At 49.2% G+C, this 72089-nt stretch overlaps 1 pseudogene across 1 annotated transcript; it reads right to left on the reverse strand.

Moving 5' to 3' along the window:
• Positions 1 to 6783: 6783 nt before the first annotated feature.
• Positions 6784 to 52958, reverse strand: LOC147084230 (uncharacterized; annotated as a pseudogene). Its single transcript, XR_015075828.1, has 3 exons — positions 52841 to 52958; positions 48810 to 49609; positions 6784 to 10122 (listed from the first exon to the last, which is right to left on the reverse strand). The product of XR_015075828.1 is annotated as an uncharacterized LOC147084230 (transcript).
• Positions 52959 to 72089: the final 19131 nt, after the last annotated feature.

Raw genomic sequence — 72089 nt, forward strand, 5'->3', positions numbered from 1 at the left:
GACTAGACAGACTAGATGCGGGAAGGATGTTCCCGATGGCGGGGGAGTCCAGAACCAGGGGTCACAGTCTAAGGATAAGGGGTAAGCCATTTAGGACAGAGATGAGGAGGAATTTCTTCACCCAGGGAGTGGTGAACCTGTGGAATTCTCTACCACAGAAGGCAGTGGAGGCCAATTCATTAAATATATTCAAGAAGGAGTTGGATATATTTCTTAAGGCTAAAGGGATCAAGGGATATGGAGAGAAGGCAGGAACAGGGTACTGAATTTGGATGATCAGCCATGATCTCATTGAATGGCGGAGCAGGCTCGAGGGGCTGAATAGAAACATAGAAGATAGGAGCAGGAGGAGGCCATTCGGCCCCTCGAGCCTGCTCCGCCATTCAATGAGATCATGGCTGATCATTCAAATTCAGTACCCGGTCCCTGCCTTCTCCCCATATCCCTTGATCCCTTTAGCCTTAAGAAATATATCCAACTCCTTCTTGAATATATTTAATGAATTGGCCTCCACTGCCTTCTGTGGTAGAGAATTCCACAGGTTCACCACTCTCTGGGTGAAGAAATTCCTCCTCATTTCTGTCCTAAATGGCTTACCCCTTATCCTTAGACTGTGACCCCTGGTTCTGGACTCCCCAACCATCGGGAACATCCTTCCTGCATCTAGTCTGTCTAGTCCTGTCAGAATTTTATAAGTTTCAGTGAGATCCCCTCTCATTCTTCTAAACTCCAGCGAGTACAAGCCCAATCGACCCAATCTCTCCTCATACGTCATTCCTGCCATCCCAGGTATCAGCCTGGTGAATCTTCGCTGAACTCCTTCCATGGCAAGAACATCCTTCCTCAGGTAAGGCGACCAAAACTGCACACAATATTCAAGGTGTGGTCTCACCAAGGCCCTGTACAACTGCAGCAAGACATCCTTGTTCCTGTAATCAAACCCTCTCGCTACAAAGGCCAACATACCATTTGCCTTCTTAACCGCCTGCTGCACCTGCATGCTTACCTTCAGCGACTGGTGCACAAGGACACCCAGGTCTCGTTGCACTTCCCCTTTTCCCAATCTATTGCCGTTCAGATAATAATCTGTCTTCGCCACCAAAGTGGATAACCTCGCATTTATCCACATTATACTGCATCTGCCCGATCACCCAACCTGTCCAAATCATACTGGAGTTTCTCTGAATCCTCCTCACAGCACACACTCCCACCCAGCTTTGTGTCATCTGCAAACTTGGAGATATTACATCTAGTTCCCTCGTCTAGATCATTTATATATATATTGTGAATAGCTGGGGTCCTAGGACCGATCCCTGCGGTACCTCACTAGTCACTGCCTGCCACTCGGAAAAAAGACCCGTTTATTCCAACTCTTTGCTTCCTGTCTGCCAGCCAGTTCTCTATCCAAGTCAGTACCTTACCCCCAATCCTGTGGGCTTTTACTTTGCACGCTAATCTCTTATGCGGGACCTTATCAAAAGCCTTCTGAAAGTCCAAATACACCACATCCACTAGTTCTCCCTTATCTATTCTACCAGTTACATCCTCAGGGAGTTCCAGTAGATTAGTCAAGCATGATTTACCTTTTGTAAATCCATGTTGACTTTGTCCGATCCTGTCACTGTTTTCCAAGTGCTCTGCTATTACATCTTTTATAATGGACTCTAGCATTTTCCCCACTACCGATGTCAGACTTACCGGTCTATAATTCCCTATTTTCTCTATACCACTTTTTTTAAATAGTGGGGTTACATTAGCTACCCTGCAATCCATGGGAACTGTTCTAGAGTCTATAGAATTTTGGAAGATGACCAGCAATGCATCTACTATTTCTAGGTCCACTTCCTTAAGTACCCTAGGATGTAGATTATCAGACCCTGGGGATTTATCGGCCTTCAATGCCGTCAATTTCCTCAACACCATTTCCCTACAAATCCTGATTTCATTCAATTCCTCCCTCTCATTAGACCCTATGTTCCCCGACATCTCTGGAAGTTTATTTGTGTCCTCCTTTTTAAGACAGAACCAAAGTATGTATTTAATTGGTCTTCCATTTCTTTGTTCCCCATTATAAATTCCCCTGATTCTGACTGCAAGGGACCTACACTTCATCAATCTTTTTCTCTTCACATATCTATAGAAGCTTTTACAGTCAGTTTTTATGTTCCCCGCAAGCTTACTCTCATAATCTATTTTCCCCCTCTTAATTAATCCCTTTGTCCTCCTTTGCTGAATCCTAAACAAGGATGTCTTGCTGCAGTTGTACAGGGCCTTGGTGAGACCACACCTTGAGTATTGTGTGCAGTTGTGGTCGCCTTATCTGAGGAAGGATGTTCTTGCCATGGAGAGAGTGCAGTGAAGATTCAACAGACTGATACCTGGGATGGCAGGAATGACGTATGAAGAGAGATTGGGACGATTGGGCTTATATTCGCTGGAGTTTAGAAGAATGAGAGGGGATCTCATTGAAACTTAAAAATTCTAACAGGAATAGACAGACTAGATGCAGGAAGGATGTTCCCGATGACGGGGGAGTCCAGAACCAGGGATCACAGTCTAAGGATAAGGGGTAAGCCATTTAGGACAGAAATGAGGAGGAATTACTTCACCCAGAGAGTGGTGAACCTGTGGAATTCTCTACCACAGAAGGCAGTAGCGGCCAATTCATTAAATATATTAAAGAAGGAGTTGGATATATTTCTGAAGGCTAAAGGGATCAAGGGGTATGGGGAGAAAGCAGGGACAGGGTACTGAACTTGGATGATCAGCCATGATCTCATTGAATGGTGGAGCAGGCTCGAGGGGCCGAATGGCCTACTCCTGCTCCTATCTTCTATGTTTCTATGTTCCTTGGAGAACACATTGATCCTGGGCAATGAAAGCTTTGACTCATGATTAACTCTGAAAAGGACATTGACATTGAACTGTGAGGACTTGAATCATGATTGGTTTCGATGGGAAAAATTAACATCTGGACAATGCTGAGTTTACCTGAAACAATGGGGGTCACGATGGACTTCCTGGCTTCACTGGAAGAGACACAAGTCAATCACCCAGTCGCCCATCAACAGTAATAGAAATCACATTGAATATGTGTTACATAAAGCGGGAGAGGAAATAAGGAGTTATCTTTGATCTCACAACTCTGTACACCTCCGGTGATTGAAATACAGGTTGACGAGGTGTGAATGTCGGACAGTTCAGCAAACCGACAACCGAAACTGGTTGGGGGAGGCCCAGCATGGGGCCAGGTGACTAAAAGAACTATAAGAAGGAACCACACCTCAGCTCTCGCTCTTTTCACTCGGAAGCTCTCTCGGAAGCTAGCTCGAACTACAGCAACTGCCAGGTGTAAGAAGGAAGGGAAGATGATCATCTCCAGCCCCAGCCAGCAATCGACGTTGGCCAAGACCAGCCGGACGGGTGATTGTTAGTATCAGTTGACCCTACAAGGGGTTTGCACAGTGTAGGCTGCTGCAGTCAGATAACGGAGGACGGGGACAGATTTGTTGGTTTTAATAAACTAACAGTTTTGGGTTGAACCTAAACCTTTGTGTCGTCTACAATTTTGTTCCTGTAAAACCCAGAGTCAAAGAACCCTTGTAAGGACGAGGGAACCAAACACCTTACATTGATACTGAAGAAGGAAGCTGTAGACTGCGGGAAGATATCAATAAATTGGTCAGGGGGGCAGAACAGTGGCAAATGGAATTCAATCCGGAGAAGTGTGGTAATGAATTTGGGGAGGGCTAACAAAGAAAGGGAATACACATTAAATGGTAGGACACTGAACAGTGTAGAGGAGCAAAGGGTCCTTGGAGTGCATGTCCACAGATCCCTGAAGTTAGCAGGCCAGGTAGACAAGGTGGTTAAGAAGGCATACGGAATGTCATAGAGTTATACAGCACAGAAAGGTGCCCTTTGGCCCATCGTGTCCGCGCCGGCCATCAAGCCCTGTCTAATCTAATCCCATTTTCCAGCATTTGGTCCGTAGCCTTGTATGCTATGGCATTTCAAGTGCTCATCCAAATGCTTCTTGAATGCTGTGACGGTTCCTGCCTCGACCACCCTTTCAGACAGTGAGTTCCAGACTCCAACCACCCTCTGGGTGAAAAAGTTCTTCCTCAAATCCCCTCTAAACCTCCTGCCCCTTACCTTGAATCTATGCCCCCTTGTTATTGACCCCTCTACTGAGGAGAAAAGTTCCTTTCTATCTACCCTATCTATGCCCCTCATAATTTTGTACACCTCAATCAGGTCCCCCCTCAGCCTTCTCTGCTCCAAGGAAAACAACCCCAGCCTGTCCAGTCTTTCTTCATAGCTGACGCGCTCCAGCCCAGGTAACATCCTGGTGAATCTCCTCTGCACCCTCTCCAAAGCAATCACATCCTTCCTATAGTGAGGGGACCAGAACTGCACACAGTACTCCAGCTGTGGCCTTACCAGCGTTTTGTACAGCTCCATCATAACCTCCCTGCTCTTATATTCTATGCCTCGGCTAATGAAGGCAAGTATCCCATATGCCTTTTTAACCACCTTATCCACCTGTTCTGCTGCCTTCAGGGATCTATGTACATGCACACCAAGGTCCCTCTGATCCTCTGTCTTTCCTAGGGTCTTACCATTCATTGTGTATTCCCTTGCCTTGTTAGTCCCTCCAAAATGCATCACCTCACACTTTTCAGGGTTAAATTCCATTTGCCACTGTTCCGCCCATCTGACCAACCCATCTATATCGTCCTGTAGCCTGAGGCTTCCCTCCTCGCTATTTACCACCCCACCAATTTTCGTGTCATCTGCGAACTTACTGATCATACGTTTTACATTCACATCCAAATCATTAATGTAGACCACAAACAGCAAGGGACCCAGCACCGATCCCTGAGGTACCCCACTGGACACAGGCTTCCAGTCACAAAAACAACCTTCGACCATCACCCTCTGCCTTCTGCCACTCAGCCAGTTTAGGATCCAATGCGCCAAGGCACCCTGGATCCCATGGGCTCTTACCTTCCTGACCAGTCTCCTATGCGGGACTTTATCGAAAGCCTTACTGAAATCCATGTAAACCACATCCACTGCACTACCCTCATCCACACACCTAGTCACCCCCTCAAAAAAATTCAATCAAATTGGTCAGATATGATCTTCCCTTGACAAAGCCATGCTGGCTATCCCTAATTAATCCTTGCCTCTCCAAGTGGAGACTAATTCTGTCCCTCAGAATTTTTTCCAATAATTTCCCTACCACTGATGTTAGGCTCACTGGCCTGTAATTCCCTGGTTTATCCCTACTACCCTTCTTGAATAATGCTACTACATTAGCTTTCTCCAGTCCTCTGGCACATCCCCTGTGGCCAGAGAGGTTCTGAAAATTTGTGTCAGAGCCTCTGCAATCTCCTCCTTTGCCTCACATGGTAGCCTGGGATACATCTCGTCCGGGCCTGGGGATTTATCCACTTTTAAGCCTGCTAAAACTGCTAGTACCTCCTCCCTCTCGATGCTAATATGTTCAAGTATATCACAGTCCCCCTGCCCGATTTCTATGTCCGCATCGTCCTTCTCCATAGCGAACACAATGCAAAAAATTCATTTAAAACCCCACCTACATCTTCTGGCTCTACACACAGCTTGCTACTTTGGTCCCTAATGGGCCCTACTCTTTCCCGAGCTATCCTTCATTAGCCATGGCATAGCTTGCCTTCATTAGCCATGGCATAGAATACAAGAGCAGGGGGGATTATACTTCAACTGTATGAAACACTAGTTAGGCCTCCGCTAGAGAACAGAGTGCAGTTCTGGTCACCACATTACAGGAAAGATGTGATTGCACTAGAGAGGGTACAGAGCAGATTTACAAGGATGTTGTTGTGAGTAGCGAATCTCAGCTATGAGGAAAGACTGGATACGCTGGCTTTGTTTTCCTTGGAACAGAGGAGACTGAGGGGAGACCTTATTGAGATGTACAAATTTATGAGGGGCCTAGATAAAGTGGATAGAAAGGACCTATTTCCCTTAGCAGAGGGGTCAAAAACCAGGGGGCACAGATTTAAAGTAATTGGGGGAAGGTTTAGAGGGGATTTGAGGGGAAATATCTTCACCCAGAGGGTTGTGGGGGTCTGGAACTCACTGCCTGAAAGCGTGGTAGAGGCAGGAACCCTAACCACATTTAAAAAGTACTTGGATGTGCACTTGGGATGCTGTAACCTGCAGGGCTACGGACCAAGAGCTGGGAAGTGGGAATAGGCTGGATGGCTCGTTGTTGGCCGGCGCGGACACGATGGGCCGAAATGGCCTCCTTCCGTGCTGTAGCCTTCTATGATTCTATGAAACGGCCCTCATAAAAAGTCACGAATTACATCCTCTGCGGCTGTAACCGGTGGACTATCTCTCTTCATCCTTCTCGACCTGTCTGCGAGCTTCACCACGGTTGATCACACCATCCTCCTCCAACGCCTCTCCTCCATTGTTCAGCCCAGTGGGACTTGTTGGTGTGATTACAGGATAGTCGCTGAGCCAGACCCCCGAAACAAGCTCATGGAACAGGAAACATTGAGACGTCTGATTGATAGACTTTATTTCACAAATCAATGGTAAAAGGTGGCTGTTGACAGTGGCAGAAGGTGGGTGGTGGTGTTCCACAAGGATCAGTGCTGGGTCCACTGTTGGTAGGAAGAATAGGGAGCTCACTTATCACTTGGAGGGTGCGAGCCTAGGTGGGGTAGAGGAACAAAGGGATCTCGGAGTACACATACACAAATTACTAAAAGTTGCACCACAGGTTAGCAAGGCCATAAAAAAAGCAAACCAAACACTAGGGTTTATTTCTCGAGGGATAGAATTGAAAAGTAGGGAAGTTATGCTAAACATGTATCGAACCTTGGTTAGACCACACAGTTCTGATGAAGGGTCCCAGACCTGAAACGTTAACTCCGTTTCTCTCTCCATGGATGCTGCTCTGGCATTTTCTGTTGTTATTTCAGATTTCCAGCATCCACAGTATTTTGCTATTGAATTTAAGGGGAGGCTGGACAAGCATATGAGGGAGAATGGAATAGAGGATTATGCTGATAGATTTAGATGAGGAAAGACGGGAGAAGGCTCGAGTGGAGCTTGGACTGGTTGGGCCGAATGGCCTGTTTCTGTGCCGTATGTCCTATGTAATCCAATGTAACATAGTCTCATACCATCGTAGTTTCCTTTATTTAAATTCAGGACCCGAGTCTCTGAGTCAAATACTTCACTCTCCATCTTAAATGAAGAATTCTATCATATTATGATCGCTCCGCCCCAAGGGGCCTCGCACAACAAGATTGCTAATTATTCCTTTCTCATTACATAATACCCAATCTAAGATGGCCTGATCTCTAGTTGGTTCCTCGACATATTGGTCCAGGAAACCATCCCATATTAACTCTAGGAATTCCTCCTCCACAGTATTGTTACTAATTTGGTTAGCCCAAACTATATGTAGATTAAAGTCACCCATGATAACTACTGTGCCCTTATTGCACGCATCTCTAATTTCCCATTTAATACCATCCCAAACCTCAGCATTACTGTTTGGGGGTCTGTATATAAATCCCCAGGGCCTGCTAATCTACATCTTAGGGTACTTAAGGAAGTGGCCCTATAAATAGTAGATGCATTGCTGATCATCTTCCAAAATTCTATAGACTCTGGAACAGTACCCATGGATTGGAGGGTAGCTAATGTAACCCCACTATTTAAAAAAGGTGGTAGAGAGAAAACGGGGAATTATAGACCAGTAAGCCTGACATCGGTAGTGGGGAAAATGCTAGAGTCCATTATAAAAGATGTAATAGCAGAGCACTTGGAAAACAGTGACAGGATCGGACAAAGTCAACATGGATTTACAAAAGGTAAATCGTGCTTGACTAATCTACTGGAATTTTTTGAGGATGTAACTGGTAGAATAGATAAGGGAAAACCAGTGGATGTGATGTATTTGGACTTTCAGAAGGCTTTCGATAAGGTCCCGCAGAAGAGATTAGCGTGCAAAGTAAAAGCCCATGGGATTGGGGGTAAGGTACTGTCTTGGATAGAGAACTGGCTGGCAGACAGGAAGCAAAGAGTTGGAATAAACGGGTCTTTTTCCGAGTGGCAGGCAGTGACTAGTGGTGTAATGCAGGGATCGGTGCGAGGACCCCAGCTATTCACAATATATATAAATGATCTAGACGAGGGAACTAGATGTAATATCTCGAAGTTTGCAGATGACACAAAGCTGGGTGGGCGTGTGTGCTGTGAGGAGGATGCCGAGAAACTCCAGTATGATTTGGACAGGTTGGGTGATTGGGCAGAAACATGGCAGATGCAATATAATGTGGATAAATGCGAGGTTATCCACTTTGGTGGCAAAAACAGGAAGGCAGATTATTATCTGAACGGCAATAGATTGGGAGATGGGGAAATGCAACGAGACCTGGGCGTCCATGTGTACCAGTCGCTGAAGGTAAGCATGCAGGTGCAACAGGCGGTTAAGAAGGCAAATGGTATGGCACCTCTGACAGAGCAGCTGTCCCTCAGTACTGCCCTGGAGTGTCAGCTTAGATTACGTGCTCAAGTCTCCAGAGTGGGACTCAAACCCACGACCTTCTGACTCTAGAGGTGAGAGGGTCACCCACTGAGCCGAGGCTGACCCCTCTTAATCTCCAGCCTATTTACTGGGGTTATTATCAGCATCTTCAAACCGCCCCCCAACCCCCTAATTGCCATTATTAACACAGAATAGTCCTTCATGTGATTAACAGCAGAATGGGACCAGTGAGCTCAGGTGTGAACTCGCTGGTGTCTCAGCAGGTGAAATGAACTGGTGAATCCCTTTTCACACACTGAGCAGGGGAACGGCCTCTTCCCAGTGTGGGTGCGCTGGTGTTTCAGAAGAGCGGATGAGTGCGTAAACCTCTTCCCGCAGTGAGAGCAGCTGAACGGGCTCTCCCCGGTGTGGATGCGTCGATGCTTCTTCAGGCCCTTGGAGCATTTGAAACTCTTGTCGCAGTCGGAACATTTAAACGGCCTCTCATCAGTGTGTACCAGCTGGTGTTCCTGCAGAGAGGTGAGGCGAGTGAATCCTTTCCCGCACTCGGAGCAGGAGAACGGCCTCTCGTCAGTGTGAACCAGCTGGTGTTCCCGCAGAGTGGAGGGACGAGTGAATCCTTTCCCACACTCGGAGCAGGTGAACGGCCTCTCGTCAGTGTGGACTCGCTGGTGCAGCCGCAGAGAGGAGGGACGAGTGTATCCTTTCCCGCACTCGGAGCAGGAGAACGGCCTCTCGTCAGTGTGAACCAGCTGGTGTTCCCGCAGAGAGGAGGGACGAGTGAATCCTTTCCCACACTCGGAGCAGGAGAACGGCCTCTAGTCAGTGTGCCCACGTTCATGTACCAGCAGAGTGTGGGACTGGATAAATCCCTTCCCGCACACGGAGCAGGTGAACGGCCTCTCCCTGGTGTGATGTCGCTGGTGTATCACCAGGTTCGATGACTTAGCAAACCTCTTTCCGCAGTGAGAGCAGCTGAACGGCCTCTCGCCGGTGTGAATGCGTTGATGCCTCGACACATCCTCGGCGCTTTTAAAGCTCTTCTCACAGTCAGGGCACTTGCAGGGTCTCTCGTCAGTGTGAGCTCGCTGGTGCACCCGCAGTGAGTTAGAATGGCTGAATCCCTTCTTGCACACGGCGCAGGTGAACGGCATCTCCCCGGTGTGAGCTCGCTGGTGTGTCAGCAGGGCGGATTGTTTAGTGAATCCCTTATCGCACACGGAGCAGGTGAACGACCTCTCCCCGGTGTGAACTCGCTGGTGTGTCAGCAGGGTGGAGGAGAGAGTGAATCCCTTCCCGCACACAGAGCAGGTGAACGGCCTCTCCCCGGTGTGAACTTGCTGGTGCTGTATCAGGTTGCTGGATCTTCTGAAGCCCTTCTTGCAGTCGGAGCACTGAAAAGGTCTCTCATTGGTGTGAACACGCTCGTGTATCAACAGGTGGCAAGACTGGTTAAACCTCTTCTCACAGTGAGAGCAGGCGAATGGCTTCTCGTTGGTGTGAACTCGCCAGTGTCTCAGCGGGGCGGATTGTTGAGTGAATCCCTTCCCACACACGGAGCAGGTGAACGACCATTTCACAGAGTGACTGCCTTGATGAGTCTCCAGCTCGGAGAGGCAACTGAATCCTATCCCGCATTCCCGACATTTGCACGGATTCTCCTCGCTTTGGTTACACTTGTGCCTCCCCAGGCTGCACCTTCGGTTGAATCCACGTCCATACACAAGACACGTGTGCAGTTTGCCCGCACTCTGATTGCTGCTTTCCGCTTCCATATGTCGATGATATTCAGGTCCTGATGAATCGAGTGACTCCGTCAGATCTTCGTGTGAAGTTTGCGTTAAGTTGCCCGTCTGTAATTCTCCCCTTGCAGGAGACGGTAAAAGAGGTTTATATAAGTAATTAATGTAAATACAGGAGAGAAAAGAAAGAAAGACTGGCCTTTATACAGAGCCTTTCACGACCAATGGTTTTACAGCCAATGAATCACTTTTGAAGTGTAGTCGCTGTTGTAATGTGGGAAACACTGCAGCCAATTTGCATGATAAATAATGGCCAGGACACCGGGGATAACTCTCCTGCCCTTCTTCGAAATAATGGGATCTTTTATGTCCACCTGAACGTCTCATCCGAAAGACAGCCCTCCGACAGTGCGGCGCTCCCTCAGTACTGCCCATCTGAAAGAGCGGCGCTCCCTCAGTACTGCCACTCTGACAGTGCGGTGCTCCCTCAGTACTGACCCTCCGACAGTATGGCGCTCCCTCAGTACTGCCTCTCCGACAGTGCGGTGCTCCCTCAGTACTGCCTCTCCGACAGTGCGGTGCTCCCTCAGTACTGCCCCTCCGACAGTGCGGTGCTCCCTCAGTACTGCCCCTCCGACAGTGCGGCGCTCCCTCAGTACTGACCCTCCGACAGAGCGGCGCTCCCTCAGCACTGCCCCTCCGACAGTGCGGTGCTCCCTCAGTACTGCCCCTCCGACAGTGCAGCACTCCCTCAGGACTGCCCCTCCGACAGTGCGGCGCTCCCTCTGTACTGCCCCTCCGACAGTGCGGCGCTCCCTCAGTACTGCTCCTCCGACAGTGCGGCGCTCCCTCAGTACTGCCCCTCCAACAGGGCCGCACCCCCGAAGCACCGCTCCTCCGACAGTGCGGCGCTCCCTCAGTACTGCTCCTCCGACAGTGCAGCGCTCCCTCAGTACTGCCCCTCCGACAGTGCGGCGCTCCCTCAGTACTGCCCCTCCGACAGTGCAGCGCTTCCTCAGTACTGCCCCTCCGACAGTGCGGCACTCCCTCAGTACTGCCCCTCTGACAGTGCAGTGCACCCTCAGTACTGCCCCTCCGACAGTGCGGCACACCCTCAGTACCGCCCCTCCGACAGGGCGGCGCACCCTCAGTACCGCCCCTCCGACAGGGCCGCGGCCCCCAAATACAGCTCCTCCGACAGTGTGGTGCTCCTTCGGCACTGCCCCGCAGCGTCAGCCTAGATTTATGTGCTCAAGTCCCTGGAGTGGGGACTTTGAACCCACAACTTTCTGACTCAGAGACGAGGGTGCTCCCAATGGAGCCACTGGCTAGCTCTAAAGGTCTTTCACATCCTTGCTAAAGTGCTGTGGCCGGGGTAATTTTCACAGTCCCTTTAATCAGAGGAACACACGAGAGGGGCGAGGAAGTCCCTTTAAATGTGGAGAGGGTGGGTGTCCCTTTAAATGTGGAGGGGAGTGGGTGCCCCTTTAAATGTGGAGGGGTGGATGTCCCTTTAAACGTGGAGGGGGTGGGTGTCCCTTTAAACGTGGAGGGGGTGGATGTCCCTTTAAACGTGGAGGGGGTGGGTGTCCCTTTAAACGTGGAGGGGTGGATGTCCCTTTAAACGTGGAGGGGGTGGGTGTCCCTTTAAATGTGGTGGAGGTGAATGTCCCCTTAAATGCGGAGGGGGTGGGTGTCCCTTTAAATGTGGAGGGGTGGGGGTGGGAGTCTCTTTAAATGTGGAGGGGGTGGTTGTCCCTTTAAATGTGGTGGGTCTGGTGTCTCTTTAAATGTGGAGGGGGTGGTTGTCCCTTTAAATGTGGAGGGGGCGGGTGTCCCTTTAAATGTGGAGGGGGATGGAGTCCCTTTAAATGTGGAGAGGCGGGGCCGCGCATGCTCATTCGGCCCCTTCACCACAACACCAGGCTGCCAGTGCGCCTGCGCGGGGCCTCCGGGGAGCAGCCGGAAGACGGGCCCGGGGAAGAAGCGGAATCAGCGGCCGGGGTAAACTGTTGGGGAATCGATTTAAATCGAGGTGAGGTGGAGAGCGAGATTATAAACTAAAAGACGAGAAAAACCAAACCTGAGAGTCGGGGCGGGCGGGACCTCCGCGGAAACCGGACGGATCGGATAGAGACACGCGGGGTTGGCGGAGTGAGCCGGAGCAATGTGATTCTGACTGACGGGAGCGCTGACCAGTAGGAAGAGGGCTGGGCTGGGAGGACTGAACTGGGCGGCCTGGTCCTCCAACCAATAGCGGCGCGGCTAGGGGGCGGGGCCGCCTCCCCAGCTCAGGTGCGCTGGGGCCGATTGTGACATCATCACAAGAAGAGGCCCAATCAGATGGATGGAGACCCGACCCGCGTTTGTGACTGACGGGAGCTCTGATCAATAGGACGAGGGCTGAGGTGGGAGGACTGATCTGGGCGGCCTGGTCCTCCAACCAATGGCGGCGCGGCAAGGGGGCGGGGCCGCCTCCCCAGCTCAGGTGCGCTGGGGCCGATTGTGACGCGCTGTCCCCAGGTGAGAGCAGCTCAGGCAGCACAGAGCTGGGGCTGGAATCTGGGAGAGGGGCCGCAGGCAGCACAGAGCTGGGGCTGGAATCTGGGAGAGGGGCCGCAGGCAGCACAGAGCTGGGGCTGGAATCTGGGAGAGGGGCCGCAGGCAGCACAGAGCTGGGGCTGGAATCTGGGAGAGGGGCCGCAGGCAGCACAGAGCTGGGGCTGGAATCTGGGAGAGGGGCCGCAGGCAGCGGGCCTGGCAAAGGGGCAGAAGCTTCACAATACAAGCTTCTTTCAAATGCAAAATTGTTTCCTACAGACAGCCTTGGTCACTGCAAAAAAAAAAAAAAAAAACTGTTTAACAATTCATCACAACTCCCCTGCTTTAGGAGAGGCGTAGAGTGCAAAAGCAAGGAAGTTATGATGAAACTGTGTAAAAGACTGGAGTCAGCTGTGGCTCAGTGGATAGCAGAGTCAGAAGGTTGTGGGTTCAAATCCCGCTCCAGGGACTTGAGCATATAAAGCGAGGCTGACACTCCAGTGCGGTGCTGAGGGAGCGCTGCACTGTCGGAGGGGCAGTACTGAGGGAGCGCGGCACTGTCGGAGGGGCAGTATTGAGGGAGCGCCGCACTGTCGGAGGGGCAGTACTGAGGGAGCGCTGCACTGTCGGAGGGGCAGTACTGAGGGAGCACCGCACTGTCGGAGCGGCTGTACTGAGGGAGCGCCGCACTGTCGGAGGGGCAGTACTGAGGGAGCGCTGCACTGTCGGAGGGGCAGTACTGAGGGAGCGCCGCACCGTAGGAGGGGCAGTACTGAGGGAGCGCCGCACTGTCGGAGGGGCAGTACTGAAGGAGCGCCACATTGTTGGAGGGGCAGTGCTGAGGGAGCGCCGCACTGTCGGAGGGGCAGTACTGAGGGAGCGCCGCACCGTAGGAGGGGCAGTACTGAGGGAGCGCCGCACTGTCGGAGGGGCAGTACTGAGGGAGCGCCGCACCGTAGGAGGGGCAGTACTGAGGGAGCGCCGCACTGTCGGAGGGGCAGTACTGAGGGAGCGCCGCACTGTCGGAGGGGCAGTACTGAGGGAGCGCCGCACTGTCAGAGGGGCAGTAATGAAGGAGCGCTGCAGTGTCGGAGGTGCCGTCCTACGGGTGAGACGTTAAACCGAGGCCCCCGCCTGCCCCCTCAGGTCGATGTAAAAGATCCCATGGTGCTATTTCGAAGACGTTATCCCCGGTGTTTTGAGCCCCATATTTATCCCTCAATCAACATGACGAAAAATCTTTATCTGGCCATTATCACATTGCTGTTTGTGGGAGATTGCTGTGCGCAAATTGGCTGCCGTGTTTCCCACATTACAACAGTGAATACACTTCAAAAGTACTTCATTGGCTGTAAAGCGCTTTGGGACGTCCGGTGGTCGTGAAAGGCAGTTAAGAAGGCAAATGGTATGCTGGCCTTCATTACAAGAGGATTTGAGTACAGGAGTAAAGAAGTCTTACTCCAATTATATCTTCTACTTTCTTAGGCAGTCCCTCGGAACCGAGGATGACTTGCTTCCACATTAAAAATGAGTTCTCAGGTGTAAGGGTAAACCGGGAGAGCTTCTTCTCCCCGAGACGGACCCTCTGATATAAAGGGTCGACTGGATCCATGTTTATCTGTAATTTAAACAGAGGTCTGGTCGTCTTCCGAGCTCTTTCCCTCTAGAGGAGAGGGTAGAATGGGGGTCTTTAGTGTTAAATGGTTTCACCTGGGTCCATTGCTTCCATCGCATACCCATCGGTCCCTGGAGACAAACACACGTATCACTTGTCATTAATACAGTACATGGCCCCATCCAACGGCCCCCATTCCCTTTCTTCCGATAACTTGCGTCATTACTTGTTGACCTATTCTGGGCAACTCATCTGGTTTAAGTCCAGCATTCTGCCTTTCTAGATCTTTAATCTGTTGTTGGTTCCTTACTTCTTTATTTAGTGCTTGTACCTCCTGATTTAGTTGTACTAAGTATCGCCTTAATCTATCTTGCACTGGTCCTGGTCTTAAACACATACTTTGGTTCTGTCTTCACAAAGGAGGACACAAATAACCTCCCAGAGATGTCGGGGAACATAGGGTCTGATGAGAGGATGGAACTGAAAGAAATCAATATTTCTGGGAAATGGTGTTTGGGAAATTGATGGGATTGAAGGCCGATAAATCCCCAGGGCCTGATAATCTACATCCTAGGGTACTTAAGGAAGTGGCCCTAGAAATAGTAGATGCATTGCTGATCATCTTCCAACATTCGATGGAACCTGGAACAGTACCCATGGATTGGCAGGTAGCTAATGTCACACCACTATTCAAAAAAGGTGGTAGAGAGAAAATGGGGAATTACAGACCGGTAAGCCTGACATCGGTAGTGGGGAAAATGCGAGAGTCCATTATAAAGGATGTAATAGCAGAGCACTTGGAAAAAAGTGACCGGATCGGACAAAGTCAACATGGATTTACAAAAGGTAAATCGTGCTTGACTAATCCACTGGAATTTTTTGAGGATGTAACTGGTAAAATAGATAAGGCAGAACCAGTGGATGTGGTGTATTTGGACTTTCAAAAGGCTTTCAATAAGGTCCCGCATAAGAGATTAGCGTGTAAAGTTAAGGCACATGGGATTTGGGGCAAGGTATTGACTTGGATAGAGAACTGGTTGGCAGACAGGAAGCAAACAGTTGGAATAAACGGCTCTTTTTCCGAGTGGCAGGCAGTGACTAGTGGGGTACCGCAGGGATCGGTCCTTGGACCCCAGCTATTCACAATATAAATGATCTGGATGAGGGAACTAGATGTAATATCTCCAAGTTTGCAGACGACACAAAGCTGGGTGGGCGTGTGTGCTGTGAGGATGCCGAGAAACTCCAGTATGATTTGGACAGGTTGGGTGATTGGGCAGAAGCATGGCAGATGCAATATAACGTGGATAAATGCGAGGTTATCCACTTTGGTGTCAAAAACAGGAAGGCAGATTATTATCTGAATGGCAATAGATTGGGAGAAGGGGAAGTACAACGAGACCTGGGCGTCCTTGTGCACCAGTCGTTGAAGTTAAGCATGCAGGTGCAGCAGGCGGTTAAGGCGGCAAATGGTATGTTGGCCTTCATAGCGAGAGGGTTCGAGTACAAGAACAAGGATTTCTTGCTGCAGTTGTACAGGGCCTTGGTGAGACCACACCTTGAGTATTGTGTGCAGTTTTGGTCGTCTTATCTGAGGAAGGATGTTCTTGCCATGGAGGGAGTGCAGCGAAGATTCACCAGACTGATACCTGGGATGGCAGGAATGATGTATGAGGAGAGATTGGGTCGATTAGGCTTATACTCGCTGGAGTTTAGAAGAATGAGAGGGGATCTCATTGAAACTTATAAAATTCTAACAGGACTGGACAGACTGGATGCAGGAAGGATGTTCCCGATGGTCGGGGAGTCCAGAACCAGGGGTCACAGTCTAAGGATAAGGGGTAAGCCATTTAGGACAGATGAGGAGGAATTTCTTCACCCAGAGAGTGGTGAACCTGTGGAATTCTCTACCACAGAAGGCAGTGGAGGCCAATTCATTAAATATATTCAAGAAGGAGTTGGATATATTTCCTAAGGCTAAAGGGATCAAGGGATATGGGGAGAAGGCAGGTACAGGGTACTGAATTTGGATGATCAGCCATGATCTCATTGAATGGCGGAGCAGGCTCGAGGGGCCGAATGGCCCACTCCTGCTCCTATCTTCTATGTTTCTATGAACCCCAGGACCAGGCCCCTATGGGGAATAGGTATGCAGATCTAGCCGCAAAACTAGCTGCGGAAGAAATGCAACCAGAGGACGCATTCAAAAGCTAAATAAATATGGTCATGATAGTCAGTGGGGTACAGGAAGTGAACATAATGGAGCTACAAGAAAATACTCGTAAAGAGCAAAAGGAGAAATGGAGACAAGCTGGCGCGCAATTACCAGATGGAATTTGGAAATGGGGCCCACGTAACCAGGTGGTGGCACCGGAATGTTGTCGACAACAACTGATGGCGCTATACCATGGTGTAACACATACTGGCAGAAGTAACATGTTGCACCTACTGACACAGTACTGGTGGTGGCCAAAGATAGGTCAGGAAGTAGCGAAATATTGCCACCGCTGTATAATATGCGCAAGAATAATGTAGGACAGAGATGTCGAGTTAGAGTAGCAAACCAACCCAGGCCCCAAGGACCCTGGGAACATTTACAAATTGACTTTACTGGCCCCTTAGCGCAGGACCGGGGGAAGAAATATTGCCTGGTAATAATTGACCAATTTACCAGCTGGGTGGAAGCCTTTGCCACCCGAGATTGCTCTGCAAAAACAGTTGCACTAATATTGGCTACCGAGGTTATACCCCATTGGGGAGTGCCTCTGCAAATTGACTCAGACAACGGCACTCATTTCACCAGCAAAATAATGAAAATCTGTAAGCTGCTACATGTGACACAAAAATATCACATACCATATCACCCCCAGAGCTCGGGGATGGTAGAAAGAATGAATAGGACACTGAAAAACACGCTGACAAAAGTCATCCAAGAAACAGGGAAGGGATGGTCGGAATTATTACCCAGCATACTAATGAGGCTGCGAGCCACCCCAGGACGAACGACCGGACTGAGCCCCTATGAAGTAATGACAGGACGAGCTATGAGACTACCAGAGGATTTGGATGGAGGGGTGGGAGAACCAGGACCAGTACAAGATAGATTAAGGCGATATTTAGTACAACTAAATCAGGAGGTACAAGCACTAAATAAAGAAGTAAGGAACCAACAACAGATTAAAGATCTAGAATGGCAGAATGCTGGACTTAAACCAGACGAGTTGCCCAGAATAGGTCAACAGGTAATGACGCAAGTTATCGGAAGAAAGGGAATGGGGGCCGTTGGATGGGGCCATGTACTGTATTAATGACAAGTGATACGTGTGTTTGTCTACAGGAACCGATGGGTATGCGATGGAAGCAATGGACCCAGGTGAAACCATTTAACACTAAAGACCCCCATTCTACCCTCTCCTCTAGGGGAAAGAGCTCGGAAGACGACCAGACCTCTGTTTAAATTACAGATAAACACGGATCCAGTCGACCCTTTATATCAGAGGGTCCGTCTCAGGGAGAAGAAGCTCTCCCGGTTTACCCTTACACCCGAGAACTCATTTTTAATGTGGAAGCAAGTCATCCTCAGTTCCGAGGGACTGCCTAAGAAGAAAGAAGAAGATATAATTGGAGTAAGACTTCTTTACTCCTGTACTCAAATTCTCTTGTAATGAAGGCCAGCAGACCATTTGCCTTCTTAACTGCCTTTCACGACCACCGGACGTCCCAAAGCGCTTTACAGCCAATGAAGTACTTTTGAAGTGTACTGTTGTAATGTGGGAAACGCAGCAGCCAATTTGCGCACAGCAAGCTCCCACAAACAGCAATGTGATAATGACCAGATAAACAGTTTTTTTGTCATGTTGATTGAGGGATAAATATTGGGCTCAAAACACCGGGGATAACTTCTTCGAAATAGCACCACGGGATCTTTTACATCCACCTGAGGGGGCACACGGGGGCCTCGGTTTAACGTCTCACCCGTAGGACGGCACCTCCGACACTGCAGCGCTCCTTCATTACTGCCCCTCCGACAATGCGGCTCTCCCTCAGTACTGCCCCTCCGACAGTGCAGCGCTCCCTCAATACTGCCCCTCCGACAGTGCAGCACAATGTCAGTACTGCCCCTCCGACGGAGCAGCGCTCCCTCAGTACTGCCCCTCTGACAGTGCGGCGCTCCCTCAGTACTGCCCCTCCGACAGTGCAGCGCTCCCTCAGCACCGCCCCTCCGACAGTGCAGCACTCCCTCAGTACTGCCCCTTCAATAGTGCAGCACTCCCTCAGTACTGCCCCTCCGACAGTGCGGCACTCCCTCAGCACTGCCCCCTCCAACAGTGCGGCGCCCCCTCAGTACTGCCCCTCCGACAGTGCGGAGCTACCTCAACACTGCCCCTCCGACAGTGCGGCGCTCCCTCAGCACTGCCCCTCCGACAGTGCAGCACTCCCTCAGTACTGCCCCTCCGACAGTGCAGCACAATGTCAGTACTGCCCCTCCGACAGTGCAGCACTCCCTCAGTACTGCCCCTCCGACAGTGCGGCGCTCCCTCAGTACTGCCCCTCCGACAGTGCGGCGCTCCCTCAGTACTGCCCCTCCGACAGTGCGGCGCTCCCTCAGTACTGCCCCTCCGACAGTGCGGCGCTCCCTCAGTACTGCCCCTCCGACAGTGCGGCGCTCCCTCAGTACTGCCCCTCCGACAGTGCGGCGCTCCCTCAGTACTGCCCCTCCGACAGTGCGGCGCTCCCTCAGTACTGCCCCTCCGACAGTGCGGTGCTCCCTCAGCACTGCCCCTCCGACAGTGCGGCGCTCCCTCAGCACCGCACTGGAGTGTCAGCCTCGCTTTATATGCTCAAGTCCCTGGAGCGGGATTTGAACCCACAACCTTCTGACTCTGCTATCCACTGAGCCACAGCTGACTCCAGTCTTTTACACAGTTTCATCATAACTTCCTTGCTTTTGCACTCTACGCCTCTCCTAAAGCAGGGCAGTTATGATGAATTGTTAAACAGTTATTTTCTGCAGAGTGACCAAGGCTGTCTGTAGGAAACAATTTTACATTTGAAAGAAGCTTGTATTGTAAAGCTTATGCCCCTTTGCCAGGCCTGCTGCTTGCGGCCCCTCTCCCAGATTCCAGCCCCAGCTCTGTGCTGCCTGCGGCCCCTCTCCCAGATTCCAGCCCCAGCTCTGTGCTGCCTGCGGCCCCTCTCCCAGATTCCAGCCCCAGCTCTGTGCTGCCTGCGGCCCCTCTCCCAGATTCCAGCCCCAGCTCTGTGCTGCCTGCGGCCCCTCTCCCAGATTCCAGCCCCAGCTCTGTGCTGCCTGCGGCCCCTCTCCCAGATTCCAGCCCCAGCTCTGTGCTGCCTGTGGCCCCTCTCCCAGATTCCAGCCCCAGCTCTGTGCTGCCTGCGGCCCCTCTCCCAGATTCCAGCCCCAGCTCTGTGCTGCCTGAGCTGCTCTCACCTGGGGACAGCGCGTCACAATCGGCCCCAGCGCACCTGAGCTGGAGAGAAGGCCCCGCCCCCTTTCCGCGCCGCCATTGGTTGGAGGACCAGGCCTCCCAGTTCAGTCCTCCCAGCTCAGCCCTCTTCCTATTGGTCAGAGCTCCCGTCAGTCAGAATCACATTGCTCCGGCTCACTCCGCCCCCCCGCGCGGCTCAATCCGCTCCGTTCGGTGTCTGCGGAGGTTCCACCCGCCCGACTCTCGGGTTTGGCTTTTCTCGTATTTTACTTTATAATCTCGCTCTCCGCTCCTCCCTCACCTCGATTTAAATCGATTCCCCAACACTTGACTTTACTTCGGCCGCTGATTCTGCCTCGCCCCCGGGCCCGGCCTTCCGTCTGCTCCCCAGAGGTCCCGCGCAGGCGCACTGGCAGCCTGGTGTTGTGGTGAGGGGGCCGAATGAGCATGCGCGGCCCCGCCTCTCCACATTTAAAGGGACACCCACCCCCTCCACATTTAAAGGGACACCCACCCCCTCCACATTTAAAGGGACACCCACCGCCCTCTCATGTGTTCTTCTGATTAAACATAGAAGAAACATAGAAGATAGGAGCAGGAGTAGGCCATTCGGCCCCTTGAGCCTGCTCCACCATTCAATGAGATCATGGCTGATCATCCAAATTCAGTACCCTGTCCCTGTCTTCTCCCCATATCCCTTGATCCCTTTAGCCTTAAGAAATATATCTAACTCCTTCTTGAACATATTTAATGAATTGGCCTCTACTGCCTTCTGTGGTAGAGAATTCCACAGGTTCACCACTCTCTGGGTGAAGAAATTCCTCCTCATCTCTAAGTCTAAGGATAAGGGGTAAGCCATTTAGGACAGAATTGAGGAATTTCTTCACCCAGAGAGTGGTGAACCTGTGGAATTCTCTACCACAGAAGGCAGTAGAGGCCAATTCATTAAATATATTCAAGAAGGAGTTAGATATATTTCTTAATGCTAAAGGGATCAAGGGATATGGGGAGAAAGCAAGGTACTGAATTTGGATGATCAGCCATGATCGCATTGAATGGCGGAGCAGGCTCGAGGTGTTGAATGGCCTACTCCTGCTCCTATCTTTGAAGTTTCTATGTGACCCCTGGTTCTGGAATCCACAACCATCGGGAACATCCTTCCTGCATCTAGTCTGTCAAGTCATGTTAGAATTTTATAAGTTTCAATGAGATCCCCTTTCATTCTTCTAAACTCCAGTGAGTACAAGCCTAATCGACCCAATCTCTCTTCATACGTAATTCCTGCCATCCCAGGTATCAGTCTGGTGAATCTTCGCTGCACTCCCTCCATGGCAAGAACATCCTTCTTCAGATAAGGCGACCAAAACTGCACACAATACTCAAGATGTGGTCTCACCAAGGCCCTGTACAACTGCAACAAGACATCCTTGTTCCTGTACTCAAACCCTCTCGCTACGAAGGCCAACATACCTTTTGCCTTCTTAACCGCCTGCTGCACCTGCATGCTTACCTTCAGCGACTGGTGCACAAGGACACCCAGGTCACGTTGCACTTCCCCTTCTCCCAATCTATTGCCATTCAGATAATCTGCCTTCCTGTTTTTGCCACCAAAGTGGATAACCTCGCATTCGTGGGGGGGCCGAATGAACATGCGCGGCCCCACCTGTTCACATTTAAAGGGATGGCCACCCCCTCCATATTTGAAGGGTCTCCTCCCCCCTCTCGTGTTTTCTTCTGATTAAAGGGACAGTGACAATTCCCCCGGCCACCGCACTTTAGCAAGGATGTGAAAGACCTTGAGAGCCAGCCAGTGGCTCCATTGGGAGCACCCTCATCTCTGAGTCAGAAAGTTGTGGGTTCAAAGTCCCCACTCCAGGGACTCGAGCACATAAACCTAGGCTGACACTCTGGGGCAGTGCCGAAGGAGCGCCGCAGTGTCAGAGGGGCAGTACTGAGGGAGTGCTGCACTGTCGGAGGGCCAGTACTGAGGGAGCTCCGCACTGTCGAAGGGGCAGTACTGAGGGAGCTCCGCACTGTCGAAGGGGCAGTACTGAGGGAGCGCCGCACTGTCGGAGGGGCAGTACTGAGGGAGCTCCGCACTGTCGAAGGGGCAGTACTGAGGGAGCACTGTCAGAGGGCCGTCTTTCGGATGAGACGTTCAGGTGGACATAAAAGATCCCACTATTTCGAGGAAGGGGAGGAGAGTTATTCCCGGTGTCCTGGCCATTATTTATTATGCAAATTTGCTGAAGTGTTTCCAAAATTACAACAGCGACTACACTTCATAAAGTAATTCATTGGCTGTAAAACCGTTGCTCGTGAAAGGCGCTGTATAAAGGCCAGTCCTTCTTTATTTTCTCTCCTGTATTTACATTAATTAATTACTTATATAAACCTGTTTTACTGTCTCTTGCAAGGGGAGGAATTGCAGATGGGCATCTTAACGTAAACTTCACATGAAGATCTGACAGAGTCACTCGATTCATCAGGACCTGAATATCATCGACATATGGAAGCGGAAAGCAGCAATCAGACTGCGGGCAAACTGCACATGTGTCTTGTATGTGGACGTGGATTCAACCGAAGGTGCAGCCTGGGGAGGCACAAGTGTAACCAAAGCGAGGAGAGTCCGTGCAAATGTCGGGAATGCGGGATAGGATTCAGTTGCCTCTCCGAGCTGGAGACTCATCAACGCAGTCACTCCTTGAAATGGCCTTTCACCTGCTCCGTGTGTGGGAAGGGATTCACTCAACAATCCGCCCTGCTGAGGCACCAGCGTGTTCACACCGGGGAGAGGCCGTTCACCTGCTCCGTGTGCGGGAAGGGATTCAGCCATTCTTACTCTCTGCGGGTGCACCAGCGAGTTCATACTGACGAGAGACCCTGTAAGTGCCCTGACTGTGAGAAGAGCTTTAAAAGCGCTGAGGATGTGTCGAGGCATCAATGCATTCACACCGGGGAGAGGCCGTTCAGCTGCTCTCACTGCGGAAAGAGGTTTGCTAAGTCATCGAAGCTGCTGATACACCAGCGACATCACACCGGGGAGAGGCCGTTCACCTGCTCTCACTGCGGAAAGAGGTTTGCTAGTTCATCGAAGCTGGTGATACACCAGCGATATCACACCGGAGAGAGGCCGTTCACCTGCTCCGTGTGCGGGAAGGGATTTGTCCAGTCCAACACTCTGCTGGTACACGAACGTGGGCACACTGACGAGAGGCCGTTCTCCTGCTCCGAGTGCGGGAAAGGATTCACACATTCCGACTCTCTGCTGATACACCAGCTGGTTCACACTGACGAGAGGCCGTTCTCCTGCTCCGAGTGCGGGAAAGGATTCACTCCTCTCACCTTTCTGCGGCTGCACCAGCGAGTTCACACTGATGAGAGGCCATTCTCCTGCTCCAAGTGCGGGAAAGGATTCACTCTCTCCTCCACCCTGCTGATACACCAGCGAGTTCACACTGACGAGAGGCCATTCTCCTGCTCCGAGTGTGGGAAAGGATTCACTCGTCCCTCCTTTCTGCGGGAACACCAGCTGGTTCACACTGACGAGAGGCCGTTTAAATGTTCCGACTGCGACAAGAGTTTCAAATGCTCCAATGACCTGAAGAAGCATCGACGCATCCACACCGGGGAGAGGCCGTTCAGCTGCTCTCACTGCGAGAAGAGGTTTAAGCACTCATCCGGTCTTTGGAAACACCAGTTCACCCACACCGGGAGGTGGCCGTTCCCCTGCTCAGTGTGTGAAAAGGGATTCACCAGTTCATCTGACCTGCTGAGACACCAGTGCACTCACACTGGGGAGAGGCCGTTCCCCTGCTCAGTGTGTGAAAAGGGATTCACCAGTTTATCTCACCTGCTGAGACACCAGCGAGTTCACAGCTGAGCGCACTGGTCCCATTCTGCTGTTAATCACATGAAGGACTGTTCTGTGTTAATAATGGCAATTACGGGGTTGGGGGGGTCGGGGGCGGTTTGAAGATGCTGACAACCCTAGTAACTAGGCTGGAGTTTAAGAGGGGTCAGCCTCAGCTCAGTGGGTGACACTCTCACCTCTGGAGTCAGAAGGTCGTGGGTTTGAGTCCCACTCTGGAGACTTGAGCACGTAACCTAGGCTGACACTCCAGGGCAGTACTGAGGGAGAGCTGCTCTGTCAGCGGTGACATCTTTCGGATACGACGTTAAACCAAGGCCCCCTCTGCCCTCTCAGGTGGGTGTAAAAGATCCCGTGGCCGTCATTTTGAAAAACGGAAGCGAGAAAGGATCTCGACTCGGAAGATCAGGAAGTAGAATAAGGAGCTAAGGAATAACAAGGGGTAGAAAACACTGGTAGTAGTATATAGGCCCCCTTACCGTAGCTAAACCGTTGGACAGAATATTAATCAAGAAATAGCAGGAGCTTGCAACAAAAATAATGCAATAATCTTGGGGGACTTTAATCTTCATATAGAATGGACAAATCAAATTGGCAAAGGTAGTCTGGAGGATGAGTTCATGGGATGCATTTGGGGCAGTTTCCTAAAACAATATGTCATGGAACCAACCAGGGAACAGGCTATTTTAGATCATGTGTTGTGTAATGAGACAGGGTTAATTAGCAATCTTATAGTAAAGGATCCTCTGGGGCAGAGTGATCATAATATGATAGAATTTTATGTTAATTTTGAGAGGCACTTGCCTCAGTCCAAAACTAGAGTCTTAAACTTAAATAAAGCCTATTGCACAGGTATGAGGGGCGAGTTGGCTAAGGTAGATTGGAAAAATAGATTAAGATATGGCGGTAGATAAGCAGTGGCTAGCATTTAAAGAAATATTTCATAATTCTCATCAAAAATACATTCCATTGAGAAACAAAAACTCCACAGGAAAAGTGATCCAACCGTGGCTAACTAAAGAAGTTAAGGATAGCATTAGATTGAAAGAAGAAGCTTATAATGTTGCAAAGAATAATAGTAAGCCTGAGGATTGGGAGAGTTTCAGAAACCAGTAAAGGTTGACCAAAAAATTGATAAGGGAAAAAATAGAATGAGAGAAAACTAGTAAGAAATATAAAAGCAGATTGTAAGAGTTTCTACAAGTATGTAAAAAGGAAAAGAGTAGCAAAAGTAAACGTTGGTCCCTCAGAGGCTGAGACAGGAGAAATTATGAGGAATAAGGAAATAGCAGAAACGTTAAAAAAATGTCTTCACAGTAGAAGACACAAAAAGCACACCAACAATGGTGGGGAACCAAGGGTGTAATGAGGGTGAGGAACTGAACATAATTAATATAAGTAGAGAAAAGGTAAACATAGAAGATAGGAGCAGGAGTAGGCCATTCGGCCCCTCGACCCCGCTCCGCCATTCAATACGATCATGGCTGATCATCAAAATTCAGTACCCTGTCCCTGCCTTCTCCCCATATCCCTTGATCCCTTTAGCCTTAAGAAATATATCCAACTCCTTCTTGAATATATTCAATGAATTGGCCTCTACTGCCTTCTGTGGTAGAGAATTCCACAGGTTCACCACTCTCTGGGTGAAGAAATTCCTCCTCATCTCAGTCCTAAATGGCTTACCCCTTATACTTAGACTGTGACCCCTGGTTCTGGACTCCCCGACCATCGGGAACATCCTTCCAGCATCTAGTCTGTCCAGTCCTGTTAGAATTTTATAAATTTCGATGAGATCCCCTCTCATTCTTCTAAACTCCAGCGAGTACAAGCCCAATTGACCCAATCTCTCCTCATACGTCATTCCTGCCATCCCAGGTATCAACCTGGTGAATCTTTGCTGCACTCCTTCCATGGCAAGAACATCCTTCCTCAGATAAGGCGACCAAAACTGCACACAATGCTCAAGATGTGGTCTCACCAAGGCCCTGTACAACTGCAGCAAGACATCCTTGTTCCTGTACTCAAACCCTCTCGCTACGAAGGCCAACATACCATTTGCCTTCTTAACTGCCTGCTGCACCTGCATGCTTCCCTTCAGCGACTGGTGCACAAGGACACCCAGGTCTCGTTGCACTTCCCCTTCTCCCAATCTATTGCCATTCAGATAATAACCTGCCTTCCTGTTTTTGACACCAAAGTGGATAAGCTCGCATTTATCCACGTTATATTGCATCTGCCATGCTTCTGCCCAATCACCCAACCTGTCCAAATCATACCGGAGTTTCTCGGCATCCTCCTCACAGCACACATGCCCACCCAGCTTTGTGTTGTCTGCAAACTTGGAGATATTACATCTAGTTCCCTCGTCCAGATCATTAATATATATTGTGAATAGCTGGGGTCCAAGGACCGATCCCTGCGGTACCCCACTAGTCACTGCCTGCCACTCAGAAAAAGAGCCGTTTATTCCAACTTTTTGCTTTCTGTCTGCCAACCAGTTCCCTATCCAAGTCAATATCTTGCCCCCAATCCCATGTGCCTTAATTTTACACGCTAATCTCTTATGCGGTACCTTAACAAAAGCCTTTTGAAAATCCAAATACACCACATCCACTGGTTCTCCCTTAGCTATTTAACCAGTTACATCCTCAAAAAATTCCAGTAGATTAATCAAGCACGATTTACCTTTTGTAAATCCATGTTGACTTTGTCCGATCCGGTCACTTTTTTCCAAGTGCTCTGCTATTACATCCTTTATAATGGACTCTAGCATTTTCCCCACTACCGATGTCAGGCTTACCGGTCTGTAATTCCCCGTTTTCTCTCTACCACCCTTTTTGAACAGTGGGGTAACATTAGCTACCCTCCAATCCATGGGTACTGTTCCAGAGTCTATAGAATTTTGGAAGATGACCAGCAATGCATCTACTATTTCTAGGGCCACTTCCTTAAGTACCCTGTATGTAGATTATCAGGCCCTGGAGATTTATCGGCCCTCAATCCCATCAATTTCCCTAACACCATTTCCCTACAAATACTGATTTCTATCAGTTCCTCCCTTTCATTGGACCCTATGTTCCCCGACATCTTTGGGAGGTTATTTGTGTCCTCCTTTGTGAAGACAGAACCAAAGTATGTATTTAATTGGTCTGCCATTTCTTTGTTCCCCATTATAAATTCCCCTGATTCTAACTGCAAGGGACCTACGTTTGACTTCACCAATCTTTTTCTCTTCACATATCTATAAAAGCTTTTACAGTCAGTTTTTATGTTCCCTGCAAGCTTACTCTCATACTCTATTTTCCCCCTCTTAATTAATCCCTTTGTCCTCCTTTGTTGGATCCTAAACTGCTCCCAATCCTCAGGTTTACTGCTTTTTCTGGCCAATTTATATGTCCTCTCCTTGGATCTTATGCTATCCCTAATTTCCCTTGTTAGCCACGGTTGAGTCACCTTTTTTGTTTTATTTTTATGCCAAACTGGGATGAACAAATTCTGTAGTTCATCCATGCGACCTTTGAATGTTTGCCATTGCCTATCCACCATCAACCCTTTGAGTGACATTCCCCAATCAATCCTACCCAACTCGCATCTCATACCATCGTAGTCTCCTTTATTTAAATTGAGGACCCTAGTCTCTGAGTGAACTATTTCACTCTCCATCTTAATGAAGAATTCTATCATATTATGATCGCTCCGACCCAAGGGGCCTCGCACTACAAGATTGCTAATTAGTCCCATTAGGTACTAGGAAATCTAATGGGACTAAAAGCCTAAATCCCCTGGACCTGACGGCCTACATCCTAGGGTTGTAAAAGAGGTGGCAGAAGAGATAGTGGACGCATTGGTTTTGATCTTCCAAAATTCCCTAAATTCTAGAATGGTCCCAGCGGATTGGAAGGTCGCAAATGTAACACCGCTATTCAAGAAAGGTGGGAGAGGAAAAACAGGGAACGACAGGCCAGTTAGCGTGACATCAGTGTAGGATAGGGTGCACCTGTAGGATTTAGTAAACATTATTAAGATTCGATAACCATTCTAATATAACTATAATATGTGAAATTGTATGTTAAGAGCCTAAAAGCCTGTATAAAATGGAGACTGGCTGAGAGCAAAGCAGGATGGGATTATGCCAACCTGACTAAAAAGCTCTGTTTAAAATTACTGAAGTAATGGAATGTTGTGCTAAGTTTATGGAGACGAGGACTTCAGCAATATTATGCTTAAAGAGATAAAAACTAGAGAGATAGATAAGAGTTGGAGACGTCCTTCATTGGTCCAGCTATTGGATGGACCGACTGTTTTGTCAACATTCTGGGGAGTGTTGTGTGAAAAGTGAAGATCTGAGATAAGGGTACTTTGTTATGCAGAGAGAAAAAGTCAGAAGGATCAAACAAGGTCATAAGATGGGTAAAGAGGGGAACAAGACTTTTTACCAGGTGTTAGAGGGTTAATTACTGCCACGTAGGCAGAACGAGAGAGAAAAGGGTATAAAGATACAGGTTTTGAACATCGAAAGCGCGCACCGTGTAACCAGAGATTGATAGGAGCTTCGGTCAACAGAACACAGCAAGATCCCAAGGAAGCGCGCATGGGTCAACTGAACACAGCAAGATACATCAGGAGACTTGCGCCGCGGATACTCGGAAGGAACGGTTTGAACGAAAAGACTGTGACTATCTTCTTGTTAAGTATTACTTCTTTGTACTGGATGTTTAATGCTTAATAAACCTGTTTTACTGATACACAATATACCTGGACCCAGAGTGGTTTGTGTAGTCACGGACTGTTTTACTGATACACAATATACCTGTACCCAGAGTGGTTTGTGTAGTCACGGACTGTTTTACTGATACACAATATACCTGTACCCAGAGTGGTTTGTGTAGTCACGGACTGTTTTACTGATACACAATATACCTGGACCCAGAGTGGTTTGTGTAGTCACGGACTGTTTTACTGATACACAATATACCTGTACCCAGAGTGGTTTGTGTAGTCACGGACTGTTTTACTGATACACAATATACCTGTACCCAGAGTGGTTTGTGTAGTCACGGACTGTTTTACTGATACACAATATACCTGGACCCAGAGTGGTTTGTGTAGTCACGGACTGTTTTACTGATACACAATATACCTGTACCCAGAGTGGTTTGTGTAGTCACGGACTGTTTTACTGATACACAATATACCTGTACCCAGAGTGGTTTGTGTAGTCACGGACTGTTTTACTGATACACAATATACCTGTACCCAGAGTGGTTTGTGTAGTCACGGACTGTTTTACTGATACACAATATACCTGGACCCAGAGTGGTTTGTGTAGTCACGGACTGTTTTACTGATACACAATATACCTGTACCCAGGGTGGTTTGTGTAGTCACGGACTGTTTTACTGATACACAATATACCTGTACCCAGAGTGGTTTGTGTAGTCACGGACTGTTTTACTGATACACAATATACCTGGACCCAGAGTGGTTTGTGTAGTCACGGACTGTTTTACTGATACACAATATACCTGGACCCAGAGTTGTTTGTGTAGTCACGGACTGTTTTACTGATACACAATATACCTGTACCCAGAGTGGTTTGTGTAGTCACGGACTGTTTTACTGATACACAATATACCTGTACCCAGAGTGGTTTGTGTAGTCACGGACTGTTTTACTGATACACAATATACCTGGACCCAGAGTGGTTTGTGTAGTCACGGACTGTTTTACTGATACACAGTATACCTGTACCCAGAGTGGTTTGTGTAGTCATGGACTGTTTTACTGATACACAATATACCTGTACCCAGAGTGGTTTGTGTAGTCACGGACTGTTTTACTGATACACAGTATACCTGTACCCAGAGTGGTTTGTGTAGTCACGGACTGTTTTACTGATACACAATATACCTGTACCCAGAGTGGTTTGTGTAGTCACGGACTGTTTTACTGATACACAGTATACCTGTACCCAGAGTGGTTTGTGTAGTCACGGACTGTTTTACTGATACACAATATACCTGTACCCAGAGTGGTTTGTGTAGTCACGGACTGTTTTACTGATACACAGTATACCTGTACCCAGAGTGGTTTGTGTAGTCACGGACTGTTTTACTGATACACAGTATACCTGTACCCAGAGTGGTTTGTGTAGTCACGGACTGTTTTACTGATACACAATATACCTGTACCCAGAGTGGTTTGTGTAGTCATGGACAGTTTTACTGATACACAATATACCTGGAGCCAGAGTGGTTTGTGTAGTCACGGACTGTTTTACTGATACACAATATACCTGGACCCAGAGTGGTTTGTGTAGTCACGGACTGTTTTACTGATACACAATATACCTGGACCCAGAGTGGTTTGTGTAGTCACAGACTGTTTTACTGATACACAATATACCTGTACCCAGAGTGGTTTGTGTAGTCACGGACTGTTTTACTGATACACAATATACCTGGACCCAGAGTGGTTTGTGTAGTCACGGACTGTTTTACTGATACACAATATACCTGTACCCAGAGTGGTTTGTGTAGTCACGGACTGTTTTACTGATACACAATATACCTGTACCCAGAGTGGTTTGTGTAGTCACGGACTGTTTTACTGATACACAATATACCTGTACCCAGAGTGGTTTGTGTAGTCACGGACTGTTTTACTGATACACAGTATACCTGGACCCAGAGTGGTTTGTGTAGTCACAGACTGTTTTACTGATACACAATATACCTGGACCCAGAGTGGTTTGTGTAGTCACGGACTGTTTTACTGATACACAATATACCTGTACCCAGAGTGGTTTGTGTAGTCACGGACTGTTTTACTGATACACAATATACCTGGACCCAGAGTGGTTTGTGTAGTCACGGACTGTTTTAGTGATACACAATATACCTGGACCCAGAGTGGTTTGTGTAGTCACGGACTGTTTTACTGATACACAATATACCTGTACCCAGAGTGGTTTGTGTAGTCACGGACTGTTTTACTGATACACAGTATACCTGGACCCAGAGTGGTTTGTGTAGTCACGGACTGTTTTACTGATACACAGTATACCTGTACCCAGGGTGGTTTGTGTAGTCACGGACTGTTTTACTGATACACAGTATACCTGTACCCAGGGTGGTCTGTGTAGTCACGGACTGTTTTACTGATACACAATATACCTGGACCCAGAGTGGTTTGTGTAGTCACGGACTGTTTTACTGATACACAATATACCTGTACCCAGGGCGGTTTGTGTAGTCACGGACTGTTTTACTGATACACAATATACCTGTACCCAGAGCGGTTTGTGTAGTCACGGACTGTTTTACTGATACACAATATACCTGTACCCAGAGTGGTTTGTGTAGTCACGGACTGTTTTACTGATACACAATATACCTGGACCCAGAGTGGTTTGTGTAGTCACGGACTGTTTTACTGATACACAATATACCTGTACCCAGGGTGGTTTGTGTAGTCACGGACTGTTTTACTGATACACAATATACCTGGACCCAGAGTGGTTTGTGCAGTCACGGACTGTTTTACTGATACACAATATACCTGGACCCAGAGTGGTTTGTGTAGTCACGGACTGTTTTACTGATACACAGTATACCTGGACCCAGAGTGGTTTGTGTAGTCACGGACTGTTTTACTGATACACAATATACCTGTACCCAGAGTGGTTTGTGTAGTCACGGACTGTTTTACTGATACACAATATACCTGGACCCAGAGTGGTTTGTGTAGTCACGGACTGTTTTACTGATACACAATATACCTGGACCCAGAGTGGTTTGTGTAGTCACGGACTGTTTTACTGATACACAATATACCTGTACCCAGAGTGGTTTGTGTAGTCACGGACTGTTTTACTGATACACAATATACCTGTACCCAGAGTGGTTTGTGTAGTCACAGACTGTTTTACTGATACACAGTATACCTGTACCCAGAGTGGTTTGTGTAGTCACGGACTGTTTTACTGATACACAATATACCTGTACCCAGAGTGGTTTGTGTAGTCACGGACTGTTTTACTGATACACAGTATACCTGTACCCAGAGTGGTTTGTGTCGTCACGGACTGTTTTAGTGATACACAATATACCTGGACCCAGAGTGGTTTGTGTAGTCACGGACTGTTTTACTGATACACAATATACCTGTACCCAGAGTGGTTTGTGTAGTCACGGACTGTTTTACTGATACACAGTATACCTGGACCCAGAGTGGTTTGTGTAGTCACGGACTGTTTTACTGATACACAGTATACCTGTACCCAGGGTGGTTTGTGTAGTCACGGACTGTTTTACTGATACACAGTATACCTGTACCCAGGGTGGTCTGTGTAGTCACGGACTGTTTTACTGATACACAATATACCTGGACCCAGAGTGGTTTGTGTAGTCACGGACTGTTTTACTGATACACAATATACCTGTACCCAGGGTGGTTTGTGTAGTCACGGACTGTTTTACTGATACACAATATACCTGTACCCAGAGCGGTTTGTGTAGTCACGGACTGTTTTACTGATACACAATATACCTGTACCCAGAGTGGTTTGTGTAGTCACGGACTGTTTTACTGATACACAATATACCTGGACCCAGAGTGGTTTGTGTAGTCACGGACTGTTTTACTGATACACAATATACCTGTACCCAGGGTGGTTTGTGTAGTCACGGACTGTTTTACTGATACACAATATACCTGGACCCAGAGTGGTTTGTGCAGTCACGGACTGTTTTACTGATACACAATATACCTGGACCCAGAGTGGTTTGTGTAGTCACGGACTGTTTTACTGATACACAGTATACCTGGACCCAGAGTGGTTTGTGTAGTCACGGACTGTTTTACTGATACACAATATACCTGTACCCAGAGTGGTTTGTGTAGTCACGGACTGTTTTACTGATACACAATATACCTGGACCCAGAGTGGTTTGTGTAGTCACGGACTGTTTTACTGATACACAATATACCTGGACCCAGAGTGGTTTGTGTAGTCACGGACCGTTTTACTGATACACAATATACCTGTACCCAGAGTGGTTTGTGTAGTCACGGACTGTTTTACTGATACACAATATACCTGTACCCAGAGTGGTTTGTGTAGTCACGGACTGTTTTACTGATACACAGTATACCTGTACCCAGAGTGGTTTGTGTAGTCACGGACTGTTTTACTGATACACAATATACCTGTACCCAGAGTGGTTTGTGTAGTCACGGACTGTTTTACTGATACACAGTATACCTGTACCCAGAGTGGTTTGTGTCGTCACGGACTGTTTTACTGATACACAATATACCTGTACCCAGAGTGGTTTGTGTAGTCACGGACTGTTTTACTGATACACAGTATACCTGTACCCAGAGTGGTTTGTGTAGTCACGGACTGTTTTACTGATACACAATATACCTGTACCCAGAGTGGTTTGTGTAGTCACGGACTGTTTTACTGATACACAGCATACCTGTACCCAGAGTGGTTTGTGTAGTCACGGACTGTTTTACTGATACACAGTATACCTGTACCCAGAGTGGTTTGTGTAGTCACGGACTGTTTTACTGATACACAATATACCTGTACCCAGAGTGGTTTGTGTAGTCACGGACTGTTTTACTGATACACAATATACCTGTACCCAGAGTGGTTTGTGTAGTCACGGACTGTTTTACTGATACACAATATACCTGGACCCAGAGTGGTTTGTGTAGTCACGGACTGTTTTACTGATACACAATATACCTGGACCCAGAGTGGTTTGTGTAGTCACGGACTGTTTTACTGATGCACAATATACCTGGACCCAGAGTGGTTTGTGTAGTCACGGACTGTTTTACTGATACACAATATACCTGTACCCAGAGTGGTTTGTGTAGTCACGGACTGTTTTACTGATACACAATATACCTGTACCCAGAGTGGTTTGTGTAGTCACGGACTGTTTTACTGATACACAATATACCTGTACCCAGAGTGGTTTGTGTAGTCACGGACTGTTTTACTGATACACAATATACCTGGACCCAGAGTGGTTTGTGTAGTCACGGACTGTTTTACTGATACACAATATACCTGGACCCAGAGTGGTTTGTGTAGTCACGGACTGTTTTACTGATACACAATATACCTGTACCCAGGGTGGTTTGTGTAGTCACGGACTGTTTTACTGATACACAATATACCTGTACCCAGAGCGGTTTGTGTGGTCACGGACTGTTTTACTGATACACAATATACCTGTACCCAGAGTGGTTTGTGTAGTCACGGACTGTTTTACTGATACACAATATACCTGTACCCAGAGTGGTTTGTGTAGTCACGGACTGTTTTACTGATACACAATATACCTGTACCCAGGGTGGTTTGTGTCGTCACGGACTGTTTTACTGATACACAATATACCTGGACCCAGAGTGGTTTGTGTAGTCACGGACTGTTTTACTGATACACAATATACCTGGAACCCAGAGTGGGTTTGTGCAGTCACGGACTGTTTTACTGATACACAATATACCTGGACCCAGGGTGGTTTGTGTAGTCACGGACTGTTTTACTGATACACAATATACCTGTACCCAGAGCGGTTTGTGTAGTCACGGACTGTTTTACTGATACACAATATACCTGTACCCAGAGTGGTTTGTGTAGTCACGGACTGTTTTACTGATACACAATATACCTGAACCCAGAGTGGTTTGTGTAGTCACGGACTGTTTTACTGATACACAATATACCTGTACCCAGAGTGGTTTGTGTAGTCACGGACTGTTTTACTGATGCACAATATACCTGTACCCAGAGTGGTTTGTGTAGTCACGGGACTGTTTTACTGATACACAATATACCTGTACCCAGAGTGGTTTGTGTAGTCACGGACTGTTTTACTGATACACAATATACCTGTACCCAGGAGTGGTTTGTGTAGTCACGGACTGTTTTACTGATACACAATATACCTGGACCCAGGGTGGTTTGTGTAGTCACGGACTGTTTTACTGATACACAATATACCTGTACCCAGAGTGGTTTGTGTAGTCACGGACTGTTTTAACTGATACACAAATACCTGTACCCAGAGTGGTTTGTGTAGTCACGGACTGTTTTACTGATACACAATATACCTGGACCCAGAGTGGTTTGTGTAGTCACGGACTGTTTTACTGATACACAATATACCTGTACCCAGAGTGGTTTGTGCAGTCACGGACTGTTTTACTGATACACAATATACCTGGACCCAGAGTTGGTTTGTGTAGTCACGGACTGTTTTACTGATACACAATATACCTGTACCCAGAGTGGTTTGTGTAGTCACGGACTGTTTTACTGATACACAATATACCTGTACCCAGAGTGGTTGTGTAGTCACGGACTGTTTTACTGATGCACAATATACCTGGACCCAGAGTGTTTGTGTAGTCACGGACTGTTTTACTGATACACAATATACCTGTACCCAGAGTGGTTTGTGTAGTCACGGACTGTTTTACTGATACACAATATACCTGTACCCAGAGTGGTTTGTGTAGTCACGGACTGTTTTACTGATACACAATATACCTGGACCCAGAGTGGTTTGTGTAGTCACGGACTGTTTTACTGATACACAATATACCTGGACCCAGAGTGGTTTGTGTAGTCACGGACTGTTTTACTGATACACAATATACCTGGACCCAGAGTGGTTTGTGGTAGTCACGGACTGTTTTACTGATACACAGTATACCTGTACCCAGAGTGGTTTGTGTAGTCACGGACTGTTTTACTGATACACAATATTACCTGGACCCAGAGTGGTTTGTGTAGTCACGGACTGTTTTACTGATACACAATATACCTGGACCCAGAGCGGTTTTGTGTAGTCACGGACTGTTTTACTGATACACAGTATACCTGTACCAGAGCGGTTTGTGTAGTCACGGACTGTTTTACTGTTACACAGTATACCTGTACCCAGAGTGGTTTGTGTCGTCACGGACTGTTTTACTGATACACAATATACCTGTACCCAGAGTGGTTTGTGTAGTCACGGACTGTTTTACTGATACACAGTATACCTGGACCCAGAGTGGTTTGTGTAGTCACGGACTGTTTTACTGATCACAATATACCTGGACCAGAGTGGTTTGTTAGTCACGGACTGTTTTACTGATACAACAGTATACCTGTACCCAGAGTGGTTTGTGTAGTCACGGACTGTTTTACTGATACACATTATACCTGTACCCAGAGTGGTTTGTGTAGTCACGGACTGTTTTACTGATACACAATATACCTGGACCCAGAGTGGTTTGTGTAGTCACGGACTGTTTTACTGATACACAATATACCTGTACCCAGAGTGGTTTGTGTAGTCACGGACTGTTTTACTGATACACAGTATACCTGGACCCAGAGTGGTTTGTGTAGTCACGGACTGTTTTACTGATACACAGTATACCTGTACCCAGAGTGGTTTGTGTAGTCAGGGACTGTTTTACTGATACACAATATACCTGGACCCAGAGGGGTTTGTGTAGTCACGGACTGTTTTACTGATACACAATATACCTGTACCCAGTGTGGTTTGTGTAGTCACGGACTGTTTTACTGATACACAATATACCTGTACCCAGGGTGGTTTGTGTAGTCACGGACTGTTTTACTGATACACAGTATACCTGTACCCAGGGTGGTTTGTGTAGTCACGGACTGTTTTACTGATACACAATATACCTGGACCCAGAGTGGTTTGTGTAGTCACGGACTGTTTTACTGATGCACAGTACACCTGTACCCAGGGTGGTTTGTGTAGTCACGGACTGTTTTACTGATACACAATATACCTGTACCCAGGGTGGTTTGTGTAGTCACGGACTGTTTTACTGATACACAATATACCTGTACCCAGGGTGGTTTGTGTAGTCACGGACTGTTTTACTGATACACAATATACCTGGACCCAGAGTGGTTTGTGTAGTCACGGACTGTTTTACTGATACACAATATACCTGTACCCAGAGTGGTTTGTGTAGTCACGGACTGTTTTACTGATACACAATATACCTGTACCCAGGGTGGTTTGTGTAGTCACGGACTGTTTTACTGATACACAATATACCTGTACCCAGAGTGGTTTGTGTAGTCACGGACTGTTTTACTGATACACAATATACCTGGACCCAGAGTGGTTTGTGTAGTCACGGACTGTTTTACTGATACACAATATACCTGTACCCAGAGTGGTTTGTGTAGTCACGGACTGTTTTACTGATACACAATATACCTGTACCCAGAGTGGTTTGTGTAGTCACGGACTGTTTTACGGATACACAATATACCTGTACCCAGAGTGGTTTGTGTAGTCACGGACTGTTTTACTGATACACAATATACCTGTACCCAGGGTGGTTTGTGTAGTCACGGACTGTTTTACTGATACACAATATACCTGTACCCAGAGTGGTTTGTGTAGTCACGGACTGTTTTACTGATACACAATATACCTGTACCCAGAGTGGTTTGTGTAGTCACGGACTGTTTTACTGATACACAATATACCTGGACCCAGAGTGGTTTGTGTAGTCACGGACTGTTTTACTGATACACAGTATACCTGTACCCAGAGTGGTTTGTGTAGTCACGGACTGTTTTACTGATACACAATATACCTGTACCCAGGGTGGTTTGTGTAGTCACGGACTGTTTTACTGATACACAATATACCTGTACCCAGAGTGGTTTGTGTAGTCATGGACTGTTTTACTGATACACAATATACCTGTACCCAGAGTGGTTTGTGTAGTCATGGACTGTTTTACTGATATACAGTATCCTTGGACCCAGAGTGGTTTGTGTAGTCACGGACTGTTTTACTGATACACAATATACCTGTACCCAGGGTGGTTTGTGTAGTCATGGACTGTTTTACTGATACACAATATACCTGTACCCAGGGTGGTTTGTGTAGTCACGGACTGTTTCACTGATACACAGTATACCTGTACCCAGAGTGGTTTGTGTAGTCACGGACACATTATTATAAGAGCTTTTGAAAGCTACATCAGTCATCGGGAAAATGCTGGAATCCATTGTGAAGGAAGTGGTATCAAGTCACTTAGAAAATCATAACATGATTCGGCAGAGTCAACATGGTTTTATGAAAGGGAAATCGTGTTTGACAAATTTATTAGAGTTTTTTGAGGATGTAACTAGCAGGGTAGATAGAGGGGAACCAGTGGATGTAGTATATTTAGATTTCCAAAAGGCTTTCGATAAGGTGCCACATAAAAGGTTATTACACAAGTTTAGGGCTCATGGGGTTGGGGGTAATATAGTAGCATAGATAGAGGATTGGTTAACGGACTGAAAACAGAGAGCAGGGACAAACAGATCTTGTTCAGGTTGGCAGGCGGTATCTAGTGGGGTGCCGCGTGGATCAGTGTTGGGGCCTCAGCTATTTACAATCTATATTAATGACCTAGATAAAGGGTCCGAGTGTAATGTATCCAAGTTTGCTGATGATACAAAGCTGGGTGGGACAGTAAGCTGTGAGGAGCCTTTGGACCTTCTGACAATTACCTTAATCCTGTGTCCTCTGGTTCTTGAGCCTTCCGCCAATGGGAACAGTTTCTCTCTCTCTACTCTGTCCAGAGCACCTCACGATTTTGAACACCTCCATCAAATCTCCTCTCAACCTTCTCTGCTCTATGGAGAACAACCCCAGCTTCTCCAGTCTCTCCACATAACATAGAAGATAGGAGCAGGAGTAGGCCATTCGGTCCCTCGAGCCTGCTCTGCCATTCAATGAGATAACTGAAGTCCCCCATCCCTGGTACCATTCTGGTCAATCTCCCCTTAACCTTCTCTGCTCTAAGGAGAACAACCCCAGCTTCTCCAGTCTCTCCACATAACTGAAGTCCTTCATCCCTGGTACCATTGTGGTCAATCTCCCCTTAACCTTCTCTGCTCCAAGGAGAACAACCCCAGCTTCTCCAGTCTCTCCACATAACTGAAGTCCCTCATTCCTGGTACCATTCTGGTAAATCTTTTCTGCAGCCTCTCTAAGGCCTTCACATCCTTCCTAAAGTGCGGTGCCCAGAATTGGACACAATAAGAAAGAAAGATAGACTTGCATTTATAAGAACATAAGAAATAGGAGCAGGAGTCGGCCATTCGGCCCTTCGAGCCTGCTCCGCCATTCAATGTGATCATGGCTGATCTTCTGCCTCAGCTCCATTCACCGGCCCTATCGCCATATCCCTTGATGCCCTTACTAGTCAGAAATCTATCGACTTCTGTTTTGAATATACCCAATGACTGAGCCTCCACAGCCCTCTGGGGTAGAGAATTCCAAAGATTCACTGCCCTCTGTGTGAAGAAATTTCTTCTCATCTCAGTCCTGAATGGCCGACCCTTTATCCTTTATCCTGAGGCTGTGGCCCCTGGTTCTAGACTCCGCAGCCAAGGGAAACATTCTCCCAGCATCCACCCTATCAAGCCCTGTAATAATTGTGTATGCTTCAATGAGATCCCCTCTCATTCTTCTGAATTCAAGAGAATACAGGCCTAGTTTACTCCAATATAATAGCAAAATACTGCCTATGCTGGAAATCTGAAATAACAACAGAAAATGCTGGAAACACTCAGCAGGCCAGGCAGCATCCGTGGAGAGAGAATCAGAGTTAACGTTTCAGGTCTGGGACCCTTCATCAGAACTGGAAAAAGCTGGAGATGTAACTTTGCAGCCTGCCGGACTCAACATTAAGTTCAACAATTTCAGATAATTATTCCTGCCCCCATGTTTCATGCTGTATGATTTTTGCCAATCCCATTTGCAACATTTTATCTTTCCTGCCTCTTACAAAAGTACAGGATATTCTTTCTATTCCTTCCTCCCCTCAAACCCCCCCCCCCCACCCCCGCCGTGTCTCTGCACCTGTTTAATATCTGTTACATCTCCAGCTTTTTCCAGTTCTGATGAAGGGTCTTAGACCTGAAACGTTAACTCTGTTTCTCTCTCCATGGATGCTGCCTGGCCTGCTGAGTGTTTCCAGCATTTTCTGTTGTTATTTCTAGTTTAGTCAATCTCTTCTCATACAACAGTCCCGCCATCCCAGGAATCAATCTCGTGAACCTTTGTTGCACTCCCTCTATGGCAAGTATATCCTTCCTTAGGTAAGGAGACCAAAATTGTACCCAGTACTCCAGGTGTGGTCTCACCAAGGCCCTATACAATTGGAGCCAGCGTTGGTGGTATCTCTCCAGTGATTTGAGGTGCACTGGAGAGGTACCACCAATGCTGCCTCCGCAAGATCCTGCACATTCATTGGCAGGATAGACGCACCAACGTCAGTGTTCTCGCTCAGGCCAACATCCCCAGCATCGAAGCTTTGACCATGCTCAATCAGCTCCGACAGTATGGCGCTCCCTCAGTACTGCCCCTCCGACATTTTAGTGCTCCTTCTGTACTGCCCCTCCGACAGTGCGGTGCTCCCTCAGTACTGCCCCTCCGACAGTGCGGCGCTCTCTCAGCACTGCCCCTCCAACAGTGCGGCGCTCACTTAGTACTGCCCCTCCGACAGTGCGGCACTCCCTCAGTACTGCCCCTCCAACGGTGCAGCCCTCCCTCAGTACTGCCCCTCTGACAGTGCAGCGCTCCCTCAGTACTGCCCCTCCGACAGTGCAGAGCTCCCTCAGCACTGCCCCTCCGACAGTGCAGCGCTCCCTCAGTACTGCCCCTCCGACAGTGCGACGCTCCCTCAGCACTGCACCTCCGACAGTGCGGCACTCCCTCAGCACCGCACTGGAGTGTCAGCCTCGCTTTATGTGCTCAAGTCCCTGGAGCGGGATTTGAACCCACAACCTTCTGACTCTGCTATCCACTGAGCCACAGCTGACTCCAGTCTTTTACACAGTTTCATGATAACTTCCTTGCTTTTGCACTCTACGCCTCTCCTAAAGCAGGGGAGTTATGATGAATTGTTAAACAGTTTTTTTGCAGATTGACCAAGGCTGTCTGTAGGAAACAATTTTGCATTTCAAAGAAGCTTGTATTGTAAAGCTTGGATTTATAAATAGGGCATAGTGCGCAGAGCAAAGAGGCAATGATAAACTGGTAATAACAGAAAATGATGGAAACACTCAGGCAACATTTAATCTAATATAAGCTAATAGAATGTTATTGTTTATTGTGAGGGTAATTGAATACAAAAGTAGGGAGGTTATGCTTCAGTTAAACAGGGCATTGGTGAGACCACATCTGGAGTAGACATCACCAGCCATGAATTCAAGAGCTCCCCTGTGGTTCTGTTTTACTTTCACTTTCTAATATTGTCACATGACATAAATCAACAAGAAGGAGGTAAGTAGTAGAACACTAGGGGGAGAGAAAAACACAATCCCAAAGTCTCATAGGAGACAGAACAATGGGTGAAATTGGAACTAGGGGGCATCAGCTTAGAATAAGGGGCTGCTCTTTCAAAACTGAGATGAGGAGAAACTTCTTCACTCAGAGGGTGGTAGGTCTGTGAAATTTGCTGCCCCAGAGAGCTGTGGAAGCTACATCATTAAAGAGCATCAGACCTGTGTGGGAGCAGTGAGGAGCGCGGCGAGTTTAAAACCGGCAGCAGCGAGGCGAGGCCCGACCAGAGCATCGGACCTGTGTGGGAGCAGTGAGGAGCGCGGCGAGTTTAAAACCGGCAGCAGCGAGTCGAGGCCCGACCAGAGCATCGGACCTGTGTGGGAGCAGTGAGGAGCGCGGCGAGTTTAAAACCGGCAGCAGCGAGTCGAGGCCCGACCAGAGCATCGGACCTGTGTGGGAGCAGTGAGGAGCGCGGCGAGTTTAAAACCGGCAGCAGCGAGTCGAGGCCCGACCAGAGCATCGGACCTGTGTGGGAGCAGTGAGGAGCGCGGCGAGTTTAAAACTGGCGGCAGCGAGGTGAGGCCCGACCAGAGCGCCGGACCTGTGTGGGAGCAGTGAGGAGCGCGGCGAGTTTAAAACTGGCGGCAGCGAGTCGAGGCCCGACCAGAGCATCGGACCTGTGTGGGAGCAGTGAGGAGCGCGGCGAGTTTAAAACCGGCGGCAGCGAGTCGAGGCCCGACCAGAGCATCGGACCTGCGTGGGAGCAGTGAGGAGCGCGGTGAGTTTAAAACTGGCAGCAGCGAGGCGAGGCCCGACCAGAGCATCAGACCTGTGTGGGATCAGCGAGGAGCGCGGCGAGTTTAAAACCGGCAGCAGCGAGGTGAGGTCCGACCAGAGCATCGGACCTGTGTGGGAGCAGTGAGGAGCGCGGCGAGTTTAAAACCGGCAGCAGCGAGGTGAGGCCCGACCAGAGCATCGGACCTGTGTGGGAGCAGTGAGAAGCGCGGTGAGTTTAAAACCAGCAGCAGCAAGGTGAGGCCCGACCAGAGCGCCGGACCTGTGTGGGAGCAGTGAGGAGCGCGGCGAGTTTAAAACTGGTGGCAGCGAGGCGAGGCCCGACCAGAGCATTGGACCTGTGTGGGAGCAGTGAGGAGCGCGGCGAGTTTAAAACTGGCGGCAGTGAGTCGAGGCCCGACCAGAGCATCGGACCTGTGTGGGAGCAGTGAGGAGCGCGGCGAGTTTAAAACCGGCGGCAGCGAGTCGAGGCCCGACCAGAGCATCGGACCTGTGTGGGAGCAGTGAGGAGCGCAGTGAGTTTAAAACTGGCGGCAGTGAGTCGAGGCCCGACCAGAGCATCGGACCTGTGTGGGAGCAGTGAGGAGTGCGGCGAGTTTAAAACCGGCAGCAGCGAGGTGAGGCCCGACCAGAGCATCAGACCTGTGTGGGAGCAGTGAGGAGCGCGGCGAGTTTAAAACTGGCAGCAGCGAGGTGAGGCCCGACCAGAGCATCGGACCTGTGTGGGAGCAGTGAGGAGCGCGGCGAGTTTAAAACTGGCGGCAGCGAGGCGAGGCCTGACCAGAGCATCGGACCTGTGTGGGAGCAGTGAGGAGCGCGGCGAGTTTAAAACCGGCGTTAGCGAGGCGAGGCCCGACCAGAGCATCGGACCTGTGTGGGAGCAGTGAGGAGCGCGGCGAGTTTAAAACCGGCAGCAGGGAGGTGAGGCCCGACCAGAGCATCGGACCTGTGTGGGAGCAGTGAGGAGCGCGGCGAGTTTAAAACCGGCAGCAGGGAGGTGAGGCCCGACCAGAGCATCGGACCTGTGTGGGAGCAGTGAGGAGCGCGGCGAGTTTAAAACCAGCGGCAGCGAGGTGAGGCCCGACCAGAGCATCGGACCTGTGTGGGAGCAGTGAGGAGCGCGGCGAGTTTAAAACCGGCAGCAGCGAGTCGAGGCCCGACCAGAGCATCGGACCTGTGTGGGAGCAGTGAGGAGCGCGGTGAGTTTAAAACTGGCAGCAGTGAGGCGAGGCCCGTCCAGAGCATCGGACCTGTGTGGGAGCAGTGAGGAGCGCGGCGAGTTTAAAACCGGCAGCAGCGAGGCCCGACCAGAGCATCGGACCTGTGTGGGAGCAGTGAGGAGCGCGGCGAGTTTAAAACTGGCGGCAGCGAGGTGAGGCCCGACCAGAGCATCAGACCTGTGTGGGAGCAGTGAGGAGCGCGGCGAGTTTAAAACCGGCAGCAGCGAGGTGAGGCCCGACCAGAGCATCAGACCTGTGTGGGAGCAGCGAGGAGCGCGGCGAGTTTAAAACCGGCAGCAGCGAGGTGAGGTCCGACCAGAGCATCGGACCTGTGTGGGAGCAGTGAGGAGCGCGGCGAGTTTAAAACCGGCAGCAGCGAGGTGAGGTCCGACCAGAGCATCGGACCTGTGTGGGAGCAGTGAGGAGCGCGGCGAGTTTAAAACTGGCAGCAGCGAGGTGAGGCCCGACCAGAGCATCAGACCTGTGTGGGAGCAGTGAGGAGCGCGGTGAGTTTAAAACCAGCAGCAGCAAGGTGAGGCCCGACCAGAGCGCCGGACCTGTGTGGGAGCAGTGAGGAGCGCGGCGAGTTTAAAACTGGCGGCAGTGAGTCGAGGCCCGACCAGAGCATCGGACCTGTGTGGGAGCAGTGAGGAGCGCGGCGAGTTTAAAACCGGCGGCAGCGAATCGAGGCCCGACCAGAGCATCGGACCTGTGTGGGAGCAGTGAGGAGTGCGGCGAGTTTAAAACCGGCAGCAGCGAGGTGAGGCCCGACCAGAGCATCAGACCTGTGTGGGAGCAGTGAGGAGCGCGGCGAGTTTAAAACTGGCAGCAGCGAGGTGAGGCCCGACCAGAGCATCGGACCTGTGTGGGAGCAGTGAGGAGCGCGGCGAGTTTAAAACTGGCGGCAGCGAGGCGAGGCCTGACCAGAGCATCGGACCTGTGTGGGAGCAGTGAGGAGCGCGGCGAGTTTAAAACCGGCGTTAGCGAGGCGAGGCCCGACCAGAGCATCGGACCTGTGTGGGAGCAGTGAGGAGCGCGGCGAGTTTAAAACCGGCAGCAGGGAGGTGAGGCCCGACCAGAGCATCGGACCTGTGTGGGAGCAGTGAGGAGCGCGGCGAGTTTAAAACCGGCAGCAGGGAGGTGAGGCCCGACCAGAGCATCGGACCTGTGTGGGAGCAGTGAGGAGCGCGGCGAGTTTAAAACCGGCGGCAGCGAGGTGAGGCCCGACCAGAGCATCGGACCTGTGTGGGAGCAGTGAGGAGCGCGGCGAGTTTAAAACCGGCAGCAGCGAGTCGAGGCCCGACCAGAGCATCGGACCTGTGTGGGAGCAGTGAGGAGCGCGGTGAGTTTAAAACTGGCAGCAGTGAGGCGAGGCCCGACCAGAGCATCGGACCTGTGTGGGAGCAGTGAGGAGCGCGGCGAGTTTAAAACCGGCAGCAGCGAGGCCCGACCAGAGCATCGGACCTGTGTGGGAGCAGTGAGGAGCGCGGCGAGTTTAAAACTGGCAGCAGCGAGGTGAGGCCGGACCAGAGCATCGGACCTGTGTGGGAGCAGTGAGGAGCGCGGCGAGTTTAAAACTGGCGGCAGCGAGGCGAGGCCCGACCAGAGCATCGGACCTGTGTGGGAGCAGTGAGGAGCGCGGCGAGTTTAAAACTGGCGGCAGCGAGGCGAAGCCCGACCAGAGCATCGGACCTGTGTGGGAGCAGTGAGGAGCGCTGAGTTTAAAACTGGCAGCAGCGAAGTGAGGCCCGACCAGAGCATCGGACCTGTGTGGGAGCAGTGAGGAGCGCGGCGAGTTTAAAACCGGCAGCAGTGAGGTGAGGCCCGACCAGAGCATCGGACCTGTGTGGGAGCAGTGAGGAGCGCGGCGAGTTTAAAACCAGCAGCAGTGAGGTGAGGCCCGACCAGAGCATCGGACCTGTGTGGGAGCAGTGAGGAGCGCGGCGAGTTTAAAACTGGCAGCAGCGAGGTGAGGCCCGACCAGAGCATCGGACCTGTGTGGGAGCAGTGAGGAGCGCGGCGAGTTTAAAACCGGCGGCTGCGCGTTGAGGCCCGACCAGAGCATCAGACCTGTGTGGGAGCAGTGAGGAGTGCGGCGAGTTTAAAACTGGCAGCAGCGAGGCGAGGCCCGACCAGAGCATCGGACCTGTGTGGGAGCAGTGACGAGTGCGGCGAGTTTAAAACTGGCAGCAGCGAGGCGAGGCCCGACCAGAGCATCGGACCTGTGTGGGAGCAGTGAGGAGCGGCGGAGCTTAAAACCGGCAGCAGCGAGCGAGGCGAGGCCCGGCCAATTCAACAGCGGGGGAGAGAGGTAAAAAGTAATCAAAGTGTGACATCACCCGGAAGCAGGTAATTGACTGGTTGGTGAGTATTTCCCTTTTTTTAAACTTTATCTCTGGTTTATAGTTTCTAAGGTCTCTCTGGTGTAGCGGGGACTGTTGGTAAACCAGTTAACTGTAGTATAATTTGTGGGATTGATTGATTTAATTTAAATTCAATTAATTAAAGGGTAAGTCATGGCAGGACAGCCCGGCCACGTGATATGCTCCTCCTGCGCTATGTGGGAACTCAGGGACACTTCCTGTGTCCCTGACAACTACATGTGCAGGAAGTGCATCCAGCTGCAGCTACTGACAGACCGCATTGCGGCACTGGAGCTGTGATTGGATGTATACTGGAGCATTCACGATGCTCAGGACATCATGAATATCACATTTACGGAGTTGGACACACCGCAGGTAGAGGTTGGACAGGAAGAAAGGGAACAGGTGACCAACAGGCAGAGTACTAGGAGCAGGCAAGTAATGCAGGGGTCCCCTGTGGCCATCCCCCTCTCCAACAGATACACCACTTTGAGTACTGTTGGAGGGGATTAGAGGAAGGCAGCAGCAGCCAACATCCTGGCACCAGGGGTGGCTCTGCTGCACAGAATGGGAGGAAAAAGAGGGGTAGAGCTATAGTAATAGGGGATTCTACTGTAAGGAGAATAGATAGGCGTTTCTGCGGCCGCAAACGAGACTCCAGGATGGTGTCTTGCCTCCCTGGTGCAAGGGTCTAGGATGTCTCTGAGCGGCTGCAGAACATCTTGGAAGGGGAGGGTGAACAGCCAGTTGTCGTGGTGCATATAGGCACCAACGATATAGGTAAAAAGCGGGATGAGGTCCTAAAAGTGGAATATAGGGAGTTAGGAGATAAATTAAAAAACAAGATTCAAGAGTCAAGATTATTTTATTTGCCATATGTAACTCACTGTAGATCAGTGTGAGGTGGTGTGTTAATGAATTTCACTGTAGATCAGTGTGAGGTGGTGTGTTAATGAATTTCACTATAGATCAGTGTGAGGTGGTGTGTTAATGAAGTTCACGATAGATCAGTTTGAGGTGGTGTGTTAATGAATTTCACTATAGGTCAGTGTGAGGTGGTGTGTTAATGAATTTCACTGTAGATCAGTGCGAAGTGGTGTGTTAATGAATGTCACTATATATCAGTGTGAGGCGGTGTGTTAATGAATTTCACTGTAGATCAGTGTGAGGTGGTGTGTTAATGAATTTCATAAGAACATAAGAAATAGGAGCAGGAGTAGGCCAATCGGCCCCTCGAGCCTGCTCCGCCATTTAATAAGATCATGGCTGATCTGATCCTAACCGCCAATCTACTATCACAGAACCATCTCCTGAATCTAACAGAATTAGACACACGAAATAGGAGCAGGATCAGGCTACACGGCCCATGGGCCCACTCCGCTACCCACAGGACCATGTCCGATCCGAACCTAGACTCATGTCCAAATTCCTGCCCGCTCCCCGTAACCCTTAATTCCCTTTACTTCTAGGAAACTGTCTATTTCTGTTTTAAATTTATGTAATGATGTAGCTTCTACAGCTTTTTGGGGCAGCATATTCCATGGACCTACCACCCTCTGAGTGAAGTAGTTCCTCCTCATCTCAGTTTTGAAAGAGCAGCCCCTTATTCTAAGACTATGCCCCCTAGTTCTAGTTTCACCCATCATCGGGAACATCCTCCCCGCATCCACCCGATCCAACCCCTTCACAATCTTATATGTTTCAATAAGATCGCCTCTCATTCTTCTGAACTCCAATGATGTAGAGTCCCAATCTACTCAACCTCTCCTCATATGTCCATCCCCTCATCCCCGGGATTAACCGAGTGAACCTTCTTTGTACTGACTCGAGAGCAAGTATGTCTTTTCTTAGGTCAGTGTGAGGTGGTGTGTTAATGAATTTCACTGTAGATCAGTGTGAGGTGGTGTGTTAATGAATTTCACTATAGGTCAGTGTGAGGTGGTGTGTTAATGAATTTCACTATAGATCAGTGTGAGGTGGTGTGTTAATGAATTTCACTATAGATCAGTGTGAGGTGGTGTGTTTTGGTGGGAAGAATAAGGAGGCCACACATTACTTGGACAAGGCGGTGAAATTGGGTTGCTTTGTGCCTCCTGTGATATTTAGCGGGAGGTAAGTGGCGGCGGCAGTCGGTTGCGCTCCGCGGCATTGCACTGCCGGCAATGACATCATCACCGTGCGCAGCACCCCGGCTGCAACCTTGGGTTGCGACCCCTGACCTATCGTTGGACGATATGTCCGACAGGGTCAGGGGTCGTTTCTGCAGCCATGGCGGCGCCACTTAAAGGGCAGGTGTCGGGTGGCAACTTTTTATTTTGGCCGACTGCCAGCACCTGCCTCCTTCCCCTTTCTTCTTCGGGGTGTCAGCCGCAATCACTGAGCCCGGCGCTCCTCTTGATCTGACACCCCGCTCCCCGGTGGTCCAGCAGGGCCCCGGTGTGCGCAGTGCTAGGCCCCTCCACTTTAACCAGGGAGGGAGGTCTGCTATGACGCGGTGCTATGTGCCAACGGGCATGGCGGTGTTACACAAAGCACCGTTAAATTCACTGGTAGTGCCTTAAGAGGGAGGGGAGCGCTTCCAGTAGCACCCCGCCTCCTGCTTGGGGCACTACCACTGAATTTAATGCGCAGGGGCGCTAACTTTTTCAGGGGGCTAAAATTAGCCCCGGCGACATTAGCGGTCCAAAGGGGCGCCACCGAATTTCCCCCTAAGAGTAAATGGGCTGGAGGAGCAGAGGGATCCAGAGATACAGATACACAAATCACTAAAAGTAGCAACACAGGTAAATAAGGCCATTTAAAAAAAAGCACTGGGGTACATTCCTAAAGGAGACTCCTGTTCCATGCCTAGGAGCTCTGAACCATGGCAGAGAGCGGCTGGGACACGTTTCTCACACGCCTCGAGATTAACCCGCACGGCAACTTTGCTGTCAGTGAAGAGAGACAAGAAAGACCAAAGTGCCGTTTGCCCCTCTCAGTGTGGCCCTGAAGGACTGTGTCCAGGCTGGAGTTCTGTTCCCACCGTACGATCCTCCCCCAGATTGTCCTTTCTGAGCTCCAGCCAGGTGATGCTAAACACTCAGGTGGGAAAGACAAAAATCTACAACAATGTGTTTAAAACAAAGTTGATTTATTTGACATATATCCAGAAGAATATTAAACTCCAGCCCAGTTCCCGGAGTTATTAACATCAGCAGAAACAATCCCCACATGTCAGAATGAACATGGTTCAGTCCTGGATGTGATTAACAGCAGCAATAACAGCAGAATCCAACCCCTGCAGTCACTTGTGAACACGCTGGTGTCTCAGCAGATGGGATGAGCAAGTGAATCCCTTCCCACACTCAGGGCAGGTGAACGGCCTCTCCCCAGTGTGAACTCGCTGGTGTGTCAGCAGGGTGGATGACTGAGTGAATCCCTTCCCACACACAGAGCAGGTGAACGGCCTCTCCCCAGTGTGAACTCGCTGGTGTTTCAGTACGTTGGATGAATTAGTGAATCCCTTCCCACACACGGAGCAGGTGAACGGCCTCCCCCCAGTGTGAACTCGCTGGTGTCTCAGCAGGGTGGATGAGCGAGGGAATCCCTTCCCACACACGGAGCAGGTGAACGTTCTCTCCCCAGTGTGAACTCGCTGGTGATTCAGCAGGTGGGATGACTGAGTGAATCCCTTCCCACACTCAGAGCAGGTGAACGGCCTCTCCCCAGTGTGAGTGCGCTGGTGGACAGTGAGCTGAGATGATTGCCTGAACCCAGTCCCACAGTGACAGCACCTGAACGGTCTCTCGTCAGTGTGAACACGTTGATGGCACATCAGTTCCCCGGAACTTTTAAAGCACTTCCCACAGTCCGGGCATTTAAAAGGTCTCTCATCAGTGTGAACTCGCTGGTGATTCAGCAGGTGGGATGAATGAGTGAATCCCTTCCCACACTCAGAGCAGGTGAACGGCCTTTCCCCGCTGTGAACAGTGCTTCTTGCTTCCATATTCAAAGGCCGATGATATTCAGTTCCTGATGAATCGAGTGACTGTCAGATCTTGACGTGATGTTTGGTTTGAGTTTCCCGTCTGCAAATCCTCCCCTTCTAATACCCTGTAAAATGAATTTAAAACAGGGAGTGTGAGAGAGAACCCACTAAAGAGGCAGGTTGTGAAATTGAGCTCAATGAATCTGGTCATTTGTGGGGCCAGCACTAGAAAAATAGTGACCATGAAAGCTGCCGGATTGTCATAAAATCCCACTGGTTCACTAATGTCCCTCGGTGAAGGGAATCTGCCACCTGGTCTGGGCCTCTGGCCTCTATGGGAGGAGAGAGAGAGAGAGGTGGGAGTGGGAGGGGGAGAAGGAGATGGACTTTATACATCTGCAACTCGACCAGAACTTTGACAGAACCTCCAAAACCCGCAACCTCCAGCACCTAGAAGGACAAGGGCAGAAGGTGCATGGGAGCACCATCACCTCCAAGTTCTCCCAGTCACACATCATCCTGACTTGGACATATAATCTGTTGCTACATCATCACTGGGCGAAAATCCAGGAACTCCTTACACAACAGCATGAGGGAGTACCTTCACCACACGGACTGCAGTGGTTCAAGAAGGTGACTCACCACCACCTTCTCAACGGGAAGATGGGGATTGGCAACATATTCTGGTCTTGCGAGCGACGCCCACATCCCAAGAATGAATTAAAGCAAATCTGTAGATGTAAACTGGATTAAAAGCCTGTACAGAAATATTTGTTCCTAAAACAATACTATTTTACATTGTAGGGACAGTGTCTGTTTAACAACCTAATCTCCCCTAGAATCCACCTCCCTTGACTGTCACACATTGGAAATTGTTGGGTCCTCCTGGACTCAGAAGCACTGGGAGTTAAACCCAGCAGCTTCTCCCCCATCTCCACTCCAGCTCAAACTGAAGCAACAAAAAGACCTACACAGGCGGCCAGGGACATACCTTCCGTCAGCCTGCAATAAAGCTCTTCCCCACAGCCGCTGACTAATGGCAGCCGCAACACCCACAATTCACCGCACCCCAGAAACCGCTCTATCCAATGCGCTGATTTCCCTGCTGAGAGTGCGCATGCTCCCCGGGGCCGCGGGCCATTCTGGGAGCCTGGCTCCTGTCCTTTTCCCGAGTCAGACTCAGTGGAACCGGCTGAAGAAACCGGGAAGCGGCGGCTCGGATGGGGGAGGCGCTGCACCCTGGGTTTCCTGGTGCCGGGGCCCTGGCCGCACATCCACCGGGCCGGCCGCTCTGATTCTGATTGAGTTTTTTGATGAGGTAACAGAGAGGGTTGATGAGGGCAATGCGGTTGACATGGTGCACATGGATTTCCAAAAGGCGTTCGACAAGTGCCACATAATAGGCTTGCCAGCAAAGTTGAAGCCCATGGAATAAAAGGGACAGTGGCAGCATGGATACGAAATTGGCAAAGTGACAGAAAATAGAGAGTAGTGGTGAACGGTTTTTTTTCTGACTGGAGGAAGGTATACAGTGGTGTTCCCCAGGGGTCGGTACTAGGACCACTGCTTTACTTGATATATATTAATGATTTAGACTTGTGTGTACAGGGCACAATTTCAAAATTTGTAGATGACACAAAACTTGGAAGTATAGTGAACAGTGAGGAGGATAGTGATAGACTTCAAGAGGACATAGACAGGCTGGTGGAATGGGCGGACACGTGGGAGATGAAATTTAACGCAGAAAAGTGCGAAGTGATACATTTTGGTAGGAAGAACCAAGTGAGGCAATATAAACTAAAGGGTACAATTCTAAAGGGGGTGCATGAACAGAGAGTCCTGGGGGTATGTGTGCACAAATCATTGAAGATGGCAGGGCAGGTTGAGAAAGAGGTTAAAAAAGCTTATGGGAACCTGGGCTTCATGAATAGAGGCATAGAGTCCAAAAGCAAGGAGGTTATGATGAACCTTTATAAAACACTGGTTCGGCCTCAACTGGAGTATTGTGTCCAATTCTGGGCACTGCACTTTAGGAAGGATGTGAAGGCCTTAGAGAGGGTGCAGAAAAGATTTACAAGAATGGTTCCAGCGATGAGGGACTTCAGTTAGGTGGATATACTGGAGAAGCTGGGGTTGTTCTCCTCAGAGCAGAGAAGGTTGAGAGGAGATTTGATACAGGTGTTCAAAATCATGAGGGGTCTGGACAGAGTAGAGAGAGAGAAACTGTTCCCATTGACAGAAGGGTCGAGAACCAGAGGACACAGATTTAAGGTGATTGGCAGAAGAACCAAAGGCGACAGGAGGAAAAACTTTTTTACTCAGCGAGTGGTTAGGATCTGGAATGCACTGCCTGAAAGGGTGGTGGAGGCAGATTCAATCACCGCTTTCAAAAGGGAATTGGATAAGTACCTGAAGTAAAGAAATGTGCAGGGTTACGGGGAAAGGGCGGGGAGTGGGACTCGCTGAAGTGGTCTTGCAGAGAGCTGGCACGGGCTCGACGGGCCGAATGGCCTCCTTCTGTACTGTAACCATTCTATGATTCTATAAAATATTAGAAAGTTTGTTCCACAGAAGCACGAGGATTATCTGCTTTTATTGATGAATTTAAAAAGTCTCTATTAAAACCTGAGCCAGTGTGTTGTGAGACAAAGAGCCTTGTGTCCAATGAGGGGAATAAAGGCCCACAGCCTCCCCGGGCCCCGGGCCCTGAACAAGGGACTGGAGAAACTCGCTGCCCCGCGGATCAGACAATCAGCCGGCGATAGTCCCGCCCCTCGGGCTCCCCGATTGGTTGGAGGACCCGCCGCCGGCTCGCTCCTCCAGCCCCGCCCACTGGGTGCCGCTAGTCCCGCCCCTCGGGCTCCCCGATTGGTTGGAGGACCCGCCGCCGGCTCGCTCCTCCAGCCCCGCCCACTGGGTGCCGCTAGTCCCGCCCCTCGGGATCCCCGATTGGTTGGAGGACCCGCCGCCGGCTCGCTCCTCCAGCCCCGCCCACTGGGTGCCGCTAGTCCCGCCCCTCGGGCTCCCCGATTGGTTGGAGGACCCGCCGCCGGCTGGATCCTCCAGCCCCGCCCACTGTGTGCCGCTAGTCCCGCCCCTCGGGCTCCCCGATTGGTTGGAGGACCCGCCGCCGGCTCGCTCCTCCAGCCCCGCCCCGCTCGCTCCCTATTGGTGGGAAGCTGCCGTCAATCAGGCCGCGGTCCCGGGTGACGTGTCCCCGAGGAGATCACGTGCACCGTCCAAGTGCCGCCGCTCGGTCCGGGGCCTCGCGGACTCTGAGGTTTTTCTATTTCTCTCGATTCTCTCCCGATCCACCCCGCGCCATTCTCCACCCAATCGGAGCGGAGAAAACTCACTTCGCGTCACCGATCGCGACTCTGGAACCGACACCAAGGCCTTTCTCCGGAATGGCCCCGCGCCGACTCCGTCCGACAGGATCCGAGTGCGCAGGCGCAGCTCCGAGTGGGGGAGGGGGGTTGGTCTCCTCTGGGCATGCGCGGTCATTATCCTTGGTGACCGGGAGGGGTCGCTGTGCCGGACTCGGCCCAAACCGCCGCTCCTTGTGCGCATGCGCGAGCTCTCGGCTGTCAATCAACCAGCCGCCAGAAGAGGCCGCTGGTGAGACCAGTGAAGGAAAAAAAACTTGCATTTATATAGCGCCTTTCACCACCACCGGACGTCCCAAAGTACTTTACAGCCAATGAAGTACTTTTGCAGTGTAGTCACTGTTGTAATGTAGGAAATGCGGCAGTCAATTAGCGCACAGCAAGCTCCCACAAACAGCAATGTGATAATGACCAGATAATCTATCATTTTTTATGTTGATTGAGGGATAAACATTGGCTCGGACACTGGGGATAATTCCCCTGCTCTTTCCCACATTACAACGGTGACTACATCATTGTAGTACTTCATTGGCTGTAAAGCACTTTAGGATATCTGGTGGCACTATATAAATGCAAGTCTTTCTTTCCTGAAATAATGCCATGGGATCTTTTACATCCACCTGAGAGAGCAAACAGGGCCTCAATTTAACATCTCATCCGATAGACGGCACCTCCGACAGTGCCGCACTCCCTCAGCGCTGCACTGGAGTGTCAGCCTGGATTTTTGTGCTCAAGTCTCTGGAGTGGGACTATGAACCCACAACTTTCTGACTCTGAGGCGCGAGTGCGACCCACTGAGCCACTGGCTGACACTAAAGAGCAAGCAGTTCTGACGAATGGTCATCAACCTGAAACGTTAACTCTGTTTCTCTCTCCACAGATGCTGCCTGACCTGCTGAGTATTTCCAGCATTTTCTGTTTTTATTAAAGAAACGAGGTAGTGATTGCTGACGGGAAGAATGTTGGGTCGTCCTGCGCATGCGCACCTCCCTGGTGGCTGAGGCGAAACACCGACTCGCCCCTACCTGAGCCGCTCACGCGTACCAGATGTTGTGGCTCCACATGCACGCCCGATGTTCCAACCGCGGGGTTTTGTGTGCTGAGCATGCGTGTTGCGGACCGATCGGGACGGGCGATTGTAGAGCAGGAGGGAGAGCGCGGGGCCATGAGCACATGCGCGGGACTCAGAGTCAACAGAGCACTTTCTGCAGAGCCGGGGCCTTGTGGGTATTGCAGCCGCCATTACTGCTGATCCTTTCAACCAACCTGTGCAGCAGCTGGGGCCTGAAAATCAGCTTCACTGCCCCTAGGTTCGGAAAGGGAAAAATTAAACAATAGTTTGCCTCTGATCCTTTTCTGATCTCAATTTACAGGGTTATAGAAGTGGAGCAGTTACAGGCGGGAAGCTCAGACCAAACATCACGTCAAGATCTGACAGAGTCGCTGGATTCATCAGGACCTGAATATCATCGGCCTTTGCACATGGAAGGAGAGAGCAGGGATCGCAACGCAGACAAACCGCACACGTGTTCAGTGTGTGGACGCGGATTCAGCCGATCACCTGACCTGGTGAGACACGTGCTCCGTCACACCGGGGAGAAACCGGGTAAAGGTGGGGACGGCGGGAATGGATTCAGTTCCCCGTCTGCATTGGAAGTTCAACGGCGCAGTCACACCAGGGACAGTCTGTTCACCTGCTCCGTGTGTGGAAAGGGATTTGTTCGTTCATCCCACCTGCATACACACCAGCGAGTTCACACTGAGGAGAGACCATTTCAGTGTCCTGACTGTGGGAAGAGCCTTAAAAGCGCTCAGTATCTGAAGGGACACCAACTTGTCCACACTGATGAGAGACCATTTCAATGTTCTGACTGTGGGAAGAGCTTTAAAGGCCCCAGGGAACTAAAGCAACACCAACTTGTCCACACTGATGAGAGACCATTTCAATGTTCTGACTGTGGGATGAGCTTTAAAGGCCCCAGGGAACTAAAGCAACACCAACTTGTCCACACTGATGAGAGACCATTTCAATGTTCTGACTGTGGGAAGAGCTTTAAAAGCGCTAAATATCTGAAGGGACACCAGCTTGTTCACACTGATGAGAGACCATTTCAATGTTCTGACTGTGGGAAGAGCTTTAAAAGCCCCGGGGAACTAAAGCAACACCAACTTCTCCACACTGACGAGAGACTCGTTAAATGTTCTGACTGTGGGAAGAGCTTTAAAAGCGCTCGGTATCTGAAGAGACACCAGCTTGTTCACACTGATGAGAGACCATTTCAATGTTCTGACTGTGGGAAGAGCTTTAAAAGCCCCCGGGAGCTGAAGGGACACTGGCTCCTACACACTGGGGAGAGGCTGTTCACCTGCTCTGTGTGTGGGAAGGGATTCACTCATTTATCCAACCTGCTGACACATCAGCGAGTTCACACTGGGGAGAGACCCTTTAAATGTTCTGACTGTGGGAAGAGCTTTAAAAGCTCTGGGGAGCTGAAGGGACACCAGCGAGTTCACACTGGGGAGAGACTCTTGCAATGTTCTGAGTGTGGGAATAGTTTTAAAAGCTCCGGGGCACTCAAGAAACACCAACACCTACACACTGGGGAGAGGCCGTTCACCTGCTCTGTGTGTGGGAAGGGATTCACTCAGTTATGCCACCTGCTGACACATCAGCGAGTTCACACTGACGAGAGGCCCTTTAAATGTTCTGACTGTGGGAAGAGCTTTAAAAGCTCCAGGGAGCTGAAGAGCCACCAGCGAGTTCACACTGGGGAGAGGCCGTTCACCTGCTCTGTGTGTGGGAAGGGATTCACTCAGTCATCCCAGCTGCTGAGACATCAACGAGTTCACACTGACGAGAGGCCCTTTAAATGTTCTGACTGTGGGAAGAGCTTTATAAGCTCCGGGGATCTCTGGTACACCAGCGAGTTCACACTGGCGAGAGGCCCTTTAAATGTCCTGACTGTGGGAAGAGTTTTAAAAGCTCCTGGGAGCTCAAGAGACACCAACACCTACACACTGGGGAGTGGCCGTTCACCTGCTCCGTGTGTGGTAAGGGATTCAATCAGTCATCCTACCTGCTGGTACATCAGCGAGTTCACACTGGGGAGAGACTGTTCACCTGCTCCGTGTGTGGGAAGGGATTCACTCAGTCATCCAACCTGCTGACACACCAGCGACTTCACACTGATCATAGAATCTAACAGCACAGAAGGAGGTGATTCGGCCCATCGTGTCTGTGCCCATCGTGTCTTTGAAAGAGCTGTCCAATTTAGTCCCAAACCCCAGCTTTATCCCCAGAACTCTGCAAACTAGTCCTCTTCAAGGACTCATCCAATTACTGTTTGAAAGTTCCTGTGGAACCTGATTCCAGCATCCTTTCAGATGGTGCGTTCCAGATCTGAACAACCCTCTGTATGAAAACAAATTCTCCTCATTTCACCTATAGTTCTTTTAGTAACTATTTTAAATCTGTGACCTTTGGTTACCGACCCACTTGCCAGAGTGAAAAGTTTCTCCCTACTTGCTCGATCAAATCCCCTCATCATTTTGAATACCTCTATTAGGTCTCCTCTTAACCTTCTCTGCTCGAAGGGGAACAATCCCAGCTTCTCCAGTCTCTCCACATAACTGAAGTCCCTCATCCCTGGTACCATCCTGGTCAACCTCCTCTGCACCCTCTCCAAGGCCTTGACATCCTTCCTGAAGTGTGGTGCCCAGAACTGTACACAAGACTCCAGCTGAGGCCAAAACCCTGCAGCTGTACAAAACCCTGGTTAGACCACACCTGGAGCACTGTGAGCAGTTCTGGGCACCACACCTTAGGAAGGATATATTGGCCTTGGAGGGAGTGCAGCGTAGGTTTACCAGAATGATACCTGGACTTCAAGGGTTAAGTTACGAGGAGGGATTACACAAATTAGGGTTGTATTCCCTGGAATTTAGAAAGTTAAGGGGTGATCTGATCGAAGTTTTCAGGATATTAAGGGGAACAGATAGAGTAGATAGAGATAAACTATTTCTGCTGGTTGGGGATTCTAGGACTGGGGACATAGTCTAAAAATTAGAGCCAGACCTTTCAGGAGTGAAATTAGGAAACACTTCTACACACAAAGGGTGGTAGAGGTTTGGAACTCTCTTCCGCAAACAGCAATTGATGCTCGATCAATTGTTAATTTTCAATCTGAGATTGATAGGTTTTTGTTAACCAAAGGTATTAAGGGATATGGGCCAAAGGCGGGTGTATGGAGTTAGGTTGCAGATCAGCCATGATCTCATAGAATGGCAGAACAGGCTCGAGGGGCTGAATGGCCTCCTCCTGTCCTATGTTCCTAACTAGTGATTTGTAACGGTTTAGTGTAACTTCCATGTTTATGTATTCAATGGCACTATTTACAAAGCCAAGTATCCCATACGCTTTCTGAACCGCCTCACCAACTTGCCGTGGCACTTTCAAAGATTTGTGAATATGGACCCCCAGGTCCCTCTGCTCTTGCACCCCCTCAAAATAGTCCCATTTAGATTATACGGCCTCTCCCTGTTGTTTCTCCCAAAGTGCATCACTTCACACTTATCCTCATTGAATGTCATCTGCCTTGTGTCTGCACATTTCACAGTCTGTCTCTGTCCTTCTGAAGTCTGCTACTACTACACTCACAAAACTTGGCAACATAGTAAATAGTATCATCCGTAAACTTTGAAATTGTTCACCTATACCCAAGTCCAGGTCATTTATATATAACAAGAAAAGCAATGGTCCTAATCCCGACCCCTGGGGGAGCCCACTGCATACTTCCCTCCAGTCAGAAAAACATCCCTCAGCACTGCTCACTGCCTCCTCTCCCTTAGCCAATTATATACCCAAATTACCATCAGCCCTTTAATTCCCTCTGCTTCTATTTTCAGAGTAAGTCTTTCATGTGGTATTTTATCAAATGCCTTTTGAAAGCCCATATATACAACATCTGCTGCACTACCTTCATCAACCCTCTGTTACTTCATCAGAGAACTCAATCAGGTTAATCAGACACGATTTACCTTTAACAAATCCATACTGGCTGCCCCTTATTAATCCACGCTTCTCCAAGTGAGAATTAATTTTGTCCTTGACAATGGTCTCCAGTCGTTCACCCACCACTGTAGGGGTCGCAAAATCCCCTCAGCCCCCGAAGATTGGGAAATATTAATCCACATCGTGGACGAAGACTTGTGTGATTTAAATTGTCTCTGGGTTGGACAATGTTTTAAAACAGACCCAGAACCGCAAAAGGCTGCGTTAAAAAGCTCGTAAGCTAGGACACTGGAATCAAAGAACTTTGTGAAAATCGCACACTTTAAGATTGTACATTTTATTAAAAGATGTACTCTTGAGTTCTGGACTGTTTAAATTGCCCAGGGCATAAAAATGGCTGAACAGACCTCATGGAAACAGAATTTTAAAAGGCAGCAGAAAAGGACAGACAGGCTGTTAGCATATGAAAAGCTCAGCGCTGCCCTGTAGTAAGTTTGAATGGAGCCCGAGCTGTCAGTCACCCTGTGGTATTGGGCGGGTCCGGTAACCTACAAGCTGCTTGTTTACACTGGGGAGTAGCCCATTTGAATCAGCCAATCATTGGACAGCAAGCACAATGGGTTGTTTACACACATCCATTCACTGAAGTTGACTCTACTACGTGATGTCTCCATGTATGAATGGAGGAAGTTAAAAGCCCTTCTCTTGTGTATTCGGACTTTTCGGCACGAAATTGCGCACGGACTTTTTCGGCGCGAAATCAGCAGGGACTCCCAGGGTATAAAGATTAAGCCCAGGAAGTCCTCTGCCCCCTTTTTTGTCTCTTACTCTTTGGACTGCAGGTGAGCAAGGTTTTGACCCACTAGCAAGACAATCTAGTGAGAAGTAAAGGGGTGGTAATTTAAGGGAAATGTTGCTAAGATTGTACGGTTAACATTGTAGCCATTTATCCCTCGTTTTTGCTGTCTGCCTTCCCCTGTTAAGCAATTTTACCGTGATTACTTTGATCGTGTGGTGTAGTTTCTTTAGTTTTAATAAAATTTGACTTTCTTGCATCCAGACCATTTGTCCGTTTTTAATATATCATTAATTATAAGATCCTCCAGTCAGAACTGGAGGGGGGGGTGGGTTTAGCGATTCAAAACCGCTGATTGGAATTGGTCACAGTGCAATGGCAAAGGCTGCCTGACCAGGTAAATTACCGTAAACCAGGTAAAGGATGCCCACCTACACCACTGACATTAGACTGATTGGCCTGTAGTTACCAGGTTTATCCCTCTCCCCTTTTTTTAAACAGGGTGTAACATTTGCAATCCTCCAGTCCTCTGGCACCACTCCCATATATCTGAGGGAGATTGAAAGATTGTGGTCGGAGCTTCTGCTATCTCCACCCTAGCTTCCCTCTGCAATCTAGGATGCATCCACCTGGACTGGGTGACTTGTTAACTTTGAGTGATGACAACCTATTTAGCACCTCCTTTCTATCCATTTTTATCCAATTTCTCTACTCCCCCCTCCTCTACTGCGACATTAACTTCATCCTCTTCTTTTGTGAAGACAGATGCTAAGTACTCATTCAGTACCTCAGCCACGCCCTCTGCCTCCGTATGAGGAGCTCCTATTTGGTCCCTAATCGGCCCCACCATTCCTTTAACTATCCTTTTATTTTCATATGTTTATAAAAGATTTTTGGGTTCCCTTTTACATTACCCACTAATCTTTTCTTGTATTCTCTCCCTTGTGCCAGCTGGGGCTCAGTGGGCAGCACTCTCTAGGTGGGAGGGGCTAGGAGTGAGCCAGGTGTGGCTGGTTGCCTAATTGCAGCTGGGTGTTGGAGGGAGTTTTGGAAAAAGTTGGTGGAGGGTTTTGGGGTGTGGTTTGCAGGTTTTGGGGCCTTTTTGGCCCACAAAGAACAGCCAGATGGCTGCTGAGGGGTCCGGAGTGCCGGGCCCCTCAGAGGACAATGTTCCCGAGAGGAATTTGATGCGGGGAGAAACTGTGGTGGGTAGGGGAACAAAAAGGCCCAAAGATTTGGGCCGGGACCTCAGGAGGTTTGGTAAAGAAAATACCGTCGTAGTACAATGTGAAGACAGGAAGATTCGAGCCTGGGATATAATCCAGGCAGTTCAGGAGGACTGTGGGGAGGGAAGCTGTTTTGCATGCCGTCCGAAACCAAGTGTGGGGTTTGAGGTGACGGTGAGTGGCCGTGAGGAGGTCGAGAGACTGCTGCTCAGTCTGAAAGTTGGGGAGAAACTTTTGGAGGTTACCCTGCTGTATTCTGAGGAGGTGGTGGTTTCATTTTTGAACTTGCCTGTGTACATCGAGGACGAAGTGCTGAGCAAGAAATTGGAGTCGTGGAATATTAAAATCTGTTCCGAAATCAAAAGGAGGTACTATCCGGGAACAAGGGTGGCAGACGGAACCCGGTATGTCAAGTGCGATTCCCGGAGGGGGTAAGGTCTTTGCCTTATAGTATGAAGTTTGAGACTCTGGAGGGAGTACAATACTTTTGGGTGCTGCACGACAATCAAGTAAAAGTATGTTACTATTGTTTGGGACATGACCATCTCGTGAGACATTGCCCTGATTTGTATTGCTACAATTGTGGTGAGTCGGGACATATCGCGCGGAGCTGCAAGGCAGCGAGCTGTGGGGTGTGTCGTAAAGGCCCCGCCCGCTGTGAGTGTGTGGCGGAAGGGAGTGAAATGAGCGATGAGATGGGAGAAGGAGCAGGGGAGGAGCGTGGAACGGCCGGAGGTGCGGTGCAGTCGGAGGACACAGCCGGTAAAATGAAGGAAAAAGGAGCACAGGAAGAGGGAGAGGTTGGCGGAGATCGAGATGGAGTTGGCGGAAACTATGGCGAGTGCTATGGAGGGGAATAAAGACAGCAGCGGGCAGCGAGGGTCGAGTGCAGACTCGAGCCTTAGTGCAGTTCGGCTCCCCCTGGGGAGTCTGGTGTCTGCGGGGGGAGAGGAGGCAGGAGCGGGGTGTGTGGTGGAAGTGAGAGCTCCGGGGAAAGGAGCGGAGTTGGATATTTTGGTGAGCGGTAGGGGTCAGGGCAGGGAGAGAGTGCAGGAGGCAGAGGCCTTAAAGGGACAGCAGAATGGGATCGGCGAGATGGAGACGTTAGAAGAGAGCAATCTAGGTGAGCCATTGTCCCATGGAGTGAGGGAACAAGGTGCAAGGGTCAGAGGTGGAGACGTGGTCGAAGGGGGCGGCACAGTGGGAGAAACTGCGATAGCAGGAAGACTCTCTATGGGAGATGAAGTATCTGACGGGGAGCAGGATTATGTATCTGACGAGGAGCAGGCACAAGGGGTTGCAGAAGTGCTTGAGTGTGAGGAATTAGAGGGGGACAGAGACATGGAAGTCAGGGATGGGGTGGCATCATGTGGAAAGGGAAAGGTTAGTGAGGGGCAGAAGGAGGGAGAAAGGGCAGCTCCTGGGCCCAAAGTTAAGACAAGGAAGAGGCTGAAACAGCAGGGAGGGGTCAAACAGGAGGGGAAAAAGAGCCGGAGGCTGCAGGAAAAAGCAACAGCTGCCCGAAAAGTTGAGAAGGAGCATGAGAGGAGGGAAGAGCCGGAGATTAAATGATGGGGAGATTATTGGGCATACTTCCCTTCTTTGGAGCCATGATTACATTGGTCTCGATCAATGTGAACGGACTGAGGGGTGAGAAGAAATTGCAGCAGTTGTTGCAGGGTTTTAAAGGCACGGACTTGTTGTGTCTGCAAGAAACCTTTTGGGATGAGGATATTCTGGAAAGAGTTCAGAAGGTTTGGAAGGGAGAGGTGTTTGCAAGTTGTGCAAACAATAACCGTAGAGGGGTGGCTGTTTTGGTGAGTCCGTCCATAGAAGAGAACATTGCCTTGGTGGACAAGGACACTGAGGGGAGATTTTTACGGCTAAGGGTAAAATTGGAAGGTTTTAACTGTGATCTTTTTAATATCTATGCACCGAACGACCATGGGAAGCGTCGCGAGTTTTTTCGGGGGTTATTCACTAAAGTGGCAGAGGTGGAAAATCCTTGTATTGTGGGGGATTTTAATGTATTTTTATCTTGGATGGACATTTCAGCCCAGATGACCTTTAAAGAGGATAACTCCAGAGGGATGATTATAAAAATGATGGCAAATTTAAATTTGAGAGACTTATGGAGGGACCGGAACCCCATAAAAAGGGAATTCTCCAGAGCAGGTTGGGTGGGTGATGTTTTAAAACAGAGCCGAATAGATTTTGTGTTAATGTGGGAAGGGCTAAGTTCGGAGGTGATGGAGATTTACAATAAAAAAGTATTTTTTAGTGATCACTCGGCTTTGGTTCTTAGAATTAGGAACAGCAGAGTTAAGATCGGTTCAGGGGTGTGGATTTTAAACAATCAATACCTGAAGGAAAGTGCTTATAAAGAAGGGATTTTAAATATAATAAGGAATGCTCAGAGGGAACTTTTGTTCTTGAAAGAAAGAAGAGTTTGGTGGGACAATTTTAAATACGAGGTTAAAAAAATTTCGGTGCATTATGGGAAAAAGAGGGCGGCAGCTAACCGATATCGAGAAGAGAATTTAAACAGAAGGTTTATGGATGTCTGTAAAGCAGCGGATGGAGGGGATAAGGGAGCTGAGACTAAGTTACGGGTGCTAAAGGAAGAATGGGAATTACTGCAAGCGGAAAAATGCAAGGGGGCCATTCTCCGTGCAAAGGCTAGAGATGCATTGGAGGGCGAAAGATGCACTGGATATTTTCTAGAGCAAGAGAAGCTGTGACAGAGATTATCGTTAATTGAGGAATTGAAGGTGGGGGAGAGGATTATTCATGAAAGTGAGGAGATTTTGGAGGCAGCTAGCAGCTTTTATCAAGAGCTATATACAAAAGAAGACATTTCCAATTTGGAGATGGAGAGGGTTACTGCTTTTATTGAAAAGGGTTTGAAGGAGGATGAGAGAGGCATGTGTGATAAAGAAGTAGGATAAGCAGAAATAAAAGTAGCAATAAGTGGAATGAAGGGGGGGAAAAGCCCAGGGTCCGATGGACTAAGTGCAGAATTTTATAAGGAATTTTTCGAGATTTTAAGTCCATTGCTCTTAGGAGTTTTTAAGGAAATTGAAATTGAGGGAGTCCTGGCCCCATCTATGAGGAGAGGTATCATAAGCTTAGCTTATAAAAATAAAGGGGATAGATGGGATCTGACGAATTGGAGGCCCATCACACTATTAAATGTGGATTATAAGATCTTGGCGAGGGTTATGGCAAACCGTTTGAAGGAGGTGTTACCGGAGATAGTTTGGCCCTCTCAGTCCTGTGGAGTCATAGGCCGGGACATTGCGGATTCTGTGGTCTCAATCCGAGATACGATAGAACTCATGGAAGAGAGTGGGAGGGAGGCTTATGTATTAAAGATAGATCAAGAGAAAGCCTTTGATAGGGTCTCTCATGAGTTTTTATTGAAGGTTTTGGAAGCATTTGGTTTCAAGGAAAATTTCATTCAGTGGATAAGGATTTTTTATTCAAACATATTTAGCTGTGTTAAATGTAATGGTTTTTTATCCAAGTATTTTCCAATACAGAGATCGGTGAGGCAGGGTTGTCCCCTGTCCCCACTGCTGTACACATTGGTAGCAGAACCATTAGGTTACATGATGCGAAAGAAACAAGGCGTAGTTGGGATTGTGGTACCCAGTTCCGGGCTGGTTTCGGTGATACACCAATATGCAGATGACACAACCTTAACATTGAGAAATGGGGAGTCAGTGAGAAAAGCTATGGAGGTAGTGGAGGAATATTGTAGAGCTTCAGGTGCCAGAGTGAATTATAGTAAGTCCCAATGCCTGGTTGCAGGGAGGGGAAGGGGGGAATGGTTGGGGGAATGTCCCTTTAAGGTGGTGGAGGTTTTGGAAGTTCTGGGGGTGCATATGGGGTGCAAGAAAGACAGGGATGAAGTGGATCGATTAAATTGGGAACCGAAGGTTATGAAAATTAAAAAGATTTTGGGAAGATGGGAAAGAAGGTGGTTGAAAGTGCAAGGAAGAGCGACAGTGGTGTCTGCTCTCCTGCTATCTAAATGATGGTACTTATTGATGGTGGAGGATATTCCTGAGTGGGCAGAAAAGTCCATCCGAGAGGCTTGTGTGAGGTTTCTATGGGAAGGGAAACCAGCCTTGGTGGCCTACAATACCATCATTGGACGGAGAAATCAGGGAGGACTCAACTTCCCAGGTATTGATTTGAAGAAAAAATCCTTTAGAATTAAATGGGTGAAGAGATTTCTTCAGAAGTCAAATTCAAGTTTTTGGAAGAGTTGTTTTGAGCATTTTTTAAAACAAAGCGGGATAGGAGGGCAGGGGATATTGTATATGGAATACAATAATATGTTTTTGAAATCGATTAAGCTCCTCCCTAGATTTTATAAGGGGGTGGTAGAGACTTGGGCTCAATTTTTAAAAAGTGTGCAGTTTATGCCTAAGGGGGCTGAGGAATTTTTAGAACAGCCCTTATTTTTGAACAGGTGGGTCAACATCGAAGGGGAGGTTTTATTTAATCAAGCTTTTATAAAAGCTGGGATTATATCAGTGAAAGATGTATTATACGAGGTGATTCCAGGTTGGTTGCCGGAAGCGATAATGAGGGACATGGTGTGGGAGGAGGATCAGGAGGTAGAAGGAAAAGCAATAGAAATCATGTATGAGAAGATTGTGAGGGCAATGCCACAGGATTGGATGGAAGAAATAAATGTGGAAATCTCCAAAGGAAGTAAAATGCGTCCTGCTTTTCCAAGCTTCGTACTGGAGAAAGGGGGAGAGTTAGTCCAATTTGACAACTGTAATACTCGAGATTTCTATGAGGTATTTAGAGAATGGAGATTCAAGACACCTGCTGGTCAGGAGTTTTGGCAGAGTATATACCCACTGCTGGACTTTAACAGGATTTGGAAAGGAGTGTGGGCGAATTTTAAATGCCCAGGATGGATTGAGCTGGATTTGAAATTGGCTCACAACCGGATTTTTACCATGACGGTCTTGTGCAAGATTGGACGAGTGGAGGCGGCAACTTGCCCAATGTGTGGGACACAGGATGAGACTCTGTCCCATTTACTGGTGTTATGTCCGCAGTTAAATGACTTTAAGTACTATGTTCGACAGTTGTGTGAAGCTTTTTTGCTGGGTGGGGACTGAACAGCGAGAATGGGAATCCCGTGGGACTCAATTTTGAGATGGGGATTGCTGGAGGGTCTGCCAGAGTCTAGCGGAGCGGCAATTAATTTAATGTTCAGTTTGGCTAGATTCGTGATTGTGCAAAGGAGGAATGCTCTGTTTTTTAAGGGGCGGAGAATCAATCTAAAAGAGTATGTTAAATATAAGCTAAAAGACCATTATAAGGCTTTGTGGATGTTTTATTCAGAAAGGAATTTAAGGACAGTATTTTGCTACCAATTTTTAAAGCACAATCGATTAATATATGTTGCAGGTGACAAATTAAACTTCAGGTTTTGATGTTAAAATGTGGTGGCGGAATGGCTGTGTCGGGTGGTGGAATTGATTTGTATCATACGATGTAATGATCACGATGTTGTAAATGTTCTTAATGTTCAATAAAGTATAATATAAAAAAAAAAGTGGGTAGCACACTTGCTCTCTGAGTCAGAAGGTTGTGGGTTCTAGTCCCACTCCAGGGACTTGAGCAGATAAAGCTAGGCTGACACTCCAGTGCAGTGCTGAGGGAGTGCTGCACTGTTTCTGATGAGACTTTAAACTGAGGCCCTGTCTGCTCTCTCAGGTGGATGTAAAAGATCCCATGGCACTCTTTTGAAGAAGAGTAGGGGAGTTATCCCCGGTGTCCTGGCCAATATTTATCCCTCAACCAACATAACAAAAACAGATTACCTGGTTATTATCACAATGCTGTTTGTGGGAGCTTGCTGAGCACAAATTGGCTGCTGTGTTTCCCACATTACAACAATAACTCCACTTCAAAAGTACTTCATTGGCTGTAAAGAGCTTTGAGATGTCCGGTGGTTGTGAAAGGCGCTATATCAATGCAAGTCTTTCTTTCATATATCCTTTTTCAATTTCCCCCCACTCTCTGTATTCTCCTGGTTTTTGACTGTATTCTGTACCTGACATTTGTTGTAAACCTCCTTTTTCTGTTTTATTCTAACGTCTACATCCTTTGTCATCCAGGGAGCTTGAGCTTTGGACGCCCCATCTTTCCTCCTTATGGGAATGTGCTTGGTTTGTACCTGGTGTCAAATTTTGTTTTATAACGCTCCCGTGAAGCATGTTGGGACATTTTACTACATTAAATATGTTCTATAAAAACAAATCGTTGTTATTGTCTGAAACTAACAAATTCCACAGAGGAAAAATAACAGTATTTTTACTCCCAAATATTAAATATTTTGTTCCACGAGATATATCTGCTTTTATTGATGAATTTAAAAAGTCTCTATTAAAACCTGAGCCAGTGTGTTGTGAGACAAAGGGCCTTGTGTCCAATGCGGGGAATAAAGGCCCACAGCCTCCCCGGGCCCCGGGCCCTGAACAAGGGACTGGAGAAACTCGCTGCCCCGCGGATCAGACAATCAGCCGGCGCTAGTCCCGCCCCTCGGGCTCCCCGATTGGTTGGAGGACCCGCTGCCGGCTCCCTATTGGTCGGAAGCTCCCGGCAATCACCCGGGCAGTGTGAGCTGAGCATGCGCGGACCTTGGCAGCAGCCACTGACACATCAGGTGAGAGAGCTCAGGCAGCGGGTTAATGAACCCCAGGGGAGGCTGCGAGATTCTCAGCAGCTCAGCTCTGCTCGGTGCTGCGTGAATGGGCTGCTCCACACCCCGGCTGCTCACCGAGTATGTCAGTGCGGAGGGCCCAGGGTGGAAGGCCCAGAGGAGAGTGTCCTAGGCGGGAGGCCCAGCACGGAGGACCCCAGGTGGGGGGCCCAGTATGGAGGACCCTAGGCGGGGGGGGGGCCCAGCACGGAGGACCCTAGGCGGGGGGCCCAGCTTGGAGGACCCCAGGCGGGGGGCCCAGCACGGAGGACCCCAGGCGGGAGGCCCAGCACGGAGGGCCCTAGGCGGGAGGCCCAGCACGGAGGACCCCAGGCGGGGGGCCCAAGGCGGAGGACCCCAGACGGGGGGCCCAGGGCGGAGGACCCCAGGTGGGGGGCCCAGCGTGGAGGACCCCAGGCGGGGGGCCCAGCATGGAGGATGCCAGGCGGGGGGCCCAGGGCGGAGGACCCCAGGCGGGGGGCCCAGGGCGGAGGACCCCAGGCGGGGGGCCCAGGGCGGAGGACCCCAGGCGGGGGGCCCAGGGCGGAGGACCCCAGGCGGGGGGCCCAGGGCGGAGGACCCCAGGCGAGAGGCCCAGGGCGGAGGACCTCAGCCGGGGGGCCCAGGGCGGAGGACCCCAGGCGGGGGGCCCAGGGCGGAGGACCCCAGGCGGGGGGCCCAGGGCGGAGCGGCTGGTCGACAGAAGCGGAGTGGGGAGATGCTGTGGGTGAGCATGCTGCACGGTTTCTAAAGTTGAAGAACGGTCTCCGGCCCGAATGAGTTCCAACGGCCCCGCCTGTGCTTCGTCTGGTGGCAGCTGTGAAGCTTTGTTTCGGTGATGGGATCGGGTTTGTGCGCTGCCATTTTGGTGGAGGAAAGACAGACTGTTCCTATCTATAGTCTGGTGCTTGAACAGCCATAAGATGGGAAAAGAGAACGGGATAAAAGTGAAAAAGGAAAATAAAAGACAAAACAAGGTATATCGGCAAGGAATAACCAATGTCTTGATGGCTGGGTCCTGTGAGTGATAACAGCAAGAAGAAGGAAATTTGAGTACTCGTTTTCCTCTTTTACGGGATTTGAGAAAGTGGTCGGCTTCTTTTCTGTGGAAAGGTTGAAGACTGTGGATAAGGATTATGACATTATATGGTTGGATAACATCAAGTGAAGGCGAGGAGTTATTAGAGTGCCAATGGGACTGGTGTTGAACTGGTATTACTTGTTTTTTGAAGAAGTTTCGGGTTCTGGTTAAAAGTAGTTTACTTGAAGTCTTAAGTGATTTTTTGATATGGTTGTAGGACTTTGTATATTGTGGTGTTATTTAGTGTTAAAGCCTTCATTAATCGAATGAATGAACGCTCTAGTGAACGCACGCATGCGGATACAAATATATGCATGCACACACGCATACACAATGGAACTTACGTTCGACTGAATGAAGGGCCCGCTCCCCAGGACGGGGGTCACTCGGTGAGCGTGAGGCCTGCCGGACGGATGAACGAACACACGCATGCACACAGGTAGACAAATGATATGCATGCATACACAATGGAACTTACGTTCGACCGAATGAAGGGCCCGCTCCCCAGGATGAAGGCCCGCTTGGTGAGCGTGAAGCCTGCCGGACGGATGAACGAACGCACGCATGCACGCAGATAGAAATGGCACACATGTACACAGTCATGCACAATGGAACTTACGCTTGAGCGAACGAACGGACGAATGGAGGAATGAATGATTGAACGATGCCAGTTGGACTGGTGTGTACGGATTCTTGGTTTATTAAATAGTTGCAGTTTGTACTGTAAATATTATTGATTTACCTGTAAAATTTATTGTTGTATTTATATTGTTGACCATAATTGGTCAATGAATGTAATGGATTTACTATGTAACTGATGAGTTGTATAAGTACTGTTGTACTTGAATGTTAACATTTTAAAAAGGACAACAGCTTATACCAAGCAAAAATGAAGAGTTACTAGATTGCCAGTAGGACTGGGATGTATTGTTTTTTACTACGGGTACCTGTATTGTTGACATTGGTTTTGTCTGGAAAAATGTATTATTGTATTTGTACTGTTAATCTTAAAGCTGTTTTTTAAGGCTTATTGTGGTTAATGAATATAATGGATTTATCATGTAATTGATGAGTTGTAACAAGTACTACCAGATTTAAATAAAAGAGAAAAAATGAACCTCGGGATCCCTGATAGCCAGCCAGAAATCTTGTGCTGCTGCTGTGCCAGAAGAGAGGAGAGGAGAGGAGAGGACAGGACAGGTGAGGTCTCTCTCTCTGTGTCCAGGAGGAGAGACCATATCTGTTGCTGCTGCAGCTACTATTGGGGTGCCAGAGGAGAGGAGAGGAGAGACCAGACCAGAGCTAACAACAAAGGGAAGCCATTCCATCACTGTTTCCCCAACTGGTCTCCATTACAGGAGAGGGAGAGAGGTGAGAAAAACAAACATCCTACATCTGTTCAGAAGGAGGGAGAGCCGTTGGAAAACTTCTACAGGTGGGTGTTTCATGGTGCACTCTCATAAAGACTCTGTATTTAAGTGGGGGGGAGGAAAGAAGAAGGAGAAGAAAACATCTAGGGGTGTGTGTGAGTGTGTGTGTCTCTTGTAAAAACTAGGCCACACACCACTAGCAAACACCCCTCCCTATTGCTTGACCTGGGACAGCTGGAGCTGCCCAGGCGAAGTCACCATTTACTTATCACATCGTTCAGACCTGGTGGTGGACTGAGCCTGGGCTTCTCCAGCTTTATTTTCCCAGGTGAAGACATCTTCTCCCCCCACAAGAAGACCATCAATAGAGACTTATTTTTCAGAGAGTGCACCCCTGTGAGCACCCACCCACCATCTTGAGTGGAGACCCAGCCCCTGCGGCCTCCCTCCTTCCCACCCCCCTTTCTCTCTCTCTTTGCCTCTCTTTGTCTCTCTCTAAAGAGGCACCTCATATCCATCAATTGTCCATTGAGCACAAGATTCCTGGCTGGCTATCAGGGATCCCGGGGTTCATTTTTTCTCTTTTATTTAAATCTGGTAGTACTTGTTACAACTCATCAATTACATGATAAATCCACCGATTTGAAGGCCTACAAGGCAGTGAGTGTGTCTGGTGATGCCAATTGACCTGCCCCTTTAAGAGCTGGCCGGCGCCAGTGTGTCTCAGGGAAAGTGATTATTGACAGCACCTGCGCTGCGCCCCGCCACGGCGAAATTGGGTTGTGCCGCCGGGTTAGCGCCTTAGGAGTCTCGTGCAGCACCTGATTTAGCACCACAATCACCGTCAGGGGTGCTGCAACCCAATATCGCGCTAGGTGGCACTAAACTTTGCGCTTCGCCAGGACTAGTGCCCCAAATGGGGCGATACTGAATTTCTAGCCCAGAGTCTTTATGAGAGTGCACCATGAAACACCCACCTGTAGAAGTTTTCCAACAGCTCTCCCTCCTTCTGAACAGATGTAGGATGTTCGTTTTTCTCACCTCTCTCCCTCTCCTGTAATGGAGACCAGTTGGGGAAACAGTGATGGAATGGCTTCCCTTTGTTGTTAGCTCTGGTCTGGTCTCCTGGTCTCTCCTCTCCTCTGGCACCCCAATAGTAGCTGCAGCAGCAACAGATGTGGTCTCTCCTCCTGGACACAGAGAGAGAGACCTCACCTGTCCTCTCCTCTCCTCTCCTCTCTTCTGGCACAGCAGCAGCACAAGATTCCTGGCTGGCTATCAGGAATCCCAGGGTTCATTTTTTCTCTTTTATTTAAATCTGGTAATACTTGTTACAACTCATCAATTACATGATAAATCCATTACATTCATTAACCACAATAAGGCTAAGCCTTAAAAAACAGCTTTAAGATTAACAGTACAAATACAATAATACATTTTTCCAGACAAAACCAATGTCAACAATACAGGTACCCGTAGTAAAAAACAATACATCCCAGTCCTACTGGCAATCTAGTAACTCATCATTTTTGCTTGGTATAACCTGTTGTCCTTTTTAAAATGTTAACATTCAAGTACAACAGTACTTATACAACTCATCAGTTACATAGTAAATCCATTACATTCATTGACCAATTATGGTCAACAATATAAATACAACAATAAATTTTACAGGTAAATCAATAATATTTACAGTACAAACTGCAACTATTTAATAAACCAAGAATCCGTACACACCAGTCCAACTGGCATCGTTCAATCATTCATTCCTCCATTCGTCCGTTCGTTCCCTCAAGCGTAAGTTCCATTGTGCATGACTGCATACATGTGTGTCATTTCTATCTGCGTGCATGCGTGCGTTCGTTCATCCATCCGGCAGGCCTCACGCTCACCAAGCGGGCCTTCATCCTGGGGAGCAGGCCCTTCATTCAGTCGAACGTAAGTTCCATTGTGTAGTGTGCGTATCATTTGTCTACCTGTGTGCATGCGTTCGTTCGTTCATCCATCCGGCAGGCCTCACACTCACCGAGTGACCCCCGTCCTCGGGAGCGGGCCCTTCATTCAGTCGAACGTAAGTTCCACTGTGTATGCGTGTGTGCGTCCATATATTTGTATCCGCATGCGTGCGTTCACTAGCGCGTTCATTCATTCGATTAAGGAAGGATTTAACACTAAATAACACCACAATATTCAAAGTCCCAAAACCATATCAAAAAATCACTTAAGACTTCAAGTAAACTACTTTTAACCAGAACCCGAAACTTCTTCAAAAAACAAGTAATACCAGTTCAACGCCAGTCCTATTGGCACTCTAATAACTCCTCATCTTCACTTGATGTTATCCAACCATATAATGTCATAATCCTTATCCACAGTCTTCAACCTTTCCACAGAAAAGAAGCCGACCACTTTCTCAAATCCCGTAAAAGAGGAAAACGAGTACTCAAATTTCCTTCTTCTTGCTGTTATCACTCACAGGACCCAGCCATCAAGACATTGGTTATTCCTTGCTGATATACCTTGTTTTGTCTTTTATTTTCCTTTTTTCCTTTTTCACTTGTATCCCGTTCTCTTTTCCCATCTTATGACTGTTCAAGCACCAGACTATAGATAGGAACAGTCTGTCTTTCCTCCACCAAAATGGCAGCGCACAAACCCGATCCCATCACCGAAACAAAGCCTCACAGCTGCCACCAGACGAAGCACAGGCGGGGCCGTTGGAACTCATTCGGGCCGGAGACCGTTCTTCAACTTTAGAAACCATGCAGCATGCTCACCCACAGCATCTCCCGACTCCGCTTCTGTCGACCAGCTGCTCCACCCTGGGCCCCCGCCTGGGGTCCTCCGCCCTGGGCCCCCCGCCTGGGGTCCTCCGCCCTGGGCCCCCTGCCTGGGGTCCTCCGTGCTGGGCCCCCCGCCTGGGGTCCTCCGCCCTGGGCCCCCCGCCTGGGGTCCTCCGCCCTGGGCCCACCGCCTTGGGTCCTCTGTGCTGGGCCTCC

The sequence above is a fragment of the Somniosus microcephalus genome, unplaced genomic scaffold, assembly GCF_052327205.1.
Source record: "Somniosus microcephalus isolate GS21.2 unplaced genomic scaffold, FLI_Smic_1.0 unresolved_chr9, whole genome shotgun sequence".
Classification (NCBI taxonomy): Eukaryota; Metazoa; Chordata; class Chondrichthyes; order Squaliformes; family Somniosidae; genus Somniosus; species Somniosus microcephalus.